The following is a 72,089-nucleotide window of genomic DNA, read 5'->3' as shown; positions in this document are numbered from 1 at the left end:
AATTTCGACAGAGCCCATCCCGTCAAACCCAGGTCCCACGGCTGGAGCTAACGAGATCGCCAAGTATAACGATTTCGTCATGGAAGCGGGTGCGATTAAAAACGTACTCATTTTTGCAATGGAATCCAATTTGCAGAAACGCTTCATAGCCCAAGGTGAAAACAAGATTTTCACCACGCTCACTAAGGAATTCTCAAAAGCACCGAGAATCGTGACCTATGAGCATACCACTCGCTTCTTTGATGCGAAACTCCGAAAGGGCCAACCGGTTAGCCCACACATTCTCAAAGATGATTGAGAATGTCGAGATCGGAGGCGCTTGATTGTAAAATCAGCGAGAACATCGTGATTGACCGCATGCTTCATTCACTCCACGATGGTTTTGCGCTCTTTAGAGCGAATTACTATATGAATGATTTGAAGAAAAGTCCTCATGAACTACACTCTTTTCTCGTACAGACCGAGAAGGACATGAAGTTCAGTGGGAGCTTGAAACAGGATGTTCTTGTTGTGTCAAACAAGGGCAAGGGTAAGGGCAAAGCTCAGGCAGACCTAGCGGTAGGTAAACCGAAGTTTAAGAAGTCAGGATCAGGTAAGAGTGGGCCTGGTGAGGCAAGCAACTCATCAGGCGCAACAAATAGCAAGACCGAAAACATGGAATGCCATCACTGCCACAAGACTGGGCATTGGAGGCGTACATGTCCTGTTTACCATGAGGACATAAAAGCAGGTCGCGTTAAACCTGTTGGTATGTCTTCTTCCTCTTCTACTTTTATTCATATGATTGAGATTAACCACGCAAGTTACGGAACTTGGGTACTAGATACTGGTTGTGGTTCTCATCTATGTAATCATGTGCAGGGGCTCCGAAACATCGAACCCCTCGTAAAGGGTGAGGTGGACCTGCGTGTCGGGAATGAAGCACAAGTGGCTGCCGTCTCGAGGGGAACATACGTGATCCAGCTTCCTAGCGGATTTGAGTTATTTTTATATAACTGCTATTATGTACCCAATCTTTCTAAAAACATTATTTCAGTTTCTGCACTTGACAAACTTGGTTTTTCATTTGTAATAGAGAATAATAGTTGCAGTTTCTCATTACACGATATGATTTATGGCAAGGCAGTCTCCATGAACGGAATTTATGTTCTAGATCAAACCACCGAAATATTGCACGTAATGAATAAAAAGTTAAAGGTTGGTGACAAAGATCAAACGTATCTATGGCACTGCCGTATGGGACACATTAATGAGAAACGCGTAAAACAGCTCATAAAGAATGGAGCTATCTCGGCCTTTGATTTTCAATCATTTGGCACGTGTGAATCATGTCTCATTGGCAAGATGAGTCGGATTTCCTTCAAAGGTGTTGGAATGCGCGCTGCTGACCTATTAGGACTCATACATACGGATGTGTGTGGACCTATGTCAATCACCGCACGAGAAGGCTATAGGTATTTCATCACTTTCACGGATGATTTAAGTAGATATGGCTATGTCTACTTAATGAAGCACAAAAGTGAATCCTTTGAGAAATTCAAGGAATACCGAGAATCGGGTACGAACCTCACTGGGTAGAAAGATTAAAACACTCGCGCTCGCACCGTGGTGGCGAGTATCTTTCTCACGAGTTTGATCAACACCTCAAAGATCGTGGGATTGCCTTGCGCTTAACTCCACCTGGAACACCTCGGTTGAATGGTGTGTCCGAACGGAGAAATCGAACACTACTTGATATGGTTCGATCCATGATGAGTCACACCGTGTTGCCCGACTCATTGTGGGGTTATGCTCTTCTCGTCACCGCTCTAATACTTAACCGAAGTCCGTCTAAAGTCATTGACAAGACTCCATATGAACTATGGAAGGGAATGGTCCCTAACTTGTCCTTTATACGGGTTTGGGGCTGCGAGGCTTATGTCAAGTGGAGACACGAGGATAAGCTCGGCCCGCGATCGGTCAAGACATACTTTATAGGTTATCCTAAAGGAACGCTTGGTCATTACTTTTATTCGCCGACCGAACAACGTGTATTTGTTGCGGCTAGTGCGACATTCTTAGAGAAGGAGTTTCTCGAGAATGCAAAGAGTGATAGAACCTTCGAGCTGTCGAAGATTCCAGAACCAAATACCGAGCAACCATTGGAGGAACCAGTTCCTTCAATCCCGGCTGCTGTGAATATTCCTGAGGAACCTAGGAGGTCGGGAAGAGTCTCTATTCCTCCGGACAGATACATTGGTATGGTGGAGGAACATGACATAGATGACATTCTACTCTTAACGAGTAGTGAACCCACAACCTATAAAGGTGCCATGACTAGTTCCGACTCAAAGCTATGGCTTGAAGCCATGCAATCCGAGATGGACTCCATGTATGAGAACAACGTATGGGATCTTGTTGACTTACCTGCTAAGGTTCGTCCCCTTCAATGCAAATGGCTTTACAAGATAAAGCATTCTGTGGAAGGTCAACAAGATATCTATAAAGCACGACTAGTTGCTAAAGGTTTCACCCAAGTGCCAAGTTTGCACTACGATGAAATATTTGCACCCGTAGTCATGCTGCGTTCCATTCGGATTATCTTAGCGATTGCCGCTTTTCATGACTATGAAATTTGGCAGATGGATGTGAAAACCGCCTTCTTAAACGGTTTTTTGGAGGAAGAGTTGTACATGGTACAACCCGAAGGTTTCATCGATCCTGAACATCCTAAGAAAGTGTGCAAGCTTAAGCGTTCCATTTATGGACTTAAGCAAGCTTCTCGGAGTTGGAATCATCGTTTCGACCAAGTGATAAAAGAAAATGGATTTACTCGATCGGTCGAGGAACCATGTCTATATATCAAGTCGAGTGGGAGCAAGATAGTCTTCCTAATATTGTATGTCGATGACATACTCCCGATTAGGGAATGACATACCTCTCTTAACTTCGGTAAAAGTATGGTTGAAGAACCATTTCCGGATGAAAGATCCGGGTGAGGCACAAAAATTTTGGGCATCCGTATCTATCGAGATAGATCACGTCGGATGTTATCTCTCGATCAGAGTCTTATATAGACAAGATACTAGAGAGATTCAAAGATGACTAACTCCAAAAGGGTTTCTTCCTATGGCTCCAGGGTGCATTTGAGCAAATCTCGGGCACCGGAGACACCGGAAGAGAAAGAGCGCATGACACGGATTCCTTATGCCTCGGCTATAGGATCAATCATGTATGCCATGATATGCACACGTCCGGACGTGGCATATGCATTGAGTATGACAAGTCGATTCCATCAAGATCCGGTGAATCACATTGGATGGTCACAAGAACATTCTTAAGTACCTACGGAGGACTAAAGCTTGGGCATTGACTTATGGAGGCGAACAAAAGCTATCGCAACCTTGTTACGAGATGCTAGCTTCCAAACGGATCGAGATGACTCAAAATCTCGATCTGGATTCGTTTTTACTCTTAATGGCGCTGCATCACCGGAAGAGTTTCAAACAAAGTGTTACAAAGAGATTCTACGACCGAGTCCGAGTAATATGCCGCATCTGAAGCTGCAAAGGAAGCGATATGGATGCGTCAATTCTTACAAGGACTATCTGTAGTGCCTAGTTCGAATGACCCGATCACCATCTATTGCGATAATAGAGGTGCCATCTTCCAAGCTAAGGAGCCAAAGTCTAGCAACAAGTCTAGACATGTACAACGGAAAGCTCATCTAATCCGAGATTACGTGGAGCAAAAGGAAGTAGTGATAGAAAAGATTGCTACAGATGATAATATAGCAGATCCTCTCACTAAACCATTACGACAAGATAAGCATGAAGGGCATGTTAATTCCATGGGAATTAAACGTGTTCCTGAGTTGTAGTACTCTTTTATGGATTAGATTCATTCTCTTTTGTACTCTATACGACATCATCGTTTTGATATTTATATATTCTGTTTTTCATGTGGATTTGTACGACAATTTTGAACACCACAAAGTGAACTGAACAAACATTATATTTTTGGTCCTTAATTGCCCACGTGAGCTGATAACTCTGGCAATTATTTTGTGACGTTGGTTGATGGTGGGTTCAACGAGCCATAAGTCAAAAGGTTAACTGACCAATCACAGAGGCGATTTATACGGATATCTCGTAGGACACAATTGTGACATCGACGTGGAGTCCTAAATATTTTATAACATTCGGTGCCAGGTCGTGGATAGGACCTCCATGCTGATCCTAAGAGTCGATTCTTTTGACTATCGACTGTCTCTTGAGACTAAGGCAGATTTTGGGAGACTTTGGTTTCTTTCTCACGGTCATCCGTAACAGGGGGCCAAGTAGATTTTTTCTGGGTCATTTCATGTTGTGCTTAGATCGGCAGGGGTTGAGTTGAAGGAAATATTCAGCCTTTATCAGGTACTCGATATTTCTCAGGGCCACTCGAGGAGTCAGAATCGAAATGCATGGCCATGCTCGAATACGAATTTGTTTTATCAGTTAAGTTACTCTCTAGTCGGGGAAACCACTCTTGATACAGATCGATTGTAAAATACGACCTTTGCGGATCCGGATCTGCAAATTGTTTTACATTGAGTGGGAGAGATATTTAAATGAATATGAGAATCGGTTATCGCACATACACTTGTACGGACAAGTGGGAGTTTGTTGGAGTCGTGTCCTCCAGTTAGTGCGGATAACGTTATTGCACATACACTTGTACGGACAAGTGGGAGCTTGTTGGGGCCGATGTCCTCTACAGTTAGTGCAATAACATTTAAATCTCTAAAAGGATCAAAGGGTATACTTTTGTATTATTATCAGTTGGTCCACGTTTATCAATAACGGTTGGCTTGCTAGATAAGTTTGACGTTATTGTCATACTGATGGCGGTGATCAACTGGTCCCTAAAAGTCACACCTATAGGATACGTTTGAGAGATGTGACGGTATGAAAATACAGTCATGTTGATGCCTAATTTGACTAAGCAGTTAGTCGGAGTTATTATTGACTAATAATTAGTCAAAGGCGATGTTGAGATATTTATTTAATACGGATTAAATAATAATGGCTAAGACGAATTAAGCAGTTATTTCGTAAATTAAATATAAACGATTATATTTAATTGATGTATATTGAATTAATTATACAATATTGTCTTTGTCGGACATGTATTAATATTTCAAATAATCCATGTTATTAGTCGATGTTTTAATAACCGATAACCAATGACGATTTATAATAAAACCCGTCATATACATTTTAGCGGAATTAATCGGACCACGAGTTAAAAATGAGGAGGAAGTGGAAAGCCCACTCCCTCCCCATGTACACGGTTTGGACCGAGAGGAACAAAAGGGGAGTTTTCTCTCCTTTTGTAACCTAATCATTCATTTGCAAAAATATTAGGGTTTCGGGGCATTTTTCCTCTGAAATTTCTAGATCTCACATCGTAAAAACTCACAACAACTCTCTCAATATTGAAAGTCAATTAGAGAGTATTTCTAGCACAAGGGGCATAGTCTCAGACGGTCTTGGGTGCAACGATTAGGAGGAAATCTACGTTGATTTCTATCTTAGGCCGAATTCTCAAGGACCCGAGGTTAATTCTTGTGCTTTATCGTTTTCTCTTGTATTTTTGTTTTATGACAATAATCACACGTTAAATTTTGCGTTATAGTCCTAAAATTTAAGGGTTTTATACGGATATTACCCCACAAGACTACCCTAATCAGAGCGGAAGCTATTTAGGAAGAATCTAAGGCGGATAGCGGACCGGAAGGACCTTTCCATTACCCTTCTCACTACAGACCGACTGACCTTACCTTTAGCTGAATTGCATAATATCATGGTGAACCAACATCCTAGCATCTTTCTCCCTATTTGATCACACTTTATTTCATTCTTGCTTGTTTTAATTGTTGTTTCTTTTATTGTTTAGTTCTTTAGTTTAGCTAAATCGAATCAATCAAAACCCCCAATTTATGATCGTAGACAGACTAGATAACAAGTAGATAGCGACCGCCTCCCTGTGGATACGATACCCTGCTTACCTCTACTGCATAAGTTTAGGCCGGTTAGGTTTATTTTTGATAGGTTGCGATAGCCGTGTCAAATTTTGGCACCGTTGCCGGGGAGGCAACTAGTTTATTTACTTGTTTTATTTTAGTTTGTTTTAGTCTCAAAGGATTTTCAATTCCTTGAGACAGTTCTAATTCTTTTCTCTTAGTTTTGTTTATGCCCAGGTCCAACATGTCAGAGTTAGTACCAGCTGATGCTGAACCAAAGAGGACATTTCGCCGTAGACAAAACTTATTGAGGGAGATTCGTCGAGAGGAAGACTTGAGTACTCTTGATCCAGTTCTAGAGAATTTCACTTTTGCAGAAGCTCAGTCTTTAGAGGAAGACAAATCTATTTCTGCAACCATTACTAAATCTGCGAAGATGCCTAACATTGCTAGTCATTCTGAGCCGACAGCTGATTCTATTCCTAAGGGTTTCAAGCTTTCAAATGATAAGGGGAGTACCTTTGATATTCATCCCTCCTATATTAATCTGGTGGAGAGAAACCTATTTAGAAGAGTAGCTGGTGAGGATCCAAGAAAGCATATGGAGATCTTCACAGATTACTGTTCTATTATTCCTGCTACTAAGGGAGTGACTCAAGAGAAGACTAAGAAAGTCTTGTTTCCTTTTTCTCTTACTGATGGAGCTCAGGAGTGGTTAACTGACTTAGATAGGACTACGGCAGAGATTACTGATTGGGATACCCTAGCTCTTGCCTTCTACAAGAGATACTACCCTCCGCAGAGAACTAATACATTGCGAGGGCAGATTACAAGTTTTAAACAGAATCTGACAGAGAACTTGTATGAAGCATGGAATAGATTTAAAACTTGTAATCTGCCCTCGCAATGTATGAAGCTGGTTAGGTATGTCCCACATCACGGGTTTGGCTAGTGGTTTTTGTGCAACCAGTTCTACAATGGGTTGTATGATGACCACCATGCTGTTTTAGATGCTGCAGCCAATAGAAGATTTCAGAAGAATATTGTCGATGATAAGGGCTGGCACATTATAGAGGAGTTGGATACCCATTGTGCTGAATATAGGAATCCAAGGAGTGGCACTAGAACAGTTGTTGGAGATAATAGTGCACTTGTGGCTCAACTGGAAGCCATGAATATAAGATTTGATAAGCTAGAGATGCAGGCTGCGGGAAATCAATATACGGTACACTTGTTGTCTAGACAAGAGATCGTCTCATGTAAGAGATGTGGTGTTGATGTCCATACTGCAATGGAGTGTTTAGCTGAGAAAGAGCAAGTCTATGCCTTTCAATAATTTAGGCAAGAGGGCTCTTACTTTAACAATCAAGCTGGAGTTCATCCCAATTTGAGGTGGTCAAGCCAAAATTTTTTGAATCTTACACCTCCATCGCATCAACAACAAACCTATGTTCCCCCCCCATCAAAATCAACAACAAGGATTTCAAAAGCCTCTTTCTTTCCCACCGCCGCATCAGCAAGGTGCCTCTTCTAGTGGTAACAATGACATAGCTGAGTTGAAATCAATGCTGCAATCACTTACAGTTCAAATACAGAAACGTGACCAAGCAAAGGATGCCTCTATTAAATTGCTTGAGTCCTAGTTAGCTCAATTGGCTACTAAGCAAGCTTCAAGACAACTAGCTCAATTACCATCACAACCCGACAAAAAACCACATGAGATGGTAAATATGATTAAAGTAAGGAGTGGTCTTTCCTATGAGGGAACCGAAATGCCAAAGGAGAATGTTGAATTTTAAGACTCGGAGACTGAAGCCACTGTTGATGGGAAGGTGTCTTTTGACGAAAGAGTGACTGATTCACGTGGTGTACTCGATCGACCGGTTTCTGATGGTCGATCGAGCAAGTTTACTGAAGAAGTGTCTGATCGAAGGGATAATTGATACCGTCGTAAAGTATCAAAATTTAAATTTATAAATTCGAAACTACTACTATAGACAGCGGTAGCACGAGTCGAACCACAGGGAGGAAGGGAATTTCAGTTGTTCTAGATTTCAGTCTAAAAGTAACAAATAAGGGGGGTGTTTTGGGTTTGTCTAAAGCTAATATGCAATATAATTAAACTAAAGCAAATAAATAAACAATTAAAGAAAATGGATAAAATCAAATATTAAAAGGGATGCTAAGATGGTCGGTTCACTATAGCTATGACGGCGCATGTCATGGGTGAGCCTGAAATAAAGTCGTGTAGATGGGTAAATAACAAGTCCTCTCGGTCCAAGTTAACCAGTAGCTCATTTCGGCCTATGCTACTAGCTCCTAAGTCTCACTAATGCTAGCTCTCGCCCTGAAAAGTGATTCTTAAAGCCTAAATTACCTATCTTTCGATCTTAGCAATTTAGTCGTTCTAATTCATTAATTACTTCCCTCCCCTATCTCTCGATTTTAATGAGTTGGTCAATACTAAGCATATAGCAAGTCTCCTCTCGGTCTCGTTGTCAAATATTGCACTTAATAAATTAAAAACGGTGCTAATCATACACGCGTCAGTCGATCGACCAACTGGCACAGTCGATCGACCAGAGAAGCCAGTCGATCGACTAATGCCCTAATTCAGGTCGCCTAATTCTACGCCATAGATCCCCTACATCTTAGCAAGTGGTGTTTAGCTAGACATATTGGTAATACTAACAGCAGTAAAATTAACAAACAAAGCAATTGAATTCATAATTAAATTAGCTAAATAAATAATCAACATGAAACGATAAATTGGCTTTGGGAAAACTAACTAGCAAGAACTAAACTACGGAAGAAATAAAAGTAAACTGAAATTAAGGAATAGAGTTACCAAAGCAAAGGAATAAGCAATGAAACCGAATGTAAGATGAGAACTTTGTTGAAAATTCTAAACTATAAATGAAGAATACTGTATTGTACGAACTAGATGATAATGAATCCTGAGGAAGAGTTACGTTATATAGGAATTATCAGTAACCTAATCCTCAAAAGCTAATTATCATGGGCTTTGTCACGTCTTCTAATTTTATTTTGCGCGTCATAGTCGTGGGGTGGTCGATCGACCACTGGTAACAGTCGATCGACCACAGGCGCTGTACAGGAATGCATTCTGACGAATTCTGCAACACGCACCAATCTTAAAACAGCTGCCATTTCGTCGTTACTTGGTCAAATCAGGCGTTCTACGCGGCGTTGGAAAGCTAAGAGGATAAGATTTCACCTCCAATTGGAATCACTTGATTATCAGCTCTAGAACTCGAGATATTGCCATCTGAAGCAGGCTGCAATATCGTGAATTACTTCTTCGCCTGTTAAACTCGTACGCACCCATGCTTTTGCTATCTTTAGGCCTTGAAACGCGCACCAAGCTCATTCCCGAGTCATTACTTCATGTCAAACTTATGCTACGCACTTTGGGATGAATTTGGCTCATTATCTACTCAATTCCGCAATAATCTGCAATATTACATAAAAAGGCGGAAGTCGACGAAAAGTGGCAAATAGTAGAATAAACTACTAATAATAGACATAAAATGCGTGAAAATAAAGATGTAAAACATCATATTATAGACACGCATCAAACTTCCCCAAACCAAACCTTTGCTTGTCCCCAAGCAAACTAAATGCAATACTAAATCTTGATAGAAAGGAGCAAAACATGGACAAACTGAAAACCGTCTACTTAAACCAATTTAATGCATATGAATCAACTACTAATAGCGCAATGTAAAGCAAACGAATTTATGCATATTCCAAAAAGATGTTGAACTTTTAACCTTGCAAGACTTTCAAAATTGGACTCTCCCGGGTCACGCTTCTCTCAACAAAGCAAATGGTAAGCAAATATATGTGTAAGAGAGAAGGAAATAAGAGTCGCTCACCTAAACTACGACCGACATAATCGTGCATGCAATATAGTATGATAAGTAATTCTAGCTACCGTGCACATACATTCCAACCAATCAAAGTCCATTACATGCCGAATACTTGCAAAGATAAGGATAAGTGAGGCTATGGGTAAGAAAAGGCAAAACGATATGGGAATGAGAGGGAAATAGCCAAGCTAGCATCCTATCAAACCGAATAAATACATCCACTTCTAACTCAATGAAATAAGCTCAAATGCCTTAATGAATTAGGCAAACACTTCACTAATCCAAATAACACTCCTCATAAAATATAAAGCAAACATAGGAGTAAACTTTTGTCTTTTTTTTTTTCTTTCTTTGCCGTTTCTTTTTCTTTTGTTTTCTCTTTTTTTTCCGTTTTTTTCGGCAGTCACTATTTTTCAATTTTTTCATTTTTCTTTTTCTTTTCTCCTTCATTCATTACCAACTTCATAGAGTGCAAATCGAGCCAAAATTGATACAATACAACGAATACCACTAAAACTACTAAACTAGCTCAGCAAAGGGTAGGCTTAGTTTATGGATTGTAGCTAAAGGGTCAACTGGCAATTTTTGGCTAATGTGAAGCTAATGGGTAAAATGAATAAAAGGGATTTTCGCAAGCATTCTCCAAACATGCAATACCAACCACTAACCCGAATGTATGCAGGCAAAAAGAAATTAAATGTCATACTTGTGAAAATTAATGTTACACGATATGCAGGGTGTAACTACTCACAATCCTAAATGAAACTGGTCATGAATGACACCAGTTTATAAAGCTCTAATTCCTTAGAAAGTTTTGTAGTTTGCCAAAATTTCAAGTCAAGTTTAATTGTTCAACAAATTTCGAAACGAAATTCGAGATATTGCAAAAACTTTTGCTAAAAGATGTGATAAAATGCAGGGTTTAAGCAAATGACAACTATCAGTAATGAATACTCCAATCTGACTCAACCTAATATGCAAAATTAAACGTGATATTTTTGAATTTTTGAATTTTTTTTTTTTTTTTTTTGTATATATAAGGGAAATGAAATAACAATGCAAACTGAAATGCAATAAACGTGCAACAGAAATGCAATAAAAACAAATGCAAATGCGATGCAAAACCCTTCCCTAAACCAAATCACACAATACCCTCATTGTGCAAAATCATGTATATAAATGACAAAGGAAATGGGATTTTGCGATAAATAACTAAATAAGACATGAAGAAATAAGCTCGGGAACTCACAAGACTTAAGCGCAAGGAAACCTCCCCAAACCAGCGTGAGCTAGGAGGTTTCAGTAGCCAGCAGTGCTACCATAGGTACCTGAAAAGAAGCAAAAGTATCGCGCGTAATTCCGAGAAAGCAATTATGAAACGCAAAATTATGTGCAAAATCAAGAAACGGAAGAAAACAGAAGTGAAACGGAAAATAAAGTGGAGAAAGGACTCTCTCAACTCCGCAAATCGACCAAACACAGTAGGGAAATGATCGAAAACAGGTACAGCAGCGCTGGGCGGTCGATCGACCACATCGCCCAGTCGATCGACCAGGGTGAACAGGAACAGTAGCTTCTGTAACTATAGCAGTCAGTCGATCGACCACTCAGGCCAGTCGATCGACTGAGAAACCTGCTGTAAATTCTGATTTTCTTCGAATTAGCTCAATAAATTGAACTAATATGGTTTACGAACCTGCAAATGCACATAATAACGCGCCCAAAATTGCGCAAAACCCAATATAACAGTCTAAAGGCCTTTAAAAATCCTAAGCAAACGAATATAAAATGCGAAGTCTCGCGCAAACCAAAAACAGTAAATAGTCTAAAACAGAAATAAAATGGTCCAAAAGTTAAATAACTATCAAATCCGTCAATCCATGCCGCCATATAGCTCAGAATACGGCTTCTGGCTATAAGAAACTCCTTCAGCAATACGAATCTCGGCAGCTGGACTCCACCCATCTCCATCATCTAGGCAACTCAATGGATCATCAGCAGCTCTGGCCTCCCATGCTCTAGTATCGTCTGGCTCATCGAACTCCAAGTCATACTTCGTGACTCGTGCTGGCTTCTTCTTTCTTGGGCTCTTCTCCGGCTCCTCATCTGATCCATAGCTTAAACATCCTAGTCCACCTTTCTGAATAATTGGTTCCTTCACAGCTCGAGCAATATGCGGTAGTTCCTTCCCCAAACCAGACCCTGCAACAAGTAAAACACGAGATTTTTCCTCCAATTCGCTCCCAATCTGGGGCGGAGGTGTTAAAGCAGGAATAGGGGTAGGAATAAAAGGCGATACATCATCAATAATCACATAAGTATTAGCTGTCTTAGCATTGCACTGAACCATCATAGGACCCCTACGAATGAGAGACTGAGCAAATGAAATTCTTTCCATCCCCACCTTAAAAGTCAATGTCCTAAGGCCAACATCAATAACTGCGCCAGCAGTGTGCAGATATGGTCTACCCAAAATAATCGGGGTGTGACGATCCTCGGGTATATCTAGGACAACAAAATCTACAGGAAAGAAGAATTTCTCGATTTGTACAGGAATATCCTCTAACACTCCTCTGGCCTGGACCGCAGAACGGTCGGCCATCTGAACTATCATACTCGTGCAAGCAAACTCAGTTAAACCAAGTCATTTAGCTAGACTTAATGGAATAACACTCACGCTAGCGCCTAAATCACATAAAGCTTTATCGAGACTAAAGGTGCCTATTCGACACGGGATAGAGAAACTACCCGGTCGGCTAATTCTTCATGGAGCAAGATGAATTAAGTAAGAACTAGACTCAGCAGTTAATGCAACAGACTTGACTCTATCAAGTTTCCGCTTTTTAATCAAAAGTTGTTTCATAAATTTCATATAAGCAGGAACTTGATTTACCAACTCAAGAAAAGGTATTTGAACATTTAAACTATGAATAACAGATTTAAATTTCTCGAAAGATACCTCATCCTTTGTCGGCACCATTCTTTCTGGATAAGGGGCAGTGAGAAGTAATTTAGTACGCTCCTCTAAATCTCTCATACCAGCATCTGAAAACTTGGGCTGAAAATCGACCATCTTCTCTATGTTGTAGCTAGAACCCTCTTCAGTCCGTCGCAGGAACGAACCATTGACAGTAGTGGGGTCATACTTGGGCACTGGAATTGACCCATCAGCATTTGGGTCTTGCCTGAATATTTTCGGAGTTGTCGAACCCCGAAACAAATGGTCTCTCAAGTCATCAGGCATTGGAGGACGGAACTGTGCACATTCAGCAGCTTCCTCGGTCGATCGACTAGGTTGGTCAGTCGATCGACTGAGGTCTTCAGGTACAGTATCACTGGAAGGTCGGGGACTGGTCGATCGACCATGATGGTCAGTCGATCGACTGGTCCTGCTACTGTTTACAGACGCCCTTTCTTTCTTCTTTTCAGACCCATCTTTCGCCAGTGTTATGGCATTCAAAGTCTCTTTTCGCTCAGTCTTATCTTTCAATTTCTGGAGCCGCTCAGGAAATGAAAGCTTTATTGACAACTTGGCTTGCTCTTCTACTTCCTTCTTTGAAACATCCTTTGAATTAAGGACCTTGTCCTTATCAACACCGGGAAATAACTTCATGGCTCTTGAAATGAACGACCCATCAAGAATTCGGGTCGAATTATCAACAATATCAGCAGTAGCCGAGGTCGATCGACCAGAGTGGTTGGTCGATCGATTTTCAAATGCTGCAATTCTACTCCTAATGCTATTCTTCTGTTCTGACAGTTCAGCCTCTTCTCTTCCCGATTCATCTTTATTAATTTCCGAGCTTACCCTTTTCATAGCAGGCGCTTCGGGGGTTGACCCACTACGGACGCGCATAGCATGCACGGTCTCCACGTGTTGAGGAGGAGAAAGGTCGGCCATTCGGGACTGAAAAGATTTAAACCATGCTGCATGTTCTTCATGATGTTGGGCAGTTTTAGTCGCAAGCTTTTGTATCATAGCTTTAAGATCCGCCCTCTCGTTAGAGGGAAGAGGGATTTGCGGAGGTGGTGCAGAAGAATATGAAGGCTCTTGAAAGCCTTGTTGATAGTACGGATGTGGCGGCGTGTAATGACCTTGTTTATATTGCCAATAAGCAAAGACTTGGTCCATATCTACTCGGCACATAGCAGAATCATGCCCCTCAGCACCACATCTCCCACAGAATTCCACCTGCTGCTCCCAAGAACGGAACATGGTGAATCCTCCTGAAGTACTTCTAATAGGACCTGTAGGACCTATCGAAACAACACTAAAGAAGAAGATAAGAACTGCCTCATGGTACTCAGTCTTCCCTTGAGGCTAAAGATAGACCAAAAAAAACAACTAAAATTAGCTCTATCTCCCCGGCAACGGCGCCAAAATTTGATACCGTCGTAAAGTATCAAAATTTAAATTTATAAATTCGAAACTACTACTGTAGACAGCGGTAGCACGAGTCGAACCACAGGGAGGAAAGGAATTTCAGTTGTTCTAGATTTCAGTCTAAAAGTAACAAATAAGGGGGGTGTTTTGGGTTTGTCTAAAGCTAATATGCAATATAATTAAACTAAAGCAAATAAATAAACAATTAAAGAAATGGATAAAATCAAATATTAAAAGGGATGCTAAAATCGTCGGTTCACTATAGCTATGACAGCGCATGTCATGGGTGAGCCTGAAATAAAGTCGTGTAGATGGGTAAATAACAAGTCCTCTCGGTCCAAGTTAACCAGTAGCTCCTTTCGGCCTATGCTACTAGCCCCTAAGTCTCACTAATGCTAGCTCTCGTCCTGAAAAGTGATTCTTAAAGCCTAAATTACCTATCTTTCGATCTTAGCAATTTAGTCGTTCTAATTCATTAATTATTTCCCTCCCCTATCTCTCGATCTTAATGGGTTGGTCAATACTAAGCATCTAGCAAGTCTCCTCTCGGTCTCGTTGTCAAATATTGCACTTAATAAATTAAAAACAGTGCTAATCATACACGCGTCAGTCGATCGACCAACTGGCACAGTCGATCGACCAGAGAAGCCAGTCGATCGACCAATGCCCTAATTCAGGTCGCCTAATTCTATGCCATATACGCCATAGATCCCCTACATCTTAGCAAGGGGTGTTTAGCTAGACATATTGGTAATACTAACAGCAGTAAAATTAACAAAAAAAGCAATTGAATTCATAATTAAATTAGCTAAATAAATAATCAACATGAAACGATAAATTGGCTTTGGGAAAACTAACTAGCAAGAACTAAACTACGAAAGAAATAAAAGTAAACTAAAATTAAGGAATAGAGTTACCAAAGCAAAGGAATAAGCAATGAAACCGAAAGTAAGATGAGAACTTTGTTGAAAATTCTAACTGTATTGTACGAACTAGATGATAATGAATCCTGAGGAAGAGTTACGTTATATAGGAATTATCAGTAACCTAATCTTCAAAACCTAATTATTATGGGCTTTGTCACGTCTTATAATTTTATTTTGCGCGTCATAGTCATGGAGTGGTCGATCGACCACTGGGAACAGTCGATCGACCACAGGCGCTGTACAGGAATGCATTCTGACGAATTCTGCAGCGCGCACCGATCTTAAAACAGCTGCCATTTTTTCGTTACTTGGTCAAATCAGGCGTTCTACACGGCGTTGGAAAGCTAAGAGGATAAGCTTTCACCTCCAATTAGAATCACTCGATTATCAGCTATAGAACTCGAGATATTACCATCTTAAGAAGGCTGCAATATCGTGAAGTACTTCTTCGCTTGTTAAACTCGTACGCACCCATGCTTTTGCTATCTTTAGGCCTTGAAACGCGCACCAAGCTCATTCCCGAGTCATTAATTCATGTCAAAACTTATGCTACGCACTTTGGGACGGATTTGGCTCATTATCTACTCAATTCCGCAATTCGACGAAAAGGGGCAAATAGTAGAATAAACTACTAATAATAGACATAAAATGCGTGGAAATAAAGATATAAAACATCATATTATAGACACGCATTAATAATAATGCTCGATCGAGCACTGAGGAAAACAAGCCTCTCGATCAAGTATCCCAAACTGCTCGATCGAGCAATAATTCTGAGAATACATCTCGATCGAGTAGTGAAGTCGCTCGATCGAGTAACATTAATGCTGAGAGTGATAATTTGTCGTCTAAATCTAATTTGGACGATAAATCTACGAATGAGGATAATTATTATAAGCCCCAAGTTCCATTTCCAGGGAGGCTACGGAAGACAAAGACGGAACAACAATTTGGCAGATTTGCCGATCTTTTGCGAAGTCTTAAAGTTAACGTGCCGTTTTCTGAGTTACTCACCCAGGTACCTTCTTAATCAAAATTTATGAAAGAAATTCTTTTACGTAAGAGGAATAAAAATGAATTTGAAATGGTTGCTTTGACTGAGGAGTGCTCCCCACTTCTTCAGAATAAGACTCCACCGAAATTAGCTGAACCGGGTAGTTTTTCAATTCCCTGTCATATTGGGACTTACTTGATTGATAATGCGCTTTGTGATTTAGGAGCTAGCTTAAGCGTCTTACCTCTGTCTCTTGCAAAGAGACTTGGTTTAACAAAATTTCAATGCACAAACATGACTGTACAGATGGCCGATCGCTCATTATCACGGCCGTTAGGAGTCTTAGAGGACATCCCTATTAGGATCGGGAAATTCTTTATTCTCGTGGATTTTGTAGTCTTAGACATACCTGAGGACTCATACACTCCCATTATTTTGGGAAGACTAATTTTGCAAACTGCTCATTCAATAATTGATGTCGGGGCTAAGACTTTGACCTTTCAGGTGGCTGGGGAGGATTTGACATTCACCCAGTCCAGTGTTCGCAGGGCGCCCATGCAAGTCATGACCTGCAACGCTATTCCCTCTATAGACTCCGACAAGGATCTCTCTAGTACTAGTATCGAGTCATATACTGATGTTATGACACCTCCGCCCCAGTCTGGGAGCGAATTGGAGGACCATTCTGATGTTTTTGGTTCTGCAGGACTTGGCGGAATGGATAGTGGAGATCCCATTGCCGGACTTGGTGCATTGCAATTGGAGTCTAGCACTGATGGCATTAAAGATCATGGGGGCCACGAAAAGAAGAAGCCTGATAAAGCAAAGAGGAAGGCTGCAGATTATAAGATGTGTTATTCTCCTTCCGATGGCTCAGTTGTTTGGAAATTGAAGACGGAGGTCACTAATAATGCTGAAGGGACCTCGTCGAGCCAGAAGCCCAGCTTTGGGCTATTTAATTGCTTCAGAGGATGATTCGAGATGCTATCCCGTTTGTAAACATTTTGTAATTTGAATTTTCGCTAGACATTTAATTAGTTATTAGCTTTAGACTTTAGCATTAACTTAGATAGATTTAATTATCTTAGGATGAATATTGATTGCGTATTTCTGTTTTGGTATTTTTCGGGAAGTATTATTGCGTATATTGCAGGTCTTGGGAGAATTACGAGTCATTGGGATGCGTGTTAAGGAGGAAGTCCTCAATCGACCACTTTATGTGCTCGATCGAGCAAATGCCCAAATGAAAAGTTCTCGATCGAGTTGTTCCAAACACTCGATCGAGCAAGCGTATTTAAGGGGTTCTCGATCGAGTAGTTTTAACCACTCGATCGAGCAGAATCCAAGCACAATCAAGAAGTCATCGATCGAGTATTTTCAAAGTACTCGATCGATCAAATTGAGGAAGATGGTTCTCGATTGAGCAACTCCAGTCCACTCGATCGAGCAGTTCAAGCGCTTATCAGACGACGGAGTCCTTCTTTTCCTTCATTCTATTTTCAATCTCATGCTTTTTTTTTTCCCCAAATATTTTCGACCACCTTTCATCCCTTAACCTAATCTCTCAATTTCTTCCCTAAATTTACCAATCAAATCACCCAAATATACTTTAAGCATCAACTAAACCATATTACCCATATTTGCATCATAAATTCTCGATTTATTTGGGGATTTTCAAATTAGGGTTGCGAAAAATCGAAGTAATTCGATTATTGAAGTTTTCTTTGGTTTTTAATTATCTTTTTGTTGGGTAATCTACTAGGTAAGTTCCTTTCCCGTTCTTTAATGTTTAATTGCAATTTTCCCCCTTATTTTATACGAATTAGGGTTGTGAAATTGATTTGGAGAAATTCAATTTAGTTACTAGATTGTTAATTGGAACTTGCATTTTGTTACAGCTATAGAAAGTACTAAAGAAGCTGGACTCGAAAAGCCAAATTCGACGGCTCTTGCGTCGATTTCGACGCCTTCTCTGGCCGTGGTTCCTGCAGCCACCACGCCCGCTGTTACTATACCGGTGTCGACCCCTGCTGTGTTGACTACCGCTACTGATACCACTGTTACTGCTGCTGCTGCATCCGGTTCAAGACTTGGGATGGGCACGGGTTCCCGTGCTGCTGCATTACGGGCCCCTACTAGGAATTTTTATGACTCTTCTACGGAATCTCTACCTGAGTTTCTGGAGGTAAATTTTTTGTCCCAGTCCCATCGTACTCAATTTTTGAATTTAATGGAATGTTATATGACCTCGACCCGCTTTTTGAGTCGACCTGCCCTAGAGACTCTCGGAATTTTAGCACCTGTTGTTGAACTGCTCAATGGGACGGGGATGTCGGGATTAGCCACTTTGAATGAGTTCACCTATAGGGCACTTACTTTAGAGTTTTTTAGCTCTTTTGAATTTAGTCATGCGGTCTATGCGACTGACCATGGGAGCAGTTGCATCACTTTACGACTATTTAACACTACCTTTTACTGGACTAGCTGAGTTCGGGGAACGTTTGGGTCTAGTCAGTGATGGTTGCCTTGAGTCTCCTAGGAATCTCATGCGTCAGATTTGGGCTACACTTTCACACATTCCCTATGGTCAACGTCGTGGCGCCCACGTTCATTTACCCCCTGCCCCCTACTTTCTCCGTCTGCTTGGAGAAACTATTTTTGCTCGTCATGAACCTAAGAATGTTAACAATACTGAGTTGTCCATTTTAGCTGGGTACCTAAACATTGGCAGTGGTACCCCATTTATTCTTAACATTTTGACAGCTCAGCATTTTAACACTGTCGGGTTAAAAGTAGCGGGTACGATAGCGTCTGGTGGACTAGTGACTCACATTGCCCACCGTCTTTTCCCTGATTTTCCCCGTGGTCTTAAATATTATGATAAGGATAATGTTATTGACATTTCTATTATGTTTTCAATGAACTGTCTTGCTTCTGACAATAGGACATGGAAGATTGGCACTTCCACTTCCGTGACCTTACCTTTACCTTCTCTGCCCCGTCTTTCACCTTTGACTACTGTGACGGGTAGATTACCACCACCTCCACCTTCTTACCTCCTTGACTTCTGTCCTCCCATTTCTAGGAAGCGGAAGAGGGCTTCCCCTACTGTTAGAGAAGTTGGAAAGGGGTCTGGACCTCCACAGGCTGGGCTTACACCCGCGTCCATGCCCACGCCCACGCCTACACCTTCTACCTCTACCCCTCAGCCGGTTCTACCGGCTAATTTTACTCCACCTCCTATTTTTGAGGCGCCTGAGGTCATGAACCAAGGGCGTCGTGATGCTTTTCTTTTGGATATGTGCAAGAGGGTATCTAGGATGGAGCGGGATCAGGCCCTAGCCTTATTATCCCTCTACGAGTATCATATGCGTAGAGGTCGTCCGGTGCCAGCTGGGTAGCCACATCCCTCGTTTTACCGGTACCCGGAGGACGGGTACCCTCAACCTGAGAGCGAGGAGGACATGACCGAGAGAGAGGAGAGGATTCGAGCTGACCTTGATGCTAGAGGTCGTTCTAGGAGGAGGGGTGAGGAGGAGGAGGACCCTACCTTTCAGGTGGGCGACGAGAAGGGTGCTGACGAGTAGCTGCTGGCTACTCACTTCCCCAGTTTGTTGGCTGGTTTGGGTAAGTCATACTTTATAAGTATTTCTGCTTTTTATTCCTTTTATCTCCTTTAGTTTAATTTCACTTATATTTCATTTGAGTTTGTTTTTTCCCTTTCCCTATTATTCTGCTGGTGTATGCTGGAGGACAATGAGGGCATTGTCCATTTTGGTTTGGGGAAGGTAATGCACACTTTGAGTCTGCATTTGCATTTGTTTTGCATTCACGTTTATTGCATTTTAGCTTGCATTGTTTTTTATTTCAAAACAAAATACATCAAAAAATTAGAAAATTTCGAAAAAATCAAAAAAATTTCACGTTTATTTTTGCATTTAGGTTGAGTCGGAACGGTAGATTTCAATGATGAAATTGCACTACACTTAGTCATTTTGCTTAAGCCTTGCAATTTTAACATCTTTTAGTATAGTCATTTTGCATAATCTACGAGTTTATGTTAAAATTTAACTGAACCAATAGACTTGACCTGATATTTTGGCAACCTACTTATAAATTCTAAGGATTAGAGCTTATTAAACTGGTGTCATTTATGACCAGTGTCATGTAGGATTGTGAGTAGTATACTCCTTGTATAGCATGTAACATCAAATTGCATAAATATGAAATTCATTTTCTTATTGCTTGCATACACTCTTTGGTTTTACTCGGGTTAGTGGCGGTGTCACATGTAGGAGAGGTGCTTGTTGGAAATCATATTTTAAATATCACATATTATGGTTTAAAGTTTTAGTCATAAAAACTTAAGGATCTTATGCATGCAAATAAAATACAAGAGTAAGGAGAAAAACGGTTCCTTACATTTGATATTTCGGATATTTGGGCACAAGTGAAGTCTCCTACTTCACTTGTTCTTGAGATTTCCATATGTTAGGATGATCCTTCAAAGACTTCAAGTATAGAAGCCACTCCTCTTGATTGCACCCAAGATGAGTGGCTTCTATACTTGAAGTCTTTGGAGGATCATCCTAACATATGGAAAGCTCAAGAACAAGTGAGGTAGGGGACTTCACTTGTGCTCAAATATCCGAAATATCAAATGTAAGGAACCATTTTTCTCCTTACTCTTGTATTTTGTTTGCATGCATAAGATCCTTAAGTTTTTATGACTAAAATTTAAACCATAATATGTGATATTTAAAATATGATTTCCAATAGTTCTTACATACGCTTTTATTTCATTACTACCCATTAGCTCCACATTAGCCAAATTTGCCTTTTTGACCCCTTAACTACATCCAAAATTTAGCCAGCCTCGTCAAGCTAGTTTAGTGTTTGTTTTTGCGGGTATATTGCTCATTGTGTTAAATTTGGTGTGTTTTGAAAAGTTGGGAGTTGGTAGTTTTGGGAAGGAAAATGTTGAAAAAAAAGTCGAAAAAAGAAAAAAAAAGTAGAAGAAAAAAAAAACAGAAAACTGAGAAAAAAAAGAAAAAAAGATAGAAAAAGAATTTGAATAATATCGGTTTTGCTCCTATGCTCTCATTATATCTCATGAGGAGTCGTTTGTATTTGGTTTAGTAAGTTTTATGCCAAATAAAGGGATTGTGTTTAGTTTTGGAATTGGATTAGAATTGGATATAGTTTAATTGGTTTTGGTAGGATACTAGCTTGGCTTAAATCCTCACATATCCAAAATGTTTTGTCCCTTCTTATCCATTGCCTCACTTTTCCAAACTTTTGTAAGCATTCGGCATGTAACAGGATCTTGTTTGGTTGGAGTGTATGTGCGCGGAAGCTAGAATTGTCTATCATATTAGATTGCATGCATGTCTATGTAGGTCGTAGTTTAGGTGGGCGATTATTTCTCTTTCTCTCTCACATTTATATGCTTACCCTTTACTTTATTGAGAGAGAGTGACCCGTGAGAGTCCAATTTTGAAGGTCTAGCAAGGTCGACGGTTCAACTATATTTATAAACATCCTTATAACTCGTTTGCATCTGACACTGTTGCTATTTTGTTGATTTATTGCATTAAATTGGTTTAGGTGGACGATTTTTAGCTAGCCCTGAGTTTTTAATCCGTTCAATTAGTTAGTTGCATTTAGTTTGCTTGGGGACAAGTAAAGGTTTGGTTTGGGGAAGTTTGATGCGTGCTATTAATATAGACTCTTTTTTCTTATTTTACACGCATTTCTATGCGATTCCCGTAGTTTTAGGCTACGAAATGCCCCGAATAGTCTACTTTGATTTGTTTGACTTTAATTGCAGGAATGGACCCGGAAGGAGCAAAGCTGAGCTTGGAACTGTCCCTTTAGCTTGCATTTAGGAGATGGATGGAATTGGAGCGAGAATACTTCTGCTTTGGGATGCGTGAAGTCGTCTTGAAAGTAAATCAACGTCTTATATGCTGACTCATTGGCAGTTAACTCGATCAAGAGCTTTGCTGGCTTAATTGCTCGATCGAGTCCTTTTTGATGCTTAAGATTTCTCAATCGAACTCCTGCTATGTTTGATCGAGGGGAGGATTTATGGGGTTCCTCGATCGAGTAGATTCTATGCTCGATCGAGAGGATCTTGCTGGAAGTTGATCGATCGAGTAGTTTCAATGTGCTCAATCGAACAGTCTGTGATCTGACGCAAGATTTATTGCGTAAACTTAGTTACTTATTATATTAGTTATCTTATTTAGGTTAATAAATATCTCTCTTATAAAAAGGAGAGACCTAATTAGGTTTAAGATTCATTCAATTCATTAATTTCATAACTCATTCATCATTCAGTTTTAAGTATTATGTTCCCATCGAAATTAGGAGACTTTTTGTTCGACACTTGCTTTTCAATTTCTCGGATCTTAATTTGTGTAATTCCTTACTCTCTTTAATTCGTAGTATTAAATCTTTTTGCAACATTTAATTCTCTTGTTTCTTAATTGTTGTTAAGTTATTATAATTAATATTTTGTTTATACAATTTCTGTTAATTCATCTTTAAACCATGTCGAATATAGTTTTATCTATCGTTATTAGTTTTACCACCGTTATGAGTAGCTAAATTTTAATTGATGGGATTAGGGGAGCCATGATAGTAAAACAATGACGCTATAATTAGTTTAGGAGGTTTTAAATGTGATAATTGTTTTATACCAATATAACAGTAATTACATGGTTGAGTGCACGCGACTATTTTAATTAACCTGGTTAAAATCAGACTTAGATCGGAAGATTGGAATGAATAGACCTGCTATGAACAATAGACTAGCCTAATCAGAGCGGAAGCTATTTAGGAAGTATCTAGGGCGGATAGCGGACCGAAAGGACCTTTCTATTACCCTTCTCACTACAGACCGACTGACCTTACCTTTAGCTAAATTGCGTAATATCTTGGTGAACCGACATCCTAGCAACTTTCTCCCTATTTGATAACACACTATTTTATTCTTGCTAGTTTTAATTGTTGTTTATTTTATTGTTTAGTTAAATTTAATCAATCAAAACCCCCAATTTGTGACCGTAGACAGACTAGATAACAAGTAGATAGCGACCCCCTCCTTGTGGATACGATACCCTGCTTACCTCTACTGCATAAGTTTAGGCCGGTTAGGTTTATTTTTGATAGGTTGCGACAACCGTGTCAGAACTCCTCTGTCAGACCGACTTTTTAGGGAATGCAATTCCCATAATTACAAGAGCAAGTGGATGGCAATTCCTTTGGGCGTAATTGTTTGGGTAACTTTCCACCTAAAAGATACTTGATGACGTGGAAGCCGATCATTGGAGCAAAGCAAGAGAAACGGATTGATGACGTGGCCAGGAAATATTTGAAGCAAACTCCACACAAAGTTGCAGTCCCACACAAGCTGAACAAAACCCACGAGACTCGGTCAAATAACAAATCCCACAAAAATAGGTAAGTTGAGCAGAAATAGGGAGTAGGCGCTGAGGAGGAGCGGGTCAAAAGGAACAGCTATAAATATGAAGCAAGAACAAAGCAACGAGGACATTCACTCATTCACTCACTCACACTCCAAGTCTCTACTCCAGAAAAATATCATTCATCATTATACAAGGGCATTATACTTTATTTCCATCATAATTGTATTATTACGTTGTTCCTCCTCAGTACCCCAGAAGTCATAGTGCATACATTTGGCGGGATACCAACTCCCCCGCGGTTTTTTCCACATTCGGGTTTTCCGCGTCACCAATTTCTTGTGTCCTTTACTTTTTTGCATGTCTTATTTTGTTCTTTCAATATGAGAGTACATCCACACTACCTTAAAATAGACTAACAATAGACCTCTTTAACCCACCTAAGACAAAGTAAATATTAGGTAATTTTTTACCAAAACACCAGCGACAACCAAGAGCCTTTTTATTAGGAGGAAGGTCCGTCAATTCTCATGTACCATTATTTTCAAGGGCGCTAATTTCATCTTACATAGCTCGACACCAATTATCGTCCCGAACAGCAATTTTAAGAAGGGAGGTTCAATACCTATGGTGATAGCTACAAGGAAATCTCTATGGCGACTCAAAAATTCATCACGATAATTAACGTAATTTGCTAAAGTATAAGGAGTACCTGAGAGTGATGAAGGCGAACTCGGTGAGCTAGACGAAGATGGACTTAGAGTGGTGTCGAGAACATAACCATGCAAACGAGAATTAACAAACTTATTTCGCTGTCCACAACCAAGTTGAGCTTCTGGTTGCGTATGATCAGTACTGGAAGGAGCAGAATCTAACGCGTTGGGCACGGTGTCATCATTTAATATGGGTTCCGTGGGTGGCTCGGTGGCAGTTTACACAGGCTCAATGATGAGAACGGTGGCTGTAGTAGAACACTCATCAGGACAATCAACCCCCCCCCCCCCCCCACGGAACGAATCTGGGTCGTGAGGTCAGGTGTAGTCGGAATAATAGTCTCAATAGTACCACTTTGTACAGCAAGAGGGAACGAATTTTCGTAGAAAACCACATCACGGGAAACAAAGAATGTGTTCGTCTCAAGGTCATAAACCTTCCACCCTTTTGTATTAATAGGATATCCAGGAAATATATATTTTCAACTATGTTGCTCAAACTTGTCACCCCGAGTCTTTTGATTGTGAACAAAGCACAAACAATCAAACACACGCAAATTTGTATAAGAAGGAGAGAAACCCAATAATACTCATATGGCATCTTATTGGCAAGTAGTGCAGATGGTGTATGGTTGATTAAATATGCAGTTGTGACCTGTGAGGATATACTCACCCCAAAATTTCTTGGGAAGATGCCCCTGAAAACGTAGAACCCTGGAAACACTGAGAATGTGGAGATGTTTACGTTCGACACGCCCATTTTGTTGTGGTGTACCAACGCAAGCTTTCTGAAAATGTATCCTATGCTGAAGGAAATAGGCTGCCATACAATTAATTCATTACCATTATCGCTCCGAACCATCTTAGCCTGTTTTGAAAATTGTGTTTGTACCATGGCCAGAAAATTCATAAACATTTCTGTAACTTCAGTTTTATCTAGCAATAAATAAACCCAAACGGATCGAGAGCGATCATCGAAAATAGTTAAGAAATATTTTGCACCACAAGAGGAAGGAATGCGATATGGACCCCAAAGATCGAAATGAATTAAATTAAAAATGTTTTAGCAACATTGTCACTTAAATCAAAACTATTACGATGTTGTTTAGCAAGATGACACACATCGCACACCTTGCTTTTATTCAAATTAATATTGCGAACTAAAGGTATAAATTGAACCACTTTATGAGCCGGATGTCCGAGCCTTTGGTGCCATAAGTCAGCCATTCCCATCGTGCCTACGTTATGAACCAAGTGTTTGGCGTCCGATTGAAGAAAATAAAGTCCATCCTGCAGGTCACCTACTCCAATCATCGTCCTTGATGAACGGTCCTGTATAAGACAAGAGTCTTTAGCAAAATGGAGAGAATAATCATTATCATGAGTTAATTGTGAGACTGAAATTAAATTACAACTAAGGCTAGGAACAAATAAGAACCGACGAAGCACAATATTATTATGTATATGAACCGTGCCCATGAGAGATGCCATGACCTGCTGCCAATTAGGAAGGCCAACAGGACGCATGGGTATCATAGTGTGCTCGGAAAAAATACTTAAATCACCTGTGACATGATTAGAAGCGTCAGTATCAATAATCCAAGTATACAACATACCAGATAACCGATCATAAGACGAAATAAAATGACTAGATGTAGACGATTCTGCCCCAGTAAAGACCAGATTAGCGCGGACAGAGGCTCCAGAAACAGAGGACCCAGCAGCAGCAACAGAAGCAGACCCACTAGACCCCGCCCCTACTCCTTTGCCATGATTTAATTCAGCAAGAGTACGAGGCCGAGAACCCCACCAGTCCGGAAACTTATTTTGTTTAAAAAAACACGAACTAATCTCGTGATCATGGACAGTACAATGAGAGCAAAATAGTTTGCGTCGTTCAAGCTTTTCTTTTTTACGGATAGCCTTTCATTCGACATGGGTTCGTGATACACCCGGTACAGCAAATGCAACTATGTCTGGAGTATCAGATTGCACCAAGGCAGGCATTAAAAGACGTTCAGCCTATAGTGCAGCATGGTACCCGCGATTAAAAGTGGGCAGCGGGTCGAGTTAAAATTGTTGATTACGGAGAGTACCGTATAAGGTGTTGTCAAGACCCATGAAAAATTGATGAAGGCTATCATTATCTAGGCGTTTATTCACTTGTGGAGCGATTTCACAAATACACCTCCCGCACTTGCATGCGAAAGGCGGTTCGTGGACCGCAAGAGCATCCCACAAGCTTTTCAATTTGCCATAATAAGTAGAAACAGACATACCTTTTGCTTGTTTGCAATTCCCAAGTTTAGTTTTAAGGGCATGGATCGATGTACCATCAACCACCGCAAATCGCTCCTCTCAATCAGCCCAGAGCAACGCGGCTTTCTCAACATAAGGAACACTTTCGAGAAGGGTTTGGTCAATTGTTGATACGTGCATTTTGTATAGTCTTTTTAGCCTATTTTAGCACGTATTTCCAGGTACTTTTGTACTGTTTATATCGCATTATGCCCCGGATTGGCTACTTTGGTTCGTTTTGTCCATTTTGTAGAAATGAACGTGAAAGTAGTGGAATCGTACCATTTTCGTCCTACTTTGCATGCATTTTGAGGAGACGAGATTTTTAGAGTGAGATCTTGCACTGGGATGTGTGAAGGAATGGTCTACGAAGCAGTCGATTACGAGTTGAAGCTGTTTTAGAGGAAGAACACTCGATCGAGCCCTTTTATTGGTCGATCGAGTGGTTTCTATGGCTGAGGGTGGTCGATCGAGTTGTTTGTTTACTCGATCGACAAGGCTGGAATTGAAGGTTACTCGTTCGAGTACTATTTCTACTCGATCGAGTAGATTTCCTGGAGAAGTACTCGATCGAGTTGTTTCAGACTGCTCGATCGAGTGATTTTGTCTTTCATGGGCATTAATTAATCCGTGAACTTGTTTTTAGTTAATGGACTTAGCATTTTTCTATTTAAAAGCTCGTTAACTAGGTCATTAGGCATCTATTCTATCTAATAATCTTTTCATCTATCATTTTGACACTACACTTGATTGCGTTGCTTTTCCTCTCTACTGTAACTTTTGCTTTCGGATTTTCTCGCTCGGATTTAGTTGTTCTTTACGCCGGATTCTTGCGATGGTAATCTCTACTCTCTTTTAATCTTAATTCTTCATTTTGTCTACTCTAATTACTTGTTTTGTTCTTTCTTAATTTCTGCCCTCATCCTTATTTATGCAATTTCATTGTTATTTCATTATGTTTAATGTTAATTATTTCATTGTTATTAGTTTTGACAATATTAATAGCATGAGTAGCTAAATCATTTCATATTGGGATGAGGGGATCTACGGTAGAAATTTGACGATGTAGTTAGTAGGTTAGATGAATTATTTGTGAGATTCTTTCCCCATAGCAATATAACTGTATTTACCGACGTAGTTGAGTGCACGCTTCTGAGTCATCTTTTAATCTGGTTAAATTTAATCCTGGATCGGAAGATTGGACTAAATAGACCTGCTATGAACAGTAGACTACCCTGACGAGGACGGAAGTTAAGTTAGTGGAAATTTAGGATAGAAAGTGGGCCGGAAGGACCTTTCCATATCCGTCTCACATGTAATTTATCTAGACTATTTGCAGTTGAGTCACTAAACTACCGTAGTGAACCGAAATCCTGACATGTCCCTTCTTTATTGTTCACCTTATTCCTATTTTCTGCCTTTACTGCTCTTTCCTTGCTTCTCTTTCTTTTACACCTTTAGTTTAGAAAACCAATTTACAAACCACCCATTTGTGACCAAATAGATGGACTCTTTACAGATATCTTGCCTCCCTGAGGAGATCGACCTGACTTCCCTAGCTATATAGTTAGTTTAGTTAGTTATTTTTGATAGGTATACGACAGCCCTGTCAAATTTTGGCGCCGTTGCCGGGGAGGCAATTGCCCTATCTGTTTTTGTTTCGTTTATTTTATCCGTCTCAGGGAATTTTTATTCCTTGAGACAGTTCTTATTTATTTTCTTTCAGTGTTGTGTATGCCCAGGTCAAACAGGTTGGAGTTAGTTTCAGCTGATTCTGAGCCAGAGAGACTGTTCAGGCATAGACTCCATCTGCAAAGAGAATCACGAAAGGAAGCCTTGAGTACTTTCGAACCCGGACTTCAGCATTTCCTATTTACAGAAGATCAGTCTTTAAGAGAAGATAATCTCAGTTCTGTAAACCAACCAGTAAAGATGTCGAATATTGCAAGTCATTCGGAGCCTAAAGCATCATCTATTCCTAAAGGTTTCAATCTCCAGACTGAGGATGGGAATAATTTTGACATCCGTCCGTCCTATATCAATCTGGTGGAGAGAAATCTCTTTAGAGGTGTGGCAGGTGAAGACCCGAGGAAGCATATGGAGGTCTTTCTGGACTACTGTTCTACTCTCCCCGCCACAAAGGGGGTAACTCAAGACAAGATTAAGGAGGTGCTGTTTCTTTTTTCTTTAACTGACTCAACCAGGGAGTGGCTGACTGACTTGGACCGTACGGCCGCAGGGATCACAGACTGAGAGACCCTTGCTCTTGCTTTTTATAAGAGATATTTCCCTCCGCAGCGCACTAATCAGCTGAGGGCAAAGATCACTAGTTTCAAGCAGGCACCTAATGAAACTTTCTATGAAGCTTGGCGCCGGTTCAAGAGGTTGGTGAGGTCTTTTCCTCACCATGGTTTTGATCCATGGTTTTTGTCCAATCAGTTCTACAATAGGTTGTACGATGACCATAGAGCCATACTTGATGCTTCATCCAACGGAAGATTTCAAAAGTATACTGATGATGATAAGGGATGGGCGATTATTGAGGAGATGGTGACCCATTGTGCCGAGTATGGGAACCCGAGGGATGGTATGCGAATAGTTCACGCGGTTGATAAGGCAGTCATGGCTCAGCTGGAAGCCATAAATGCTCGTTTTGATAAATTGGAGCTGCATTCTGCTGGAGAGCCTCAGACGGTCCATTTGCTTACTAGAGGGGAGACCATCACATGTGAGAGGTGGGGGGCAACGACGGTCACATTGTTGTTGGCTCTCTTACAGAGAAGGAACAGGTCCTTGCATTTCAATAATACAGTCAAGGAGGGGTTCCTATTATAATAACCAAGGGGCAGTTCATCCCAATTTGAGGTGGACAAGTCAAAATGTGCAAAATCCTACCCCTCCTCCGCAGCAGCAGCAGCCATATGTCCCTCCTCATAAGGCTCAACAAGGCTTTCAGAAGCCTCCTTCCTTTCCTACACATAATCACGGTGCATCATCCTCAGGTAGGGTTAGCGAGTTATCTGAGTTGAAGACAATGCTGCAGTCTTTGACAAAGAAATGGCAACTAAGTGACCAACAGAAAGACGCATCCATCAAGTCACTTGAAACTCAAGTTGCACAGTTAGCTGCGAACCAATCCACGAGGAAGCAGGGTCATTTACCGTCACAACCTGACAAGAATCCACACGAGACGGTGAATTTAATAAATCTGAGAAGCGGTCGTTCATATGAGGGACCGGATTTATTGAAATCAGACCTGAGGAAGGTAATTACTGCTGATGAACAGTGTACTGTTGAAGAAAAAGAGCTGACGACAAATAAAATACTCGATCGACTTGTTTCAGGTGGTCGATCGAGTGAAAAAGCTGAAGAAAAGACTCGATCGAGTGGAACTTTTACTCGATCGAGTGAACAGGAGAAAGAACAGCTCGGTCGAACGAAACAAACAGCTCGATCGAGTGATTTTATTAAGGATACTACTAGATCGAGTGATATTTTTGCTCGATCGAGTGATTTTATTATAGAAGACCTCGATCGAGAGCCTGCTAGTGCTCTATCGAGTGGAATATCGCCTGAAAGACCCCGTTCGAGAGGAAAGAAGTCTCGATCGAAGGACGTAGAGCTTGATCCAGCTGACACGTTGGAATAGAGGAACAAGGGGCTCGAGATACCCATCACGGTACCCTTCCCTAGGCGGCTACAGAACACAAAGGCTAATCAATAGTTCGATAAATTTGTCGAACTGCTGAAAAGCTTGCAAGTTACGGTCCCGTTCGCCGAATTGCTGACACAGGTACCCTCTTACCTTAAATTTATGAAAGAAATTTTATCACGTAAGAGGCACATTAACGATCATGAGACGGTAGCTTTGACCGAGGTAGGGACGGCCCTAGTTCAGAATAAGTTACCTCCCAAACAGTCAGACCCGGGTAGTTTCTCGATTCCGTGTCACATTGGCACCCAATTAATTGATAACGCATTATGCGATCTTGGCGCTAGCGTGAGTGTCTTACCGCTATCTCTTGCTAAGAGACTTGGTTTGAACAAGTTTAATTGCACAAATATGACTGTTCAGATGGCCGACCGTAGTATATCACGGCCGTTAGGTGTCATAGAAGACATACCTGTTAAGATCGGGAGATTCTTTATTCCCGTTGATTTCGTTGTACTTGACATCCCCGAGGACACACATACCCCTATCATTTTAGGGAGACCATTTTTATTTACTGCCCGTGCAGTGATAGACGTCGGGGGTAAGACATTGACTTTTCAGGTTGGGAACGAGGAATTGATATTCCATCAGTCTAAGTCCCGAAGGGCTCCCATTGAAGCTCAACCTTTTAATGCCCTCTCTTCTACTGACCCTCCTATTGACACTCCAAATGAAGATTTGGAATATTGTGCTGCTATCGTGACCCCTCCGCCTCAGATTGAGAGCAAAAAGGCGGAAAGTTCGTCTGTTTTCCTTGCTGCAGGTACAGATGAAAATATTGAAGGAGCTGTCAATGAGTATTGTGCAGTTAATGTCAGTCAAAGTGGGAGTGATGACGCTAAAGCTGGTAAGAAAGGAGTAAGGACGAGAAAAGTTTGCGTGTATGTGGACGTCAACTATTCTCCTCCTAATGATTCAAGTTCAAGCTCGTTAAGAATGGAGAGGACGGTTAATGTTGCTGAGGTGACATCCTCCAGTCAGGAGCCCTCCGAGGGGCTGCTGAATTGCTTTGAGAAGTGAGCGGGGAAATGCCCTGTGTAACAAATTGTATAAACAATTTTTAATTTCCGTCGGATTTGTTTATTGCATTTAATTAGGACAATTAGAATTTCAACATTTATAGAGTAGTTTAGAAGACTATAGACTGTTACTATTCATATTTGGTATTTTGTTTGGGGAATTATACGCAAATTCAAAGGCCTACACGAGGAAAAGAGCTCGATCGAGTACTTTTTGTTCTCGATCGAGTGAAAGTTGATCGATCGAATGGTTCCATAGTACACGATCAACAGAAGCTAAATATGGGAGTTCTCGATCGAGTGAACTTTTACTCGATCGAGTAGATGGAATCCAGAACTCCTCGATCGAGTGATTCAAAACTACTCGATCGAGTGATTTTGCAATTCATACGCAGGAAGTCTCTTTAACTCCCTTCTTTCCTCCTTTATTCTAATTACTCTTTCATTTTTCAGTTTGCCCTTCCTTATTTGCGACCAAAATCCCCAATATCTCCATTTTTATTGCCCTTATACCAAATCCGCCACCTACATTTTATTCCTTGCTAATTAATCGTCCATTGCCCTCTATTTTCCCCTTGTTTCTTGTTGTTTTACGCGGTCAATTAGAGGAGTTAGGGTTTGCGATTTTTCGATCAAAAATCGCCATTCTTGCTTGTTTTGTCGATTAATTGCTCAATTTGTAGGTTTCTCATCATCAAGTAAGTAATTCCAATACTTCTTTGCATTTTAATTTCATTAATTTTGCTTTTTATGAAGTGAATTAGGAATTAGGGTTTCGAAATTCCTTATTGAGTCGAATTTTTCGACTATAATTGTGATTCTTTGCCCAATTTGTCTTACTTGATGATTAATTCCCGTACCTCATTGATTTTCACATGTTTAATTCGAATTTTATGAGAAATTTGTGACTAGGGTTCATCTCAGTCGAAATTTTCGACTGAGCTTGGGTTTGTTTCTGCTGTTATTGCTTCAATTGTTGCTTAATTTGCTGCATTCGTTATCTGCTACCCTACCCCTATCGCTGATTACTTGCTTCATTCGAATTATTGAGGAAAAATTCGGGAATTAGGGCTGCCAGTCGAAAATTTTGACTGTTTAGAGAAATTCTGTGCTGTTTTCTTATCAGTTTCCCCTGCCCTATTTGACTAGGATGGATTCTAGCTCCATGCCTTCTACGAGCTCCGCTGCCAGCCCGTCCTTGTCTTTGTCTGAGACGGTAGTCCCTGCTGCTACTACCGTCTCCGCACCTACCAGTACCCCTGTGTTCTTAGTTTCTGCTGCGGGTACTGTTTTTACACCTGCTAGCACTGCTACTAGCTCCGTTTCAGCCACAGCTGCTAGCCTTTCTTCCTCATGGGCGGTCTCTGTTGCGTCCACTGCAGCAGCTTCACTTTCACCTGCAGCCGCAGCTGCTTTCAGAGCGGCCCTAGTACCTCGTACCATCAGTGGACGGTCTTCTGCTTCAGGTTCTAGAGGCCGGGGTCGTGGCCGTGCTACACCTGCTCCTAGCGTCTCTGCTGGCGCGGTCACGATTCGAGTGGACGACACCCTCGACTCCCACCCGGAGTACCCGCAGGTAATTTTTGTTAATGGTGTACATCGTTCTAGATTTTATAACTTAGTTGACTGCGAGTTTCTCCCTACGCGTTTTCTTTACCGTACGTCACTTGAGAGGCTCGGTTTCTATGAGCCAGTTTGTGAGCTTTTACGGGGCACGGAGATGGCCGGGCTCATCACTATGAGTGGCCATATCTTTCGAGAGCTGAGTCTCGAGTTCTTCAGCTCCTTCACCTTCTCCTCCAGGGCACACGACGCTGCCCCCACTAGCCTTTCTGTGTCTTTCCGGTTGTTCAACCGGACTTTTTCGATGACATTGGAGGAGTTTGGTACTAGACTTGGACTTTCCTTTATGGGCGCCACTGTTTCCCCTAGGAAGGTCATCCGTCAGCTTTGGCGGACCTTGGCCCAGACCACCTTTCCCGAGCGAAAGCTCGCTCAGGTCCACATTTCCCCTGCCCGTTACTTACTTAGACTGATAGGGAGCACTATTTTTGGCCGAAAGGAGCCAAACAACATCAACAACAACGAGCTCTCCATCTTAGGCGGTTACCTGAACATCGACTGCGAGGGTCCCTTTACCCTCAACATCGCTTACTTGACCGCCCAGTACTTCCAGGCTCAGGGAGAGAAGATCACGGGCACCATCGCCTGCGGTGGCATAGCCACCATTCTTGTCCACTATCTCCTCCGTGACTTCCCTCGTGACCTACCGTACATTGAGGGAGATAGGTACCTGAGCCTAGCGTCTATGCACTCTCAGACCTGGCTGACTTCTGACTACCGGATTTGGAAGATAGATGGTTCATTGTCCGTAGACCTACCTTGCACCACTCTCCTCCGTCTAGCCCCTTTGCCTACTGTTGCACGGGACGCCCGACCACCACCTTTACCAGAGTACCACCTACCGATCCGCCCACCTACTACCTTACCCGCCGCTAAGAAGCGGCGTAGACTTGAGACCGGAGAGGGATCCGCACCTTCCACGGGTGGACAAACTTCAACGGCCACACCTACCCCAATCCCTACTCCTACTCCTACTCCCGCGCCTGCTGACCAGACACAGACATAGCCGGTCCTACCGGCTAATTTTGTACCTCCACCACCCTTTGAGGCGTCCTCGGTCATGGACCAAGGGCGCCGTGATGGTTTGTTGATTGAGATTGCAGAGAGACAGGCTCGTATGGAGCGGGACATAGCTTTGACTTTGTTCCCTCTATACGAGTATAACATGAGGCGACACCGTCCGATCCCGGAGAGTTGGCCACACCCTTCCTTTTACCGGTACCCAGCTGAGGGGTACCCGGAGGCTGCTAGTGAGGAGGAGGAGGACGAGGACCCGGGGGCGGCGGCGGAGAGAGCTCGAGCTGAGCAGAGGAGGAGGAGAGAGCAGGAGGTGGACCCGGACTACACCGTGACGGTGGAGGACGTGACGGGGGAGGCTGACGAGTAGCTGTTGGTCTACTCACTTCCCCAGTTTTCAGGCTGGTTTGGGGAAGTTCGTGTTTTGTATGTCTATTCTCGCTCCTTTATTTATTTTGTCTCCTTTTTATTTTATTATTTTTCACTCTTTATTGGTTGTATATTCTCGTTTCCCTGTATATATCTGCTGGTGTATGCTGGAGGACAACGGCGTTGTCCGTTTTGGTTTGGGGAGGGCATTGCATCCTTTTAAGTCTGCATTTGCATTTGTTTTGCATTCATGTTTCTATTTTTCAGCTTGCATTTGTATTTATTTAATTCATTAAAATTTAAATTCAAAAAAAAACCCAAAAAAATTTAAAAAAAATTTAAAAAAAAATTTCAAAAAAATATTCACGTTTATTTTGCATATAGGTTGAGTCGGAACGGTTGATTTCTGTGATGATATTGCACTATAACTTGTCATTTTACTTGAGCCTTGCACTTCTATTGATAGTTATTAGCTTTGTCATACGCATAGTCTACGAGTTTTTGTTCAAATATAGCTGACTGTTTAGACTTGACCTGATAAATCGGCAACCTACTTTACAATTTCTGAGATTTAGAGCCCATAACTGGTGACATTTATGACCAGTTCATTAGGAATTGAGAGTAGTACTCCTTGCATAGCATGTTCATCATTTTTGCACTTTTATGACATTCGATTTCTTGTCAAATGCACACATTCGGGTTTGTGGTCGGTGTCACATGTAGGGAGGTGCTTGCAAATTTTCCCCTTTTCTTATATTTTTCACCCATTTAGCTCCACTTAAGCCAAAACATGCCTTTTGACCCATTAGCTACATCCCAAACTGAGCATGCCTAGTCAAACTAGTTTAGTATGTCTTTTGTGGTATGATTTTCCGTCTTCAGTTTGGCTCGTATCATTTTGTTTGGAGTTGGTGTAAATAAAGGAAGGAGAAAAGAAAAAAAATTGAAAAAAAAAAAAGAAAGGAAAAACGTGAATGAAAAAAGAAAAAAAAATGAGAAGAAAAATGAATGATTCACGTATGTCAGAAAATGAAAAAAGAGTTGAAAAAAAATATTTGATTTGTATCAGTTGATTCATTTAGACGATATTAAAAAAGGGAAGTTTGTGACCGTCTAACTCCTCCGTTCTTATTCCATATTTTTGAGGAGATAGTGTATTTGATTAGTGAGCTGTGTGCCGAATGAAGGGCACTTGTACTTTATTTTTCAGTCAGTTGAGATTCGGACGTTCTTATATGGTCCTGTTTAGGAACTAGCTTGGCGCTTTTACCTTCACATTACCATAACTTGTTTTGCCTTTTCTCACCTGAACCTCACTATTCCCATATCATTTGTAAGCCATGCTGTGAAGGACATTATTGGTTGGAGTGTGTGCATTATTACTTGAATTGTCTTACATTTTTGTTGCATGCATGCTATGTAGGTCGCAGTTAGGTGAGTGACTGTTTCTCTTTCTCTCTTTCACATTTATTATTCACCCTTTGCTTCATGAGAGAAGAGTGACCACGTGAGAGTCCGATTTTGTTGGTCTTGCAAGGTCGATAGGTCGGCTATATTTCTAAACAACTTATAACTCGTTTGCGTATTGACTGCACAGCTGTAACTGTTAATTTTTGTTGCATTAAATTGGTTCGAGTAGACAAGTTAAGCTAGCTCTGAGTTTTCATTGACGTTCCATTAGTTGCATTTTAGTTTACTCGAGGACGAGTAAAGGTTCGGTTTGGGGAGATTTGATACGTGCATTTTGTATAGTCTTTTTAGCTTATTTTAGCACGTATTTCCAGGTACTTTTGTACTGTTTATATCGCATTATGCCTCGGATTGGCTACTTTGGTTCATTTTGTCCATTTTGTAGAAAGAACGTGAAAGTAGTGGAATCGTACCATTTTCGTCCTACTTTGCATGCATTTTGAGGAGACGGGATTTTCATAGTGAGATCTTGCATTGGGATGCGTGAAGGAACGGTCTACGAAGCGGTCGGTTACGAGTTGAAGCAGTTTTAGAGGAAGAACACTCGATCGAGCCCTTTTATTGGTCGATCAAGTGGTTTCTATGGCTGAGGGTGGTCGATCGAGTTGTTTGTTTACTCGATCGACAAGGCTGGAATTGAAGGTTACTCGTTCGAGTACTATTTCTACTCGATCGAGTAGATTTCCTGGAGAAGTACTTGATCGAGCTGTTTCGGACTGCTCGATCGAGTGATTTTATCTTTCATGGGCTTTAATTAATCCGTGAACTTGTTTTTAGTTATTGGACTTAGCATTTTTTTATTTAAACGCTCATTAACTAGGTCATTATGCATCTATTCTATCTAATAATCTTTTCATCTATCATTTTGACACTACACTTGATTGCGTTGCTTTTCCTCTCTACTGTAACTTTTGCTTTCGGATTTTCTCGCTCGGATTTAGTTGTTCTTTACGCCGGATTCTTGCGATTGTAATCTCTACTCTCTTTTAATCTTAATTCTTCATTTTGTCTACTCTAATTACTTGTTTTGTTCTTTCTTAATTTCTGCCATAATCCTTATTTATGCAATTTCATTGTTATTTCATTATGTTTAATGTTAGTTATTTCATTGTTATTAGTTTTGACAATATTAATAGCATGAGTAGCTAAATCATTTCATGTTGGGATGAGGGGATCTACGGTAGAAATGTGACGATGTAGTGAGTAGGTTAGATGAATTTTTTGTGAGATTCTTTCCCCATAGCAATATAACTATATTTACCGACTTAGTTGAGTGCACGCTTCTGAGTCATCTTTTAATCTGGTTAAATTTAATCCTGGATCAGAAGATTGGACTAAATAGACCTGCTATGAATAGTAGACTACCCTGACGAGGACGGAAGTTAAGTTAGTGGAAATTTAGGATAGAAGTGGACCGGAAGGACCTTTTCATATCCGTCTCACATGTAATTTATCTAGACTATTTGCAGTTGAGTCACTAGACTACGGTAGTGAACCGAAATCCTGACATGTCCCTTCTTTATTGATCACCTTATTCCTATTTTCTGCCTTTACTGCTCTTTCCTTGCTTCTCTTTCTTTTACACCTTTAGTTTAGAAAACCAATTTACAAACCCCCCATTTGTGATCAAATAGACGGACTCTTTACAGATATCTTGCCTCCCTGAGGAGATTGACCTGACTTCCCTAGCTATATAATTAGTTTAGTTAGTTATTTTTGATAGGTATACGACAGCCCTGTCAAATTTTGGCGCCGTTGCCGGTGAAGCAATTGCCCTATCTGTTTTTGTTTCGTTTATTTTATCCGTCTCAGGGAAATTTTATTCCTTGAGAGAGTTCTTATTTATTTTCTTTCAGTGTTGTGTATGCCCAGGTCAAACAGGTTGGAGTTAGTTTCAGCTGATTCTGAGCCAGAGAGACTGTTCAGGCATAGACTCCGTCTGCAAAGAGAATCACGAAAGGAAGCCTTGAGTACTTTCGAACCCAAACTTCAGCATTTCCTATTTACAGAAGATCAATCTTTAGGAGAAGATAATCTCAGTTCTGTAAACTAACCAGTAAAGATGCCGAATATTGCAAGTCATTCGGAGCCTAAAGCATCATCTATTCCTAAAGGTTTCAATCTCCAGACTGAGGATGGGAATTGTAACACCCCCATACTCCAAGTGCCTTACCAGGACCACCCGGGTATAAGGATGTTACCATCTCGGTTACCCGAGGCAATGATAATCAAATAAACAATAATGAAACAACATTTAAATAGAAATACTTAGTGAAAGGTTACAATCTCAAAACCAAAACCAAAAGTACAAATACATATTCTCAAACTGATCATTTCGATTTAATCAAATGTTTATGAAAACTACTAAGCCACAGCGGAAGACTTCTATCATCGATCGTGGCACATCCCAGCTATCCCAGATTACTCAACTCATACCTGCTCAATATCTGCTCACCATCCCCGAATGGATCACCGCAGGTTTTAAAACAATAATCGGGGTCAGTACTATTTACATAAATTATATAACCAACAGAACAGTAAACAATACAGCTCATACAATCATACACAATCATCCACTCCACTCAATCTCCGTTACCGACTGTCCACTGGACCAGCCCTGCCAGTGGGGGACCGCAGCCGTACCCACCAAAGCCCCGCTCATCATACCGAGCGATAACCCTGTCCCATTAATGTGCACATCCCCTTCCGTGGCGGGTTCCACGAAGGGCGAAACTAGGGCGTGAAGCCACTCCCGCAAGTGACTCCACTCAGCCGAGAACGCATCTCGAGAACCATAAACAAACAATCACAATCACAATATCAACAACCGTCTGAATCTATCAACAATGTATAATCACAACCGTCTGAATCAATCAACCACACTAACTACAAAGACAATCACCACACATTATGTAAGTAATACTTTGGTAGGGAAACCCTACCGAAAGCACAACAATCGACGATCTCACAAACCGATATCAAAAAGCTTCCTCTACGAATCCTCCTCCTAATATACAAACACATAATCACTACCAAGCATACAAACCACAAAAACCCCAATCCCCAAATTAGGGTTTAACCAACTTTAAAGAAACATCATAAAAACGGTATATAGGTCTTACCCTCGACGCAAGGATAACAACGGTGTAAAGAAAGGTGAAATCCGACCTTCCAAGCTCCGGGATTTGCCAACAATGCGATTAAAGCTAATAACGTAGTTTGCTTTCTCTTCTCACAGTGATTAGGTTTTGAAAAGTGATTTAGGAACAATGACGGAAGTATTATATACTCTAATCACATTATTAACAAAACCCGAGAAAACAACCCCCGTAAACCGGCTACTCGATCGAGTATCTAAGGTACTCGATCGAGTGCCCCCTTACTCGATCGAGTACCCACGTTACTCGATCGAGTACCCAACAGGTCAGAAAATATTTTATTCTACAACACGCCCTTACTCGACAGAGTAAGGCCTACTCGATAGAGTAACCCAAGACTCATAAATACGTAGTATTATAGTCTTCCCTCCTTAAAAAGAACTTCGTCCCCGAAGTTCAAACCACCACAAAACAAAGACACACACTACGCATTCCCGACTCAACAACCAAAACAAAACTCAACATAAAACATGTTACTAACCCAAACTCAACCCGACTCAACGACAACAACCATGCCGACACAACATAAAAAGGTATAAAACTCATAAAAACTCTTTGCGATCATCTCCTACTCCCCTAAATGAAACAAGGTTACGTCCCCGTAACCATACATACCTGATCAAAAAGGAAAGGGTAGCGCTCTCTCATGATATCCTCTGCCTCCCATGTAGCTTCCTCAGTCTCGTGGTTAGACCAAAGGATCTTAAGCAAAACTGTCTCACCACTCCTAGTCTTCCTAAACTTCCGGTCAAGAATCTGCTTAGGTACCTCAAGATATGATAAAGACTCATCTAGCTCTAAGCTCTCTGCCTCTAACACATGTGACGGGTCACTCACATACTTCCGCAGCTGCGATACATGAAACACATTATGCACTCTCTCTAACGCAGCAGGTAAAGCCAGACGATAAGCAACTTCCCCAACTCGCTCTAAGATCTCATAAGGACCGATGAACTTCTGACTCAGCTTGCCTTTCTTCCCAAATCTCATAACCCCACGCATAGGAGACACTTTCAGAAGAACCTTATCCCCAACCTGGAACTCTATATCCCGGCGATGTAGATCTGCATAACTCTTTTGCCTATCCTGAGCTGCTCTCATCCGTTCCCTGATCATCTTAATCTGTTCAACCATCTCATGTACCATCTCTGGTCCTAGAACCACTGCCTCAGCACTGTCGTCCCAACAAATCGGACTCCTGCATCTCCTCCCATATAAAGCCTTAAACGGTGCCATGCCAATACTAGTGTGATAGCTGTTGTTGTAAGAAAACTCTATCAAATCAAACCTCTGTTCCCAGTTACCACCAAAGTCCATCACACAAGCTCGTAACATATCCTCAAGAGTTTTGATTGTTCTCTCGATCCCGACCGTCATCGCAGGATGAAAAGTTGTACTCATCTTCAAAGTTGTTCCCAAAGATTCCTGCAACTCTTTCCAAAACCTTGAGATAAATCTCGCATCTCTGTCAGACACTATGTCCTTAGGGACTCCATGTAACTTAAGCACATTCTTCCTGTAGGCCATAGCTAATTGTGCTTTAGTCCATGTATCTTTCATTGGCATAAAATGAGCTGACTTGGTCAGTCGATCCACTATTACCCATATCATATTGTTACCCTGTTGACTCTTTGGCAAACCCACGATAAAATCCATAGAAATGGATTCCCACTTCCACTCAGGTACCTCTAAAGACTGAATCTTACCTTGTGGTCGTCGCTGTTCCCCTTTAACTCTCTGGCATGTCAAACAATGGGCCACAAACTCAGTTGTTTCTTTCTTCATCCCAGGCCACCAAAACGTGTTCTTCAAATCCTTGTATAGCTTGTCACCATCTGGATTTACTGAATACGGTGTACAATGTGCCTCTGTCATGATTGTCTTTTTCAGCTCCTCATCATTAGGGACACACCACCTACCATCGAACCTCAAACTACCATCTGTATGAATGGAGAATCGAGACATTGTCCCTTTCTCTACTCCAGCTCTCCACTCAACCATCTTAGGATCCAAAGCCTATTTACCACGAATATCCTCATAAAGATCAGGCTGTACAGTCAAATCTCCCACAGCATCTCCTCTCTGCATCATATGTATACCAAACTTCCCCACCTCATCTCTCAACCTCATCAAAGATAGAGCTGTACACAAAGAATGTACACTCTTCCTACTCAAAGCATCTGCAACAACATTGGCTTTCCCATCATGGTAGATAATATCCATGTCATAATCGCCAATCAGCTCCATCCACCTCCTCTGTCTCATGTTCAACTCCTTTTGAGTGAAGATGTACTTGAGACTCTTGTGATCCGAAAATACCTTAAAGGTCGCCCCATAAAGGTAATGCCTCCAAATCTTGAGAGCAAACACCACTGCACCCAACTCTAGATCATGTGTAGGATAATTCTCCTCATACGGCTTCAATTTCCTAGAAGCATAGGCAATCACCTTACCGTTCTGCATCAACACACATCCTAACCCATTCTTTGAGGCATCTGTATAAACCTCAAAGTTCTCGATCCCTTCAGGCAATGCTAAGATAGGAGCTGTGGTCAAACGCTCCTTTAATGTTTGGAACGCCTTCTCACAACTCTCATCCCAACGAAACCTGTTCTCTTTCCTCATCAAAGCTGTCATAGGTCTAGCTATCTTGGAGAAATCTTTCACGAACCGTCTGTAATATCCAGCTAAACCCAAGAAACTCCTAATCTCAGCAACATTCTTTGGTGCTTCCCACTTTGTCACTGCCTCAATCTTCGCCGGATCCACAGCTACTCCCTCCTTAGAGATCACATGCCCCAGAAAAGCAACTTTCTCTAACCAGAACTCACACTTGGACAGCTTAGCATATAACTCATGCTCCCTCAGAGTCTGCAACACAATCCTTAGATGCTCCTCATGCTCCTCCTTAGTCTTAGAGTAGACTAAGATGTCATCGATAAACACCACCACGAACTTGTCCAAAAACTGTCTGAAGATTCTGTTCATCAAATCCATAAACACAGCCGGTGCATTAGATAACCCAAACGGCATCACCACGTACTCATAATGACCATACCTCGACGTGAAAGCGGTCTTTGGTATGTCCATCTCTGTAATCTTCACCTGATGGTATCCCGACCTCAAATCAATCTTGGAAAAGACTGATGCACCACTCAACTGATCAAACAGGTCATCTATCCTTGGCAAAGGATACTTATTCTTCACCGTCACTCGGTTCAGCTCTCTGTAATCTATGCACAACCTCAAACTCCCATCTTTCTTCTTCACGAAAAGAACTGGTGCTCCCCACGGCGATACACTAGGTCTAATATATCCCTTCTCTATCAGATCATCTAACTGTTTCCTGAGCTCCTCCATCTCTTTAGGACCCATCCGATACGGTGCCTTAGAGATTGGCCCCATCCCCGGTTTCAACTCAATGGTGAAATCTATCTCCCTCTTCGGTGGCAACTCCGGAATCTCCTCTGGAAAAACATCTGCAAACTCTCCCACCACTGGTATCTGATCAACTGTCGGACTCTCTTATCCGGTCATCTCTCACATGGCACAAGATCAAAGGGCACCCCTTCCTCAGATAAGACTTCAAGGTGAGAGCTGCAATCAACTTAACTTTGGGTTTGACTAGAAACCCACGATAAGACACACTAACACCCTTAGGCCCTCTCAAAGACACTTTCTTTTGATGACAGGCTATCTTAGCTTTATACTTTCCTAACCAATCCATCCCGACTATTATCTCAAAACCGTCAAAAGGAAACTCTAGCAAGTCTACAGCGAGATCAACTTGCCCAACTATCATAGATACATCTCTAAACAACCTCCCACATGATACAGACTCACCCGAAGCTATAAAAACTTTCTCACTTACAGACTCATATACCCTCAAACCCAACCGTTTAACATGACTCGAAGTTACAAACGACTGAGACGCCCCCGAATCAAACAAAACAGAGGTAGGAATACCGTTAACAAGAAAAGTACTAGTGATAACATGTGCATCCTCCTCAGCTGCTTTCTTGTCCATCATGAACGACTTTCCATCGGTCTTCCGTCCACCTCCCGGACAAGATCTTGGTGATGATGTGCTCGGCTTAGCACCCGACCCCGATTGTTGTTGTTGTTCATAGCTGGTTTCGATAAGAATTACCGCCATTGCGGTTACCTCCACCCGATAGCTCGACTTCCCGGTTAGACCATGACCCACCCGGTCATTTGCTCGCATAAATGCATGCGGGTCCCCGAGAATAGCTCCCCGAGCCGGCCCCCGAAAAGCTCCGGTGCACTCGTGCACTCATGTCTCTTGTGGCCTACACCGCCACAGCCATAGCAGGTCATCCCCCAACTACCACTACCACTCACACGACCACGCCCAAAGGAAGCCTCAAAGATCGAATCCTGACCCAGAAGAAAACCCCTTAGCTTGATTGTGGTTGCCTTTCTTGTGACTAGATTGGCCTCCACCCTCACTCTCGGCCTTTCTTTTCTCACTCACTCTCTCCCGAGCCATCTCAACCAGACCTCTCGGCTCTCCCGGCCCTCTCATAAGCTTCCTTAACATCGGTAAGGACTCCCACGGGTAACTTATCCATAATCTTGGGTGTCAACCCTCTCTCAAACCTCGGCGCCGGTTCTCCTCACTCGGACCCATATCCTCGATACCTAGACTTCTCATTAAATCGCTTGTAATACTCAAAGAATCGACATATCGGATGTCATCTTAAACCCATCAAACTCCTCTCTCAGCTTACTCCTCACATGTTCCGGAACAAACTCCTTCCTCATAGCTCTCCGAAACTCGTCCCAAGGTATAGCAGGTAAGCTCTGGTTCGCATACATCTCCCTAGCACTCACCTTCACCGTATCCCACCACTTGCCACCAAGCGTCCCTCGGGTAGAACGCAGCTTGTTCTACTCTCATCTCGGCGGGACAATGAACCGGTCCGAATATTCTCCATCTCACGATGCCGCTTGTCAAGAAGTTTGGTTCCCCGGTTTCCGTGTACTCTTTTGGGTTAAACCTCGCTATATAGAGACTGATCTTAGAGTGATCAACCTCCTTATCCTTATTCACTTTCTTTAAGGCCTCAGTAAGAGCATCTTAGTGCTCCAACATCTTAATAATATCATCCATATTCATGGTCCCAGCTCTCGCATAATACGCGTTTCTCTTGGGCGGCATCTTGAAACTATATATAAGAAAGGGTAGACATAAACATACGCACTAAAACCTCAAAACACGAAAACAGGCTGCCCAGGACACACTCGATCGAGTACCCAAACCTACTCGATCGAGTAAGAGGCTACTCGATCGAGTGCCCAACATACTCGATCGAGTGCCTCGACTCCAGAACCCAAACAGACCTTCTAACCTCTAACATACTCGACCGAGTAGCCCGGCTACTCGATCGAGTGACCCCCTACTCGATCGAGTGCCCGAGGTACTCGATCGAGTGCCCAAAAACACGATTCTGGATTCAAAATCATCAAATACCCACTCGATCGAGTTAAACACACTCGACCGAGTATCTCACCTACTCGATCGAGTACCCCCCTACTCGATCGAGTCATGCTGACTCGCATAAACTACCCGCATGTTATCTCACATCTCCCAACATACTAAGCAACATTATAAACGCAACATGTGATATAGCTAAGCATGCAATTCTACCAAGCTTTTCATATAATCAACGAAACAGTTATGTCATATTATCAAACGCCACATAGTAATCATCCAACATGCTTTTCTATTCCAACACAGTTCTATATATCTCATCAATATTTCATTCATATTCTCAGCCTTCTACTCCAAGCATTCAACAATTACGGCATACTTCATCACATCCACACACAAGCTGACAAACAACACATACGACTTGACATACACCCCCATGTGACCGGTTCAAAATTGTAGGGCGATTTCGCGACTTTAGGACGTCTCCCAAGCCTTTGCATTAGCTCCTACAACCTCTACCCCGGGTTCATTTTAATTGACTCCCTATATTCATTGGGTTCATTGGTTACAGGTTTCAGGATCGTCGCTCTGACACCATTTTGTAACACCCCCATACTCCAAGTGCCTTACCAGGACCACCCGGGTATAAGGATGTTACCATCTCGGTTACCCGAGGCAATGATAATCAAATAAAAAATAATGAAACAACGTTTAAATAGAAATACTTAGTGAAAGGTTACAATCTCAAAACCAAAACCAAAAGTACAAATACATATTCTCAAACTGACTGTTTATTGATTTAACTGAAATGTTTATGAAAACTACTAAGCTACAGCGGAAAACTTCTATCATCAGATCGTGGCACATCCCAGCTATCCCAGTACTCAACTCATACCTGCTCAATATCTGCTCACCATCCCCGAATGGATCACCGTAGGTTTTAAAATAATAATCGGGGCCGGTACTATTTACATAAATTATATAACCAACAGAACAGTAAACAATACAGCTCATACAATCACACAAAATCATCCACTCCACTCCATCTCCGTCACCGATCCCTTTGGACCCGACCACGCCAGTGGGGTACCGCACCGCACCCACCAAATCCCCGCTCATCATACCGAGCGATAACCCTGTCCCATTAATGTGCACATCCCCTTCCGTGGCGGGTTCCACGAAGGGCGAAACTAGGGCGTGAAGCCACTCCCGCAAGTGACTCCACTGAGCCGAGAACGCATCTCGAGAACCATAGACAAACAATCACAATCACAATATCAACAACCGTCTGAATCTATCAACAATGTATAATCACAACCGTCTCAATCAATCAACCACACTAACTACAAGACAATCACCACACATTATGTAAGTAATGCGAGTAGGAAACCCTACCGGAAAGCACAACAATCAGACGATCTCACAGCTGATATCAAAAAGCTTCCTCTACGAATCCTCCTCCTAATATACAAACACATAATCACCACCAAGCATACAAACAACAAAAACCCCCAATCCCCAAATTAGGGTTTAACCAACTTTAAAGAAACATCATAAAAACGGTATATAGGTCTTACCCTCGACGCAAGGATCACAACGGTGTAAAGAAAGGTGAAATCCGACCTTCCAAGCTCCGAGATTTGCCAACAATGCGATTAAAGCTAATAACATAGTTTGCTTTTTCTTCTCACAGTGATTAGGTTTTGAAAAGTGATTTAGGAACAATGACGGAAGTATTATATACTCTAATCGCATTATTAACAAAACCCGAGAAAACAACCCCCGTAAACCGGCTACTCGATCGAGTATCTAAGGTACTCGATCGAGTGCCCCCTTACTCGATCGAGTACCCACGTTACTCGATCGAGTACCCAACAGGTCAGAAACTATTTTATTCCGCAACACGCCCTTACTCGACAGAGTAAGGCCTACTCGATAGAGTACCCCAAGACTTATAAATACGTAGTATTACAGGAATACTTTTGACATTCGTCCGTCCTATATCAATCTGGTGGAGAGAAATCTCTTTAGAGGTGTGGCAGGTGAAGACCCGGGGAAGCATATGGAGGTTTTTACGGACTACTATTCTACTATCCCCGCCACAAAGGGGGTAACTCAAGACAAGATTAAGGAGGTGTTGTTTCCTTTTCAGTGGGTTTTTTAATGGAACCGTAACAAAAACCAAATTTGCAATGGGATTTGAGAGACATCCTTGTAGAACGACTCCATTCTTCGTAGTTATCACTTCAAAGTTGGACTTGAGAAATTTTTATGTCGGGTATGTCATGTGACCCGAGGTAAAATGGTGATAGGGGATCAATTTTGTCAGAGGTCGTGGATGATTAGACCGTAGTTTCGATGACTGCATCACCACTCATGGTGAAAGAGATAGAACGGCAGAAAAGAGAAAAAAAATTAGGTTTTAGAATATGTGTGGCTCGATACCATGTTAAGTTTGTGGAAATGTAAGTTGTGATTTCTCATTGATCTCAATCATAGCTTAAATAGGTACAAGATCCTTATAATAAGGATGACCAAATCAAAGGAAATATCTTCCTAACAATAATAGCATCATTACGATATTATTCGATTTCTAGAATATACGCTATTTCTAATACATGTCTAAGAGGATTTGAATCCCCCTACAAGTTTTGAGGTAAGTATGGTCGATATTCCTAATACATGTCTAAGAAAATTTGTGGAAATGTAAGCTGTGATTTCTCATTGATCCCAATCATAACTTAAATAAGTACTAGATCCTTATAATAAGGATGACCAAATCAAAGGAAATATCTTCCAAACAATAATAGCATCATTACGATATTATTCAGTTTCTACAATATACGATATTCCTAATACATGTCTAAGAGGATTTGAATCCCCCTACAAGTTTTTGAGGTAAATAGGGTCGATATTCCTAATACATGTCTAAGAGGATTTGTGGAAATAATGTAAGTGGTGATTTTTCATTGATCCCAATCATAGCTTAAATAGGTACAAAATCCTTAATATAAGGATGACCAAATTAAAGGAAATATTTTCCTAACATAATAGCATCATTACGATATTATTCAATTTTTAGAATATACCGTATTTCTAATACATGTCTAATTGATTTAAATCCCCTTATAAGTTTTTGAGGTAAGTAAGGTCGGTAATTGGGATAGTGAAGGCAAGTAACCTTTTTGCCAATTTGTTGTGTGACACACTTATTGTAGAGTAGTGACAACAAAAGTGGGACACTTGCCTTTTTTGGACGGGATATCCCATTATACGACTACTATATATACTAGTTGAGATTCCGTGCTTTAGCACGGCATTTGTGAGGGTTAAATTAATTGAGCTTAAATTTTTACATAAATAAGTTGTAGTTATAATAGTATGTAATATTATTAAAAAAAAAGTTTATTATTCAAAGAACTTTTAGATTAAGTTATTTTTGTGTGAACCTATTTTTATTATTAAAAAATAATGATAGCATCCTAAATCTTTTTATGAAGAGAATATATAAAAAAACACAAAATAAAAATAATAATATCACATTTTTATATTGGACATTAAAACATGTTAGCTTGTATAGTTGTATAAGATGAAAAGATTAAAAAGAGCGAAGTTGTCACGTTTTATTTATATAATCAGTTGGTTTTTTTACTTAGCTTTAATCAACCTCAGTTTCAATGTAAAAATTTATTTATACATCATAGCTAATTTTTGTACGTTATTTAAAATGGCAAAATTTATTTATACATCAAAATTTATTTATACATCATAAGATTTGGGAGATTTTATTTGTATTAATTATACTCTATAATCTATATTATACTTTATAAAAACACTATAATGTTTGGAGCTAGAACTTTTCTGTGTATAGAAATATAGGATACTAAATATTTTATTTGTGGCAAAGATTGCGCATATAGTTATGGAAATTCTATTATTATTAAATAAGCTAGTATTAATATAAAATATCAATGTTTGGGGCCCACCGAGTTTCTTGTTTTACCGAAAAAATTATACTTACACATTGAATTTTTCGTTGGCCCAATAATGTATTGAATTGTAGTGAATTAAGATGACAAAAAAATAGGCCCACTTATAGGAGAATGCATTTAGGCGGGAAAAATATTGAATTTTCTTATTCTTTTAGTTTAGTGGGGATGTAAGTATGTATGTTTGTGTGAACCCCCCTCAATTTTCCTAATTAAAAAGGCAGAGTGATAAAATACAAAGAAATATATAATTAAATGGAGGGAGCAAATGAGATTATTAAGCAGCAGTCCAAATTTAAGAGAATTTGTGTATTTTGTGGAAGTAGTCAAGGCAGGAAGACTAGCTATCAAGATGCTGCCACTCAACTTGGCAAAGAATTGGTATAATTTCATTTTGTTTCCTACTTTTTTTTCTTTCAATTTATATGCTTAATTAATTCTTGTTTTGGTTTACATTCAATTTAAACATGTTGACCATTAATTTTAACTATTATGTGGTTAAGGTTGTACATTAACATTTTAAGACTACTTACATTTTAATATTTGGACTCTGTTCTTAACACGACGACATGCATAATTTGGAACATTTATAACTTGGTATGCTTGGTGTATAAAATTTCCCACCAATTAATGCATATGTCAATTTGTTGTTGTTCTTGTTATTGTGGTGTGTTTTTAAAGTTTAGTAGGGTTAAAGATTTGCGTGTTTGGATTTAGTTTGACCATTTTGATATTGTACCGTATTAAACCGAGTGTATTATAGAGTTGTTATTGGATGAGCTTATTGTTGGAACTAATTACTAAATTCCGAGATAGTAATTAATTAATACGGAGAAACAGTAGCAAAAAACTAAGATCAGAATTAGAAATACCGAAGGAGGAATTGGTAGTGACGCGGTGCGGAACCGCTGCCTTAAAAAACTATTTCTCCGGTGCGACCGTGGTGGCGATCAGCAACGACCGGTAGTCCCCAAGGATTACACTACTGCTGCCTCACAAACTCGCCCACTCGAGTTTGCAAGACCTGGAACGATTTTACTTAACCCAGAAATGTTTTGAGAGACAGACGATAGAGAAGGAAGAGAGTATTGTTTTTGTTGATGATTATTGTGGCAGTGAGGGCTGCTATTTATAATAGCAGAAGGGCCAGAAACCGACTCCAGCAAAACAGGAGTCAAGGCTGGTAGTGGGGAGAAATTATCTCACCCACTAACAGTCATTGACTGACTGATTCAACAGATGAATCTGGACAGAAACTGCACACAACCAAAAACAAACTCGGATCCAAAAAGATAGGCCAAGCCCCGAATCCCGAATCCGGATCCGGGCCGGGCCGGGCTCGGGCACGGGCACGCGCGCGCGCGCGTGTGCGTGTGCGAGCTGAATTAAGCACCTCGCAAAGTCTCTACAAAAGACTCCCCATGACCACTAGTGATAAGGTAAGGGAAGGGGTGTTATATAAACCCATAAAACACCCACTTCCTCACCAATGTGGGACAAATGGAAACCAAGAGAAAAGGCTCTCAAAGCCTCTATTTCCAACAATCCCCCACTAGAGGCGCCAGAGCCAGAGAAAGAAGAATTCCTGGGTAAAGGAAGGATGGATACTTAGGTATCAATATCTTTCGATTTGAATTGACACTTTAGTGAAATGAGGAAACAACTTACTTACAACTAGAGAATATCTTGCGATTTGAATTCCTAGCTGAACTTCGGTCGATACCCCCCCACTACACATATCATACCTTCAAATTAAGATCGTCCCGCGATTTCAGAGTGCAACGCGCTCTTTTAGAGCTTATGCGTTACCTTGGTACTGATAGGTGTGACCACAAGACTTCTCATAGTCTTAGGATCATTACACCTACGTAGGTGGCTCAAGTGCTTCTCAATAGCACTTCTCACATGAGTCATTAAGGATCTAAGTCCAACCTAGTGTATAATTCATCAAGTGCGTCTCAAAAGCACCACCATAAAGGCTATGAATCATACTACGCCATAGGAATGGAAACTTTGGACCTAGTCAATCTCAACCTTGACTCAAGGACCTAAGCCCCATTCCCCTCGACGTATTGACGACTAATCTCTTAGTCAACCCCTTAGTAAAGGGATCAGCAAGATTACTTTCGGACTTCACATAGTCCACAGTAATCACTCCATTCTCAAGGAGTTGTTTAACTGCAGCGTGCCTTATTCGCATGTGTCTCTTTTTCGAATTGTAGACACTATTCTTTGCAACGCCGATAGCAGCTTTCGAGTCACACAAAGATGGAGACCGGTGTCGGCCGTCCTCCCCATACTTGGTACATCGGCCAATAGGTTTTTCAGCCAATCGGCTTCTTGTCCTGCCAACTCAAGAGCTATGAACTCCGACTCCATGGTAGAGCGTGCAATACAAGTCTGTTTAGAAGACTTCCACGATATCGCACCTCCACCCATGGTGAAGACATAACCACTAGTAGAACAAATCTCATCGTTACCGCAACCCAATTTGCATCACAATATCCTTCTAACACAAAGAAATTTACCATAATGCAAACACAGATCAACTGTTCCTCTTAGGTATTTTAGGAAACGACGAAGAGCATTCCAATGTTCATTACCGGGTTATGTGTATAACGACTCGATCTACTAACCGCATATGCAATATCTGGTCGAGTACAGTTCATAAGAAACATCACACTCCCTGGGATTTTAGCATACTCTTCCCGGGAAACACTCATACCCAAGTTTTTACTCAAATGTACACTAGAATCATAGGGTGTTCTAGCAGGCACAACATCAAAGCGATTAAACTTTTTCAACACCTTTTCAACATAATGAGATTGACTCAAAGAAATTCCATTGGAGTTTCGGATAACCTTAACCCCTAGGATAACATCAGCTTCTCCTAAGTCCTTCATCTCAAAGTGTGATGACAAAAATTCTTTGGTTTTAATTATCACATCTAAATTATTACCAAAAATAAGCATGTCATCCACATATAGGCATATAATGACACAATCAGATTCTATCACTTTGGAATAAACACATGAATCAGAGTTGTTAATCATAAAGCCATTACTCATCAAAGTAGTGTTGAATTTCTCATACCACTGTTTAGGTGCTTGTTTCAGATCATAAAGTGACTTGTTCAGTTTACACACTTTATTCTCTTGACCCTTAATCACAAACCCTTCAGGCTGCGACATATAGATCTCTTCCTTTAGCTCACCATTCAAGAAAGCAGTTTTAACATCCATCTGATGTATAATAAGGTTATGAATAGCAGCTAAAGCGACAAGAGTTCTTATAGTCGAAATTTTGGTCACAGGAGAATAGGTATCAAAGTAATCAATGCCCTTCTTTTGTGTAAAGCCTCTAACTACAAGTCTAGCTTTGAACCTTTCTATTGTACCGCCAGGTCTTATTTTCTTTTAAAGATCCATTTACTCGTAATGGGTTTACTACCTTTAGGTAAATCAGTCAACTCCCAAGTCTGATTAGAAACAATAGAATCAAGTTCACTTTTAATAGCATCTTTCCAAAAATTAGCATCAATGGATTTCATTGCCTCACTGTAGGTTTTTGGGTCATCCTCTATTAAAAAGGCTGAAACAAACTCATCACTTGCACAAACAGAGTATCCAAATTCAGATAAATGTGTTGTAACATAATCACTATAATCCTTTGGACATCTAGGTCTTTTACTCCTCCTAGGTTCAACAGCATGATCAATAGGAGTGCTACTACAACTAGCATGAGAAGACATATCAACAGATGCAACAGGTAAGGAAGTAGATGAAACAACATTTTTCTGAAAAGGGAAAACATGCTCAAAAAATTCGGCATCTCTAGCCTCAGATATAGAACGGTCACTTAAAGACATAAATCTATAGGCAGAGCTATTTTGAGCATAACCTATAAAAACACAATCATAGATCTTAGGTCCAACGGTAGGTCTCCTAAAGTCAGGTAAACCCACTTTAGCCAAACACCCCCACACTCTAAGATAACTCAGGTTAGGAGGATAGCCCTTCCAAATCTCGTAGGGTGTCTTGTCAATTTTCTTATGAGGTACACGGTTAAGAATGTGACAAGCGAAAGTATTGCTTCCCCCACATATCGTCAGACAGTCGAACTTAAAAGCATAGCATTCATCATCTCTTTTAAAGTTCTATTTTTACGTTCAGCTACACCATTAGATTGGGGTAAGTAAGGTGGACTGGTCTCATGTATTAAACCGTTTGCGACAAAAAATCCGCTAAATAATCGGATTTATACTCACCACCTCTCGTCGGACCTTACCCTTTTAATCTTCCTGTCAAGTTGATTTTCGACCTCATTTTTAAAGTTTATAAACGATTGTTCTGCTTCATCTTTAGTCTTAAGCAAATAAACTCGGGTGTACCTCGAACAGTCGTCTATAAAAGTCACATAATAATTCTTGCCACCTCTACTTGCAACATTTTTGAAGTCAGCTAGGTCGGTGTGAATTAACTCAAGAAGACTCGTAGTCCTAGTGGTCACAGGTTTACTAGGTTTCTTTGTGAATTTAGCCTCAACACAGCTACCACATTTAGAGAATTCTTGACTCGACAAACTTGGAATTAAACTCAAGGTTCTAAGTTTTTTAATGTAGTCGATATTCACATGACCTAATCTACCATGCCAAACATCAATAGACTCGGCGATATAAGCGAAGTAGAAGCAATATTATTAAAAGCGAGAATCGGTGTTCGAAGTACAAAAGACCCCCAGACAGATAACCCTTGCCCACAAATTCCTCATTGCGCGACATTACAACCTTGTCGGCCTCAAAAACAAGTTTCAAGCCGACTTTGTTTAACAAGGCACCAGACACGAGGTTTCGACGCAATGTAGGTACAAATAAAACATTATTAAGGGCAAGTGTTTTCCCCGAGGTGAGTTTGAGAAAGATCTTGCCTTTGCCTGTGATCTTTGCAGCTGAAGAATTACCCATGTAGACGCATTCCCCATCAGCTATCTCCTCGAACTCAGCAAATAACCCCTTATCAGCACAGAGGTGTCTGGAAGCGCCAGTATCCAAGACCCATTCAAAGAAGATTACCCACCAGATTAGCTTCAACAACCACAAAGAAGAATGACATCATCAGTCACAAAGATTGGCTTCACTTCAGCATCTTCTTATCGATTACCTTTGGTAGGCTTTGTGACCCGGTTTCCCACAAACATAGCAAACCAAAGGACCCTTAGGCTTCGAATCTTTGCAACCGGCTTGGTGTACTTCCCTGGATCAGACTTCTTTCCTTTACCCTTACCCTGACCAACCTTGGCCTTACCCTTACCCTTGAACTTTTCAGCAGCATTTGACGAACCACCAGACTCAACTAAATTAGCTTTGACAGCAGCAACAGATGCATTCACAGACTGGTAAACAGTAGGGTTGTCTTTGAGGCGATTTGCCTCTTCGGTCCTCATATGACTGATAAGTTCCATAAGGGACATGTCTTTCTTTTTGTGTTTTAGCTGATTTCTATACTCAGACCAGGAGGGAGGGAATTTTTCCAATAGCACATTAGCAACAAAAAGGTCGTCTAATTTCATGCCCTCACTAACAATATCAGCACACAAATTTTCATAGACATGGACCTGTTCCATAATAGATTTCCCATCCACCAACTTAAATTGCAGCCACTTACCCACAACATATTTCTTTTTCCCGGCGTCATCACCCCATATTTTTTCAAGAAGGACTCCCAAATGACTTTAGCCGATTTATTGTCAGCAAATAAATCGAACAGCGGGTTAACCATGTTATTAAGTATGTGACACCTAGCAGTTTTGTTGTCCTTAATAAATTTAGCAATATCCTCTTCATTGGACTTAACATCTTTAGAGGGAGGAGGGGTTTTCTCAGCATCAGTAGGAACAATAGGTTTTGGCGGGTCATTAAATAAAACATAATCAATTTCCAACTGCTCAAAAAACATTAACAGTTTCTGGGACCAACGCTTATAATTCTGACCATCTAAGTGCTCAATTTTCGAAATATCAGGTACAATTTTCGAAATCACAGACATGGCTACTGCACTTAATTCAATAGTTTTTTAATTGTTGGAACTAATTACTAAATTCCGAGATAGTAATTAATTAATACGGAGAAACAGTAGCAAAAAACCAAGATCAGAATTAGAAATACCGAAGGAGGAATTGGTAGTGACGCGGTGCGGAACCGCTGCCTTAAAAAACTATTTCTCCGGTGCGACCGTGGTGGCGATCGCAACGACCGGTAGTCCCCAAGGATTACACTCTCTTTGCCTCCTCACAAACTCGCCCACTCGAGTTTGCAAGACCTGGAACGATTTTACTTAACCCAGAAATGTTTTGAGAGACAGACGATAGAGAAGGAAGAGAGTATTGTTTTTGTTGATGATTATTGTGGCAGTGAGGGCTGCTATTTATAATAGCAGAAGGGCCAGAAACCGACTCCAGCAAAACAGGAGTCAAGGCTGGTAGTGGGGAGAAATTATCTCACCCACTAACAGTCATTGACTGACTGATTCAACAGATGAATCTGGACAGAAACTGCACACAACCAAAAACAAACTCGAATCCAAAAAGATAGGCCAAGCCCGCCGCAGGCGATTGCCAAATCCCGAATCCCGATCCGGGCCGGGCCGGGCTCGGGCACGGGCACGGGCACGCGCGCGCGTGTGCGAGCTAAATTAAGCACCTCGCAAAGTCTCTACAAAAGACTCCCCATGACCACTAGTGATAAGGTAAGGGAAGGGGTGTTATATAAACCCATAAAACACCCACTTCCTCACCAATGTGGGACAAATGGAAACCAAGAGAAAAGGCTCTCAAAGCCTCTATTTCCAACACTTATGAAGAAATACATTGATTTTTGTTAATTGGTGTTGATTGGGGATAATTGTGAAATTCAGGTGTCAAGGAACATTGACTTGGTTTATGGAGGTGGAAGCATTGGATTAATGGGTCTTGTTTCTCAAGCTGTTCATAGTGGAGGTCGCCATGTTATTGGGTGAGTTACACTATCTCACAAAATTTATTTATTTCCTATACTACTATATTATCTCCAAAATTCGATACTTATTAAGACTTTAAATTCATTCAATTAAACGTAAAGAATCTATTGAATAAAAGATCCGAGTAAAAGATTGTAAATTTTCTATTCTCTTCGTGATTATAAGTTGACCTTCCGATATTTTTTATGCCTTTTTTTATATTTTGTATAAATTATACTCCCTCTGTCCCGGTCATTTGTTGTCCTTTTCCATTTTGGGGTGTCTCAGTCATTTGTTGTCCTTTCTATTTTAAGAATGAACTTGATGAGCAATTTGATCATTCACCCTCAATTTGTTTCACTTGTCATTTAGTAATTGACTCCTTACTTTTTCCTTGATCTTTGTGGCAAACCAAAGGACAGCAATTAACCGGGACGGAGGGGGTAGTATTTAATTATATAATTAAGAGATAGTATAATTTTCCATGTAAAACCGTTTTGTTTTGAGATGAGGTAGTGGATCAAGATGTTTCCTTTACGGAAATATGAAGGTCAAATGATTGATTAAAGAGGAAATAAAAATGAATTAAGGAAACATAATGAGTGAGGAAAGTATGGTAGCAATTTTTTTATTAATAATTGGTGAAGGGAGTTGCATTTCAATTTGTGAAGTTATTAATAAGTTTTGTCATGTTACTGTTTATTTATGCAGAGTTATCCCCAAGTCGCTCATGCCTCGAGAGGTATGTCTGTCTGTTTGCTCTCTAAAAGTCTCTAAATACACAAAAATCAGACATGATCAACCTGTTGAAGCTTTAACATGTTAGTTGTTAATCCCTAGTAGTTATGCTTCTAAGCAAAGTATTACCCTTCCAATGGGTCCACTTTGACCAAACATGACAAATAATACCATATTATGTTTCACAAATTCTCATTATAGACGGGCACTATCCGTCTATACGTTTAGTGTTGTTCAAAGAGTAATTACTTCCGCTTTGGTCATTTTTTTCGTCACGAGTACCGGCACAGATACGTTTGCCGGCAAACATCGATCTTTTATGTAAGCGCACATAATAAAAAAAGTGCATAATATGTTGTTATTTTTAATAGAATATGTAAATATTCTAGTAGCTATTCTAGAATATTCTAGTTGATATTGTTTCCCGTATGTTTATTTGTATTGCCTTATTTGTAGGATGGTAGTTTACACACATACTCTTGTATATATATACGTTTGTTCTGATTGAATGCAATCCAAGGGATTACAATCTTTTATGGTATCAGGAGTCCAAAAACCCTAGCCCTCAAAAGCTCTCCTTTTTTTTTCAATTTCTTGTCATGGCACCTTCCTCCTACAAAGCGACTGACAAAGCTCCTTTCCACCCTGCCTTTGGCGTCACATCCATCAAAAACCATGTCGCCCTAGTGCTTGAGCTGGAAACTGTTCAATACGACCTCTGGGCCGAACTATTCCTAAATACGGCCAGAGCTTTTGAGGTCCACCACCACCTGATTGACCCTTCCAAGGATGATCCCCCTTGTCCTGATGTCGACCAGAATTTATGGAATCGACTTGATGCCATTGTCAAACAATGGCTATATGCTACCATCTCCAACGATCTTTTCCAAACTGTGGTTGAAAGCAGATCCACAGCCAAAAAAACCTAGGAACGCATCCGAGCCCTCTTCAATGACAACAAGCATTCCCGCGCGGTCCTCCTCGAGCAACAATTCTCAACCACTCACATGGATAATTTCCCTAATGTCTCCTCTTATTGTCAGGCCCTAAAATGTCTCGTTGGCCAACTAAGAACACCGGCTCACCGGTCTCCGGTGATCGTCTTGTTCTTCATATGGTCACCAATCTCTCGGATGGGTATGATAGCATTGCTACCCTCGTTGAAAAGAGTGACCCCCTTCCTCCGTTCTTCAAGGCTCGGTCTATGCTTGCCCTTGAGGAGACCCGCAAAGCCAAGTCTGGTTCTTCCTCTGCTTCTGCCGCCCTCACTGCCACCTACGCCCCTACTGATGGCGATGACTCTGACACCACTCCTCCTGCCCAAAACACCACGCCCAATACTCGACAAAACAATGGTCGTGGACGCGGTAACAACCGCGCCTACAACAATCGTGGTAAGGGTAGAGGGGGTGGGTCATGTGGCTCTCGAAATTACTCTTACTCCCATGATGGTAACCGTGGCAACCAGCAGCAACAACCTGCTTCTGCCCCTGCTCCGTCCTCCTTAGGCCACTAGGTCTAGATTCCACAAGGCACCCTCTAAAGCTCGTGGCAGGCTCCTCCTTGCCCATATCCTATGCAAGGGTGGGCTCCTCCACCGAATTCCAGCCCTGGCATCCTTGGGCCCCGACCCTAGCAGGCATTCATGGTACAACAGCCTACTCCTCCTCCTGCTCAGTTTCCCCAGACGTATTACCCAACGGAGCTTGCAGCAGCGATGCAATCAATGTCTCTTCAGCAACCCGATGTTTCATGGTACATGGATACGGGCGCATCCGCTCACATGACCTCCGACTCTGGTACTCTGATACTCTCACGTCTTATTTTAATTTGAGCAATCCCCGCCATATAATCGTTGGTAATGGTCACCATGTTCCAATTAAAGGTTGTGGTCATAAAATTTTATCCCGTCCCCTACCTCCTTTACGACTCACCAATGTCCTTCATGCCTCCGCCTTGGTCAAAAATCATGTATCTGTCAGATAATTTACTACTGACAATAATGTTTCTATGGAATTTGACCCGTTTGGTTTTACTGTGAAGGACCTTCGGATGGGGACGCATCTTATGAGATGCAGTAGCAGCGGTGATCTATACCCTCTCACCTCCACCAAACCAGCTGCTCCTTGCTCTTTTGTCGCTTTTTCTGCCATCACTCCCACCCTATGGCACTCCCGCCTCGGTCATCCCGGGCCTCATATTTTTTCTTTACTTCATAATAGCAACACTATTTCTTGTAATAAGCTGCCTAGCGCACAGCTTTGTCACGCTTGTGAACTCGGCAAAGATACTAGGCTGCCTTTCTTTCCGTCTCAATATACAACTTACTTGCCATTTTATATTGTTCACAGTGATTTATGGACCTCGCATGTAGTTAGTAATTTAGGCCACCGCTATTAGTTACTTTTCTTAGATGATTTTACAAATTTTCTTTGGACTTTTCCCATTAAAAACAAATCGCAAGTCTTCTCCCTATTCCAACAATTCCACACTCTAATTCAAAATCAATTTAATCGGAAAATTAAAAATTTTCAATGTGACAATGGTCGCGAATTTGATAATAAATCATATCACACTTTATTTAACGACCACGACATCCAATTCAGATTCTCCTGTCCTCATACTTCCAGTCAAAATGGGAAAGCCAAAAGAAAAATTCGCAAAATTAACAATATAGTTCGCACTCTCCTTGCCCACTCTCATGTCCCCCCGTCCCTCTGGCCCTACGCTCTTGCTATGGCCACTTACCTCCATAACATCACTCCCAGCAAAGCAAATCGACTTGTCTCCCCTACTCAAAGTCTCTACCTTAAACTTTCATCCTATTCTCATCTTCGCGTGTTCGGTTGCCTTTGCTATCCTCTCATCCTATCCACTTCTATTCACAAACTCGAGCCCCGATCCACCTCGTGTGTCTTTCTTGGTTTTCCGTCAGATCACCGCGGCTACTTATGTCTCGAGTTGTCCTCCCGTAAGGTCCTTATATCTCGTCACGTCACGTTCGACGAAACTGTCTTCCTTTTTCACACCACGCCTACCCCGTCTCCTACCTCATATGCTTTCCTCGATCCTGAACCATCACCTTACCTTCAACACCACCTAACCCGCTCTGCTGCCCCTTTGCGTGAAAAACTCACGCCGCCCATGCCCACCACCAATCAACACCACCACGACCCCTGCCATTGCCCCTAAACAACTAGCCCAACCAGCTCCTGCTCCCTGTCAGCTCCATCTGCCACGACACCAATCCACCAACCAGCCCCCTCTGCCACGCCAACAACCCACCAACCAGACCCCTCTGCCACGACAACACCTCACCAACCAGACCCTTCTGCCTCACACCAGCCCTCTTCTCCTCCGATGCAAACCCGCAGCAAACACGGGATTTTCAAACCCCGTGCTGTCACTGACCTGTGCACCACCAATGACCTCTCCCCTATACTACCGAATCCCATTGCCGCCCTTAACGAACCTCATTGGAAACAGGCCATGACCGACGAATATAATGCTCTAATTAAAAATAACATGTGGGTCCTGGTTCCTAGGCCATCTGATATAAATGTAATCCGTTGTATGTGGTTATTTAAACATAAATTTAAATCTAACGGTGATTTGGAATGGTACAAAGCCCGTCTTGTTGTCAATGGCAGGTCTCAACAGGTTGGAATTGCGACGAAACGTTTAGCCCTGTCGTCAAACCCGCCACCATCCGGACCGTACCCAGTATTGCCATATCCAACCATTGGTCCATTCATCAACTAGACGTGAAAAATGCTTTTTTACATGGTCACTTAGCCGAGACGGTTTATACGCACCAACCCCCGGGTTTTCGTGATCGTGCTCATCCTAATTATGTCTATTTGTTGAAAAAGTCTATGTATGGTCTTAAAGAGGCACCTCGGGCTTGGTATCACCGGTTTGCTACATTTGTGACTACTATTGGCTTCACTCATAGTAAGATGGATCACTCTCTCTTTGTCCTTCATACTGCAAAGGACACAGCTTATATATTATTCTATGTGGACGACATTATTCTGGTTTCCTCGTCTGATACATTGTGCTAGAATATTATTACTCGCCTTGGCTCGGAATTCTCTATGACTTATTTGGGCTCTCTCAGCTATTTTTTGGGTATCTCTGTCTCCCGCACTAAGGATGGGCTTTTCCTTTCTCAAAAGAAATATGCAGACGATATCTTGGCTCGTGCTAAAATGACAAATTGTAAGCCTTCTCAAACACCCGTTGATACTAATGCCAAGCTAAGTGCAACTTCTGGCCCCTCGGTTGCCGACCCCACTTTATATCATAGCCTTGTCGGCACTCTCCAATACCTCACCTTTACCCGACCCGACATTGCTTACGCAGTTCAACAACTGTGTTTACATATTGATGTGGGTGATGTCGTCGGGTCTCCCAATCAAACACATTTATAATACTCAACAAACTACTAGTTAGTGGTAAGTCGAGGTCAATCCATGGGACGGTGTGCTTTGGGTTCTAAGTCTATCTATCACAATTTGTGCTAGTGTCACAATTGATGGGGTTTGTAGTTGTATTCTAAACTAGTGAAAGTAACAAAGTAAAGCAAACAATGAACTAGAAAATGTAAACAAATGACTAAAAGACTAGGATGTCATGGGTTCATAAGGGATTCATGGAAGTTGATCATACAAACATGTTTCCTACTAGATGCAAGCAATTATTGTTGTGATGGATCAAGTTGGTTTATATCTTACAATCCTAGGAAGGTTTGGGTCCCGGAGCCGAATCGATTAGATTGTACAACACCTACAAGTCGACTTAATCCTCCCTATCCAACTATATGCATGGTCTAATGAGACTCGAGTTGGTTTATGTCTTACAAGTCAAGTTGAATAGATAAGAGATGGTTGTAAATGCAAGGATTCATAGGCTTAGCATTTCATCAAACATAACATGTGCATAGGTTGACATCACAACAAGCAAGCAAATTAATTATATGAACATATTAGATTAAGCATGAATCAATCCCCATGTTGGTTTCCCTAATTACCCATTAATCCTAGCTAAGAGACTACTCACTCATTATCAAGTTTAACATGTTAATAAGGTTGTCAATCATACTAACAAAGTCAAACATGATGAACAAGTAAGAAAGATTAACAATAATTAAAACAAGGATTAAGAGAATTATACCTATGGAGATTCCAAAATAATAATGCAAAGAATAATAGAAGAACTTGATGATTGATGGAAGGTTGTCAATCTCCCAATAAACCCAATAATCTTCTAAATACCCAATAATAAACTTGAATTACTCAATAATAATCTTGAAAAATAATTAAGGAAAGATTAATGTGTAATTTGTGGAAAGATTAAATGATAATCTATTCTAATCTACTCCTAATCTAATCTAAAGAAGGATTGATTTAACCTAATGAAAACTTCATTGTTTGATCATTACAAATGGGGTATATATAGTAGAGCGTCATTAGGTTAAGCAAGGGTAAAATAGTAATTTAACAATGCTAATTGTTGGGTAGGGAATCGCCGGTCTCAAGAGAGACTCCGGTCTCCTTTTCGCCGGTCTTTGAAAAATATGCGCATCTTTCATGGAGAAAGAAGAAAACGTAAGAGCTGTAAGAGAATCCGAGCGGATTGGTCTCGGGACGCTCGGATTCTAGGCTGTGTATTTATCTTTTCTTTCTGTCTAACAATCCGAGCGTCTTGTGGGGAAGACGAGCGAATTGGGTCTCAGGAATCCGAGCGTATTGAGGGGAAGATGAGTGAATTGGGAGCAAGACGAACGGATTGTCTCAGGGGACGAGCGGATTGGCGGACAGCTTCTTTGGTTGAGCTCGGATTGTAAAACGGACGTCATTTTCTCATCCGGACTCCTATTGGAGTGATTCAAAAGCCTAGATCACTTGATTTTTCGACGCCGTTTCATCTAGCATACTTTCAGAGCCAAAGGAGTAACTCTTGGTTTGGGTTTCGAGCAATTTCTTCTTGCAATGTCTTCCTTCTCGTCATCCTTGCTTTTTAGCCTAAGATGCCTCTATATACTCTTTATTTCTACTTCCTTGGTCATCATTCTTGCCTTCTCTTCATACTTAGTCTATCAAATATCATCAACAAGCTTCCAAATATGCACGAAAGACGGGAATTTCCGCCTTATTATCTCCTTTCCTATAAAACATATAGAGTGCACTAGGAAAGCAAAATAGAAAGCATTTGACGGATAAAATGGTCATGAAATGTTATAAAAGTATGCAAAATAGGTTCAATTAGGGGACTAAATGTGCGCAAATAATGTTCACATCAAATATCCCCAAATCAACCTTTACTCGTCCCGTAAAAGAGGTGACTAAAACTAGACCTTTATTTAAACTATCCTACTAATATAGCCGATATGAGACAATTAACAGGTCTCACTCCGCCCCTTCAACTCACAACAAGACAACCATGAGGTAGGATGCCTTCTTGCAAGGCAAGGTGGGTCTTGCCAAAATGGTGACACATCCAAACATTAAAGCACACAAAATCAAGTAATGGATGCATCTACAAAAGAATAGCCACTTTCCTCATCTAAGTGGCGGAAATTATCTAAAGGGGAAGCAATTCAAGGGTACACACTCCTTCATAGATGCAATTTCTTCAAACTACTAAGCCTAGAAGGATACCAATAAATCACCTCCAAGTTGTGTCAAGTTAGGGTACCTTTGTCCTCAATCGTTAAATGCTTTTGTCAAGAATAGACTCCCTATGGTGTTAGAAACACTGGAGGATCGCGGAATTCCCCCTCTTGCCTAGACAAGAAGAAGGGTCGTCCCCTCTCTACCATGCACAAAAATGGATGCGATGGATAAAGGGATCGATAGAATTTGAGTTTCATTTGGGAGTTTGCTTTTGTTGTTGTTTTTCTCCCCAATTTCTTGTGGCATATAACATTTGAAAACACTTTCTTTTTGCCATTTCTTTTGATGTTTGGCATTTCAATACTTGACAACTTTCAACTTTTTGCATTTTCTTTTGAACATTTTCAAAGTCACCCCATATGTAGCGAGGGTGCCTTATATTTGAAGCATATGAGTTTTCATTTTTGTTACTCCTCTTTTCTTTTGATGCATTTGCAAACTTTTTCTTTTCTTTTCTTTTCATTTCTTGAACTCAAATTTTTTTGAACAATTTCTTTTTGTGCCCATTCCCTTTGATGACAAAATGTATGGTAGAACATGGATGAATGATGGTTGCATGGTTTCAAGGGTCACCTTGGAATAAACGGTAACCAAGGAGTTATCACACCACAAGGTACTCTTGACTAGGCCTTAATCCATGGGTCAAAGGATACTAGCATGACACATCCTAGGGTGTTTTACAAGTATTCTAACAAGCAAAGTCTTAAGAAGAAAAAGCATCTACTAGGGCCTATATACACTTGTCAAGCTTCCCAAGTAGACGGTTTCACAAAATTTTTCTAACATGCAAACTACATGCCATGATGCAACTATCATATATACATCCTAATGCATATGATTCTACCAACTAGTATGTCATATAAACTAAATGCAACTCTTAACAACACATAGATACACAATCCACAACAACAAAATACACCACATCCTCCTTGACATGTAAGCCCATCCTCCTCATATGAATAATGAAAAAGAAATGGAAGGGAAATAGAGATTAGAACGATCATACCAAGCGGTCTTCATTTTCCCTTGCTAATGCCTCAAATGTAGTGTTGTATCTATGTGAGAAGAGAACAAGAGCACAAGTATATACAATTCTACACTACTAAATTAAAGAACATGTTTTTGGTTTTTGAAATTTTCAAATTTTTATGGATTTTGTTTTTATGAAATTAAAAGACATATTTTTGTGATTTTTCGAAATTTTTATGAATTTTTGGAATATAAATTCCCATCCCCCACTTTATTTTGGACATTGTCCTCAATGTACATGTAGGAGTAGGAATAAAAAGGAAATACATGTTTTTGAATTTTTGATTTTTTTGAAATAAAGTACAAATGCATCGATATGATATGGATGGATGCATGCTCTAACTAAATGCAATTTTATATGACATATATAACAAATGAATGCAATCTAAACTATATTATATGATGCATGATTTCTAGTAGACTATGGTCACTTATGATCAAACCTCCCCAAACCGATTTAAACACTATTTCTAGTGTAGAAATGAATAGGTTTGGCCATTAGTGACTATGCATGAATTCCAATCTATATGCAACTATCTACATGAATCATGTGAGATAAATACAATGCAACTATACTATATGAACTAACTAAAGCAAATGCAATATGAAATATAATACAAATGCAAGCTAAATGTATATGTATATAACTAAATGCAAGTGTAAATGTAATGCAAAGTCAAAGGAAAGGATATCTTACAAATGGTGGTTTGAGGGAGGACTCCACCAAACTCATTCCTTGTTGCCATGATTATTGATGTTGTCCATGTTGCTTAATGCTCTCAACAACCGGTCAAAGGCTTTTGAATGGGCTTCATGTAAGCATAAATAGGAGATTGTTGATGTCAAAACGTAGTTTACCCATCTTGGCTTGGAATAGAACTTGCCAAACACTCTCCCATTTGTTTTGCCCTTGGCACTTGGCTTCTTCCAATGCTTCAAACCAACAAGCACATGATTCTTGTCAATAAAATGTATGAAGTATTGCCCATATTCATCCGGAGGCTTCCACTTTTTACCATCTCTTTCAAATTCTATGATGATGGAGCATTGATTCATCAATCCTTCAATCGTAGAAGGAGAGTTCTTATTTCTTTGATGAGGAGATAGTCGAAGGATAAGATGTGGAGGAGTCAACTTCTCACCATTGAGGTCATTCATGCTTTCATTATCTTCACTTTCTTCTTGACCCTCCTTAGAACTTGAACCATTTCCAAATAAAAGAGCTTCAATTTCTTCCAAACTATGATCAAAGATGCCAAAATCATAGTTTTCCTCTTGGCCTCTCAATTCTCCAAAGATAGCAAGTTCAAATTCATCAACCTCTTCTTTCCAAGTTTTACCTTCACTCCCATAAATGTCAAGGGAACACACTTCCTCTACATGGGTCATAGAGGGAAATTGTGGTGGGAGGTCTTCCTCCTCATCATCATCATCATCATAGATATCCCAAATTGGAGAAGCAAGGCTAGTGTGTGAGCTAAATTCATTAGACAATTTAGACAAAGTGCTTGTCTCATAATTGGCCTTCAACTCACATTCATCATTGCTCTCCACCCCAACTTCATCATGCTTCAATTCATCATCCACCCTTGGTCCATAATCAATCAAGCACTCCCCTTCCTTAAAAGTTACATCTTCATATTCACATCCATCATGAATGTTTGTAAAGTTGGGTACAAGTTGGAATATGGGATGTTCAATACTTATGAATTTAGGAGGTGGGGGAGGATTTACAAGAGTAGCTTCATAATTCCATCCAAATTCTTCTTCACCCTCATTATCTTCCCCTTCTTCTTCATTTAGTATTCGGGTGGCTTCCATTTGGGCAATTTGATTTGCCAACTTCTCACCATTAGTAACAATGTTTTTGAGAACATTGTCCCTAGCTTGGCTATCTTCTAGCATTTGCATGAAGAGATTTTGTTGGTCTCTTAGCATTTGGAGAACCACACTTTGCATGTCAAAATTATGCTCATTCTCTTGTTGGGAGTACATGGGAATTTGGTGGTATGGGTGTTCATTGTAGGATGACATTTGGCATTGATTGTAAAGTGGGTTTTGGGAGGGTGGTTGTTGTGGATGTTTGATGTGGAGGCTTTGGTAAGAAAAGTTGGGGTAGTGGTTAGGAATTTCATTGTATGAGTTGTAAGGTAGGTTTGTTTTGACTTGCTCCAAAAACTCTCCATACCCATGGTAGTCACACTCAAAAGATCCACCACATACTCCATGTGCCAAGCCTTCGGTCATTATCATAGCTAGGACAAAGATATAACTACAAACAAGGAAACTACAAGAAAAAAGTAAAAACAACCTTGAGGAACAAGTTCCTCAAGGATAAAGCACAATTAAGAATAGACAAACAAGTAAGAACTTAATCACATAGCACCGTCCCTGGCAATGGCGCCATTTTGATGTGGGTGATGTCGTCGGGTCTCCCAATCAAACACATTTATAATACTCAACAAACTACTAGTTAGTGGTAATTCGAGGTCGATCCATGTGACGGTGTGCTTTGGGTTCTAAGTCTATCTATCTCAATTTGTGCTAGTATCACAATTGATGGGGTTTGTAGTTGTATTCTAAACTAGTGAAAGTAACAAAGTAAAGCAAACAATGAACTAGGAAATGTAAACAAATGACTAAAAGCACTAGGATGTCATGGGTTCATAAGGGATTCATGGAAGTTGATCATACAAACGTGTTTCCTACTAGATGCAAGCAATTATTGTTGTGATGGATCGAGTTGGTTTATATCTTACAATCCTAGGAAGGTTTGGGTCCCGGAGCCGAATCGATTAGATTGTACAACACCTACAAGTCGACTTAATCATCCCTATCCAACTATATGCATGGTCTAATGAGACTCGAGTTGGTTTATGTCTTACAAGTCAAGTTGAATAGATAAGAGATGGTTGTAAATGCAAGGATTCATAGGCTTAGCATTTCATCAAACATAACATGTGCATAGGTTGACATCACAACAAGCAAGCAAATTAATTATATGAACATATTAGATTAAGCATGAATCAATCCCCATGTTGGTTTCCCTAATTACCCATTAATCCTAGCTAAGAGACTACTCACTCATTATCAAGTTTAATATGTTAATAAGGTTGTCAATCATACTAACAAAGCCAAACATGATGAACAAGTAAGAAATATTAACAATAATTAAAACAAGGATTAAGAGAATTATACCTATAGAGATTCCAAAATAATAATGCAAAGAATAATAGAAGAACTTGATGATTGATGGAAGGTTGTCAATCTCCCAATAAACCCAATAATCTTCTAATTACCCAATAATAAACTTGAATTACTCAATAATAATCTTGAACAATAACTAAGGAAAGATTAATGTGTAATTTGTGGAAAGATTAAATGATAATCTATTCTAATCTACTCCTAATCTAATCTAAGGAAGGATTGATTTAACCTAATGAAAACTTCATTGTTTGATCATTACAAATGGGGTATATATAGTAGAGCGTCATTAGGTTAAGCAAGAGTAAAATAGTAATTTAACAATGCTAATTGTTGGGTAGGGAATCGCCGGTCTCAAGAGAGACTCCGGTCTCCTTTTCGCCGGTCTTTGAAAAATATGCGCATCTTTCATGGAGAAAGAAGAAAACGTAAGAGATGTAAGAGAATCCGAGCGGATTGGTCTCGGGACGCTCGGATTCTAGGCTGTGTATTTATCTTTTCTTTCTGTCTAACAATCCGAGCGTCTTGTGGGGAAGACGAGCGGATTGGGTCTCAGGAATCCGAGCGTCTTGATGGGAAGACGAGCGGATTGGGAGCAAGACGAGCGGATTGTCTCAGGGGACGAGCGGATTGGCGGACAGCTTCTTTGTTTGAGCTCGGATTGTAAAATGGACGTCATTTTCTCATCCGGACAAACCAGACTCATACTCCTTCCTTGAAAAAGTCCCTTTCCCCTCTACCTAAATCACCTCACGAGGCACTTCGGGATCCGAACTGGACTATTGCCATGCAGGACGAGTTTCGCGCACTTAAGGAAAATCAAACATGGGACTTAGTCCCTCGACCTCATCATGCTAATGTGATTTGGTGCTTGTGGTTATTTTGACATAAATTCAACAGTGATGGCTCACTACAACGGTATAAGGCTCATCTTGTCATTAATGGAAAATCGCAATAGGTTGGTGTCGATTGTGATGAAACTTTTAGTCCTGTTGTTAAACCCACTACGATCCGTACCGTTCTTAGCATTGTCGTGTCTCGCTCTTGGCCTATTCACCAGCTTGACGTTAAAAATGCTTTTTACATGGTGATTTGGCCGAGACAGTGTACATGCATCAACCCCCGGGATTCGTTGACAAATCAGCCCCTTCTCATGTTTGTCGCTTGCGCAAGTCTTTATACGGACTCAAGCAAGCTCTCCGTGCCTGGTTTCAACGATTTGCGACATTTGTTCTTTAACAAGGTTTTAAGAGTAGTGTGTGCGACACTTCTTTATTTATATATCGTTCAGAAGCTGAAACTGCTTACATTTTGTTATATGTGGACGACATAATTCTCACTGCCTCTAGTATAGCCCTGTTGCAGCGCATTATTGCATCTTTGTCGCGGGAATTTGCTATGACAGATTTGGGGGTTCTTAACCATTTTTTGGGCATTACCATTACAAGGTCTGGCACTGGTCTCTTCCTATCTCAGCAAAAATATGCAGAAAGCATTCTTAGCCGTGCATCTATGACATCATGCAATCCTACGACTACTCCTGTCGATGTTGGTTCCAAACTCAGTGCCACTGCCGGTCCTCTAATTTCTGACCCGTCTCTCTACCGAAGTTTGGCTGGCGCCTTACAATATTTAACTATTACTCGGCCTAACATTGTTTATGCCGTCCAGCAAGTTTGTTTATTTATGCATGCCCCGCGTGAGCCACACCTTCACTTTCTCAAACGACTGCTCCGCTACGTTAAAGGTACGCTTGCTTATGGTCTTACTATTTCGAAATCCAAATCCTTGACCCTTACCGCATATTCCGATGCCGATTGGAATGGATGTCCTGATTCCCGTCGTTCGACATCTGGCTACTGTGTTTTTTTTGGGAGACAATATTGTTTCATGGTCCTCCAAGCGACAACCGACTGTCTCTCGCTCTAGTGCGGAGGCCGAATATCGTGGTGTTGCTAATGCCGTTGCTGAGACTAGTTGGCTCCGTAATTTATTGTTTGAGCTTCATATTCCTATCACGCGCGCTACACTAGTCTACTGTGACAACATTTCCGCTGTTTATTTGGCTGGCAACTCTGTTCAACATCAACGCACTAAACACATTGAGTTAGACATTCATTTTGTGCGTGAAAAAGTTCAAGTTGGCTTTGTTCGAGTGCTTCATGTTCCCTCTGAGCATCAGTACGCAAACATTTTTACCAAGAGACTTCCCCGGTATCTCTTTAACCGGTTTCGATCCAGCTTGAGCGCCCGGCCTCCTCCCGCTCCAACTGTGGGGGCGTATTAGTGTAAATATGTAAATATTTGATACCGTATCTTCCGTATTATCCTAAGCCTTGTAATTAGGTAACCGTATTATCTTTAGCCTTGTAATTAGGTAACGTATATTGACACAATATTGTACATTGACAAGTATATATATGAAGCTTGGCTAATCACCCTGATTAGGAGATTACACGTTAACAAAAGCTTACAAAGTTGGTTAAATTAGTTGTTTAGATAGTTCCAAACTCGTTTAAATTTATTGGTAATAATGTGGAAAACCGTATAGGAATTTGTAGGAAAAGTTCAGTCGTTGACTACTTAAAATCGATATGTCATTTGTCATGCGAGGTGTTAAACTAATACTCGATTTGAAACATTAGGAGTCGTAAGTTTTATCAATTTTACATGTGTATTAGTATTATTGAACTTGAAAACATATAAAAGGAGATATTATAGTTGATTACCGCGAGTAACTCAAATTTATTCTCGAAATAAACTCGGTATATTAAATGGGTTAATGTTGAAACCCTTAATCCTTTGCCATCAACATCAACCACTAAGAGCATCTTTAATGATAAGCCACGAGTTATTGTAGCTTGTTTTGCCACATAGGAGTTTTCAACAATATTGCTTGTAAACTAGATACCGCTCCAATGGTGAGCGACATACAATTGTAGCTTGAATTGACCCACTTAAAATAACCGACCAATAAAAAGAAAGCTACTTGAAATCAAACATGTAGCTTGGTAGAGCAGGTGTAGCTTTCAAGCAGGTTGTATTTTTCCTAATCCAATGGTGAGCAACCCGCTTAAAATTTTTCTAAAATTACAAGCAGGTCCTTCGTAGTAACCATTGAAGATGCTCTGAAAATTTAATAGTCCTGTGTAAGCATCTTTCGAGAAGTTGATATGTACCCTTAAACTAAAAATAGTAAGTGAAAGTGGCATGTTACAGTGTCAAAGTAACATCATCCATATATATATATATATATATATATATATATATATATATATATATATATATATATATATATATATATATATATATATATATATATATATATATATATATATATATATATATATATAGTACTCCCTTTATTTCGGTCAATTGTTATCCTTTAGTTTTGGCACAAAGACCAAGGAAAGAGGAGATGACCAATAATTAAATAACAAGTGGAACAAACTGAATGAGAATGATCAAATTACTCATCAAGTTCATTCTTAAAATAGAAAGGATAACAAATGACTGAGACACCCAAAAATGGAAAAGGACAATAAATGACCGGGATAGAGAGAGTATATGATAGCAAACATTAGGGTATGTCTAGTCATTTACTTACATTAAAGGGCACTAGCAATAGATGAACCCATTTTGAGGTTTATCAAGTGCCAAATCATCAGAAATACAAACCTTTCTACAACAAACCTCTTGTCAACAATAAGCAAGCTTATTAAAGGTTTATGCAAGGGACCCACTTTCTCTCTTCTCTCTCTTCACAAAGCATTTGCATATAGTAGAAGTATTAGCATGGACAAACCGGTTCATCTTTTTGCAACAATAGAGAGGTTTGTGCATAAACCACCAAAAAGTACACAAAGCTTGTTCACAAACCTCTACAAAAGGAGAGGGTAAAATTGGCATTTCATTTATCACCTTTGTGACTGATCACTAATCTTATACTCTCAATTGTTGTCCTTTGGTTTTGGCACAAAGATCAAGGAAAGTGTGGACAATGGGCCACGGGGGCGCTTGGTGAACAAGCGTTTGCATTTTTGTATGGAGTCGCCACCAATTTTTATGGGAAATTGGAACCGTTCGAATACCTCGTGTCATGTCAAGACACAAAGTAAAGACATGAACACTAAGCAATCGTTACCCTTAGCATTCTATGCCTAGAATGACTCTCGTGGATGCCAATGAACACGGGTGTTCACAGATATCTGGAGTAAGGGGTGAGGGTACGTATTAGGAAGCTCTTTTGATCGAACACCTAATCCCGCCCGCCTCGATAGCGGCCTCTACTAATGATTAGGGAAGTTATTTGTACTTGATATATCGTCGGCCATATGCATGCAATGCAACATCCAAGTTTTAATCCTAGCATATGAGAATTAATACTAAGTCGGTGGACACGTAATTAGCATACAATTGGGTCGAAGTAGGATTTAATGCTCATTTACATGTGAAAACATACAAACGGTAAAAGAAAATATGATGAATACAATAAAGAAAATTACAATAATTACAACGGATAGGCGATTTACGTCGAAAATACCTTTAAAATGGATAATTTGAGAAAACGAATAAAGGAATAAATTAAAGAAATAAACGAACAGGAATTAGCGTGATATTACGGATAATAGTTAGTTAATACGTAAACTAATTAAACTAGGTCAAGGCAGAAACGGAGTTCAGGGACGAACTCGGCCAGAATGAACAGCGCAGCGAGCCGCGTCCTTTGGAATAAGCGCGTGACGCTGCGTCTGTTCCTTTGGCTCGATTAAAAGATTCCGTGTGAAGCCGTAATTGCAAGCCGTTAATGTTAATTGGCGAATTTAATGATCAATTGGTATTATTTACTCGGATGAAGGTGATTAGCAGGTTATTTAACATATGAATGGGTCATGAAAACAGCAAAACATGGATAAGACGGAATTGAACGAATTAACATAAGACAGAATAATCATAGAAGTGAAAAATACTAATGAGTCAAACAAATTAATTCAATTGATTAGGTTAGATATG

General features: G+C 40.6%; 2 protein-coding genes and 1 non-coding gene across 3 annotated transcripts; 2 read left to right on the top strand and 1 right to left on the bottom strand.

Annotated features, from left to right (window-relative positions):
* Positions 1-28,932: 28,932 nt before the first annotated feature.
* On the bottom strand, positions 28,933-29,038 carry LOC141650113 (small nucleolar RNA R71). Its single transcript, XR_012546171.1, has one exon. It is a non-coding gene; the product is annotated as a small nucleolar RNA R71 (small nucleolar RNA).
* A 19,625-nt stretch (positions 29,039-48,663) lies between these two features.
* LOC141647661 (cytokinin riboside 5'-monophosphate phosphoribohydrolase LOG3-like) lies at positions 48,664-58,822 on the top strand. Its single transcript, XM_074455946.1, has 3 exons — positions 48,664-48,817; positions 55,348-55,445; positions 56,140-58,822. The coding sequence occupies exons 1-3, from the start codon at positions 48,692-48,694 to the stop codon at positions 56,252-56,254; spliced, it is 339 nt and encodes a 112-aa protein (XP_074312047.1). The 5' UTR covers positions 48,664-48,691; the 3' UTR covers positions 56,255-58,822.
* Positions 56,766-57,095, top strand: LOC141649107 (uncharacterized). Its single transcript, XM_074457806.1, has one exon. The coding sequence runs from the start codon at positions 56,766-56,768 to the stop codon at positions 57,093-57,095; it is 330 nt and encodes a 109-aa protein (XP_074313907.1).
* Positions 58,823-72,089: the final 13,267 nt, after the last annotated feature.

The sequence above is a fragment of the Silene latifolia genome, chromosome 3 (assembly GCF_048544455.1).
Source record: "Silene latifolia isolate original U9 population chromosome 3, ASM4854445v1, whole genome shotgun sequence".
Lineage (NCBI taxonomy): Eukaryota > Viridiplantae > Streptophyta > Magnoliopsida > Caryophyllales > Caryophyllaceae > Silene > Silene latifolia.
Note: the sequence above shows the minus strand (reverse complement) of the source record. Positions and strands in the feature narration are given on the sequence as shown.

Excerpts from the sequence above, each read along its gene's own strand:
- LOC141647661 (XM_074455946.1), top strand. The coding sequence starts at position 48,692 with ATGGAGGGAGCAAATGAGATTATTAAGCAGCAGTCCAAATTTAAGAGA. Across the intron at positions 48,818-55,347 it reads CTCAACTTGGCAAAGAATTG|GTGTCAAGGAACATTGACTT; the intron begins GTATAATTTCAT and ends TGTGAAATTCAG. Across the intron at positions 55,446-56,139 it reads GGAGGTCGCCATGTTATTGG|AGTTATCCCCAAGTCGCTCA; the intron begins GTGAGTTACACT and ends TTATTTATGCAG.
- LOC141649107 (XM_074457806.1), top strand. The coding sequence starts at position 56,766 with ATGGCACCTTCCTCCTACAAAGCGACTGACAAAGCTCCTTTCCACCCT.